The sequence below is a fragment of the Cyclopterus lumpus genome, chromosome 24 (genome assembly GCF_009769545.1).
Source record: "Cyclopterus lumpus isolate fCycLum1 chromosome 24, fCycLum1.pri, whole genome shotgun sequence".
In the NCBI taxonomy this organism is placed as follows: Eukaryota; Metazoa; Chordata; class Actinopteri; order Perciformes; family Cyclopteridae; genus Cyclopterus; species Cyclopterus lumpus.
Genome location: NC_046989.1, coordinates 5844560 through 5916648, shown reverse-complemented (window position 1 = coordinate 5916648; position 72089 = coordinate 5844560). Strand labels below are relative to the sequence as shown.

The 72089-nt window shown below is 42.0% G+C and overlaps 2 protein-coding genes across 8 annotated transcripts; both read left to right on the top strand.

The window, feature by feature from the left end:
• Positions 1-18608: 18608 nt before the first annotated feature.
• On the top strand, positions 18609-27371 carry LOC117727410. 5 transcript variants are annotated; one of them, XM_034527694.1, is made up of 11 exons: positions 18610-18821; positions 18921-18989; positions 19649-19770; positions 19871-19931; positions 21158-21333; positions 22094-22183; positions 23473-23562; positions 24851-24934; positions 25703-25744; positions 26079-26276; positions 26483-27371. In XM_034527694.1, the coding sequence occupies exons 5-11, from the start codon at positions 21249-21251 to the stop codon at positions 26794-26796; spliced, it is 903 nt and encodes a 300-aa protein (XP_034383585.1). In that variant the 5' UTR covers positions 18610-18821; positions 18921-18989; positions 19649-19770; positions 19871-19931; positions 21158-21248; the 3' UTR covers positions 26797-27371. The 5 variants fall into 5 exon arrangements, with proteins under 5 accessions (XP_034383589.1, XP_034383590.1, XP_034383585.1 ...); XM_034527698.1 differs by lacking the exon at positions 23473-23562 and having other exon boundaries at positions 18609-18821; XM_034527695.1 differs by lacking the exon at positions 25703-25744.
• A 473-nt stretch (positions 27372-27844) lies between these two features.
• Positions 27845-63511, top strand: LOC117727610 (A-kinase anchor protein 7-like). Of its 3 annotated transcripts, XM_034527999.1 has the most exons (11): positions 27876-28291; positions 28419-28662; positions 29172-29321; positions 29409-29563; positions 29975-30111; positions 31894-32054; positions 34090-34202; positions 34876-34922; positions 35255-35355; positions 54519-54548; positions 60591-63505. In XM_034527999.1, exons 2-11 carry the CDS (start codon positions 28452-28454, stop codon positions 60809-60811), a joined length of 1326 nt encoding a protein of 441 aa, XP_034383890.1. In that variant the 5' UTR covers positions 27876-28291; positions 28419-28451; the 3' UTR covers positions 60812-63505. The 3 variants fall into 3 exon arrangements, with proteins under 3 accessions (XP_034383891.1, XP_034383890.1, XP_034383892.1); XM_034528000.1 differs by lacking the exon at positions 54519-54548 and having other exon boundaries at positions 27845-28291; positions 60591-63511; XM_034528001.1 differs by lacking the exon at positions 29172-29321.
• The last annotated feature ends 8578 nt before the right edge of the window (positions 63512-72089 follow it).

Here is a 72089-nt window from a genome sequence, read left to right as displayed (position 1 = left end):
TTTACACATTCACATCTCATCGGCATTTTCTTTTTTTTTTTTTCAACAAACCCTTTCAGGCATTTTTGAAGCAGACTTCAAAAGTGGACGCGCTCTCAAGAAGGTCACCATTTCCAACGGCCATGCGTTGAGTCAGAGGACGCTGCACTTCTGTGCTGCTTTAACGCCGTTTAAAGCAACACGTGGTGTTGAGTGGTTTCCTTCCCTCGGCACATGTTTTTGAAAATGTGCGTGATCTTTCGAGGAGTGCGTTTTCTCACACTCACACATGAGACCCTAACATCAATTCGCCCACCCGCGGACTGTTTATGTACCAGTGTAGTAATACAGCTGTGTACATACGGAGGTCCATCCACTCCCTTCTCATTTTCACTTAAACGTCATGTATAATGGATTGAAAGGGTAACTTCCTGTTGCTCCCATACGTTGCAGCATTGCAGCGTTCTTTCCTCAAATATTTCTAATATTCCTATTATCTCCAGCTTCGAGCGATCAAATTTCATTTTATTTACTTCATTGTCATGAGAGAAAATTAATTTCCCTTATGGATCCACACGAGTGCAGCAGTCAAGACCTCCTTCAAACATGTTCAGTTCTGCCGAAGACCGCCTATTCGCTGGCACCCTTGATCGGGTTGACAAGGCTCCGCACACCCATTAATTTACATCTTGAGATAATGAGAAATGTCTGATTGTAGCACAACAGGAGAAATCAACAGAGAACGACACGCCGCACTCTTCAGCGCATTATTTTGTTTCTGTAAACGGCGAATCTGTCGTTAACGACCATAAACATTAAAAAAATGTCACGTTAAAGTGATTATACTCTATATATTATATAAGTTATTATTTACTTCACAGGTAAAGCAAACATTTGGCATTTTAGGTAAAACTACACACTGATAATCTGTCAGCTAAACACAAAGGTACAGTAAACCAGCAGTCTGTTAGCTTAGCTTAGCATGAAGACTGGAAACAGGGGGAACATGTAGCCTGAAGCACTTTAAATTACATGTTATATGTCATTGTTCAATTTGGTCTACAAGAAAGCATTTGACAATGTATGGAGTTATTTATTTTGGTTTAAAAGTACCAAAAGTATCAGAAGACCGTTGGTACTTTTAAACCAATTATTCATAACTTGTAAAGTAAAGGATTACCTTCGTCAAAAATGCATAATGATAAACATTAGCATGCACTGTGGCGATCTAAATAGACCTAACCCACAAAAGGTCAGAATGCCGGCGATCTTACAACCGCACAACAGGAAATTGATCCCTTTAATTTTGGTCAAAGGCGTTTAAATGTACTGTGATAATGACCTTTCTATCAATCCTACTCACTGCTGCTCCTTATCACTCCCGCCACTACCACACATCACCATGTTTTTGGACTATCCAGCGTGAGGATAGCCCTCATCCAGCACGCTCATCTTTAACTCCTCTCCTCACTCTCCTCCCCCCACACCCACCTCTTCACCTCTTCTCCATCCCCATGCTGTCAATCACCTGCCATCCCATCCAAAGAGTACACATCATACTGTGACGACCCGGTGTGTTTATCTTCTGGTAAAAACAACAACAACAACAAAACCACTAAGAGTTTGACTGCACCTGCTTGCTTGTACTAGAGTGTTGTGAGACTATCAACATATACATGATTCTATTTCAAATGTCTCTATTGGTTTTAAAGTTAGTGTTTTCCACCAGCTGTCAACTTGCTGACTGGCCCTTTAGTAATCACTAAATGCTAAATAACCAGAATTGTTAGCTCAGTTGCTAACGAGACAATAAGTCTAAATGCTAAATAACGAGTTTGTTAGCTCTGTTGCTAACGAGAAAATACGTCAAAATGCTAAATAACAAGCTTGTTAGCTCTATTGCTAACGAGAAAATACCTTTAAATGCTAAATAACAAGCTTATTAGCTCAGTTGCTAATGAGACAATAAGTCTAAATGCTAAATAACGAGTTTGTTAGCTCTGTTGGTAACGAGACAATACGTCTAAATGCTAAATAACAAGCTTGTTAGCTCAGTTGTAGATGTATTTTGTATCTTTAATGCTCATAGACGCCAGTGGTGCAAATTCACAGGTCAAACATGTGCCGTCACTTAGATGGACACAAAATAATTCAAATTAAAAAAGTTTCTGAAAAATTCTGGGAAATTGAGTCTTTAAGTAATTCACTGTTTTGAACATGGAAGATAGTTCTTGACATTGGCAGTATGACTGTTAGCTCAAGTGTTCAGGGTTGTTTTTACCCCGTTTGTGCACTTCTGGGTAAATTGACATCTGCGTGGAAGCGTCTGCATGTGTGATTTTTTAACTCATCTAATTAATGTTGTCATGAATTTGTCGCCAGCGCAGTCTGACGGCAGTTCGTGTCATTTTTAATTAAGCATGTGTGGCCATGGACATCCTTTTTTATTTTAATTGTGTCGCTCAGCCCAGTTTTAAAACAAATTAATTTCAGTTGGAATATTTTGTTCCTGCACCACGTTTTTTTCCAGTCCAGTTGGGACGACATTACACAATAAAACCACGTATTTAGGTTTAAGGGAAAAACCTAATTATCAAAATAACTATACGTCCACTAAGGTTAAGGGAACAAATAAACCGTCACTAACGCTTCACTTCACAGCAACACCTTTTGGGGCTCTTGGTCTCGAACACAGTTCTCGTGGTTGAATGACCCGCCCACCATAAGTCATCTTTCTCACTATTCAATACTACGTCACCAGCTGGGACCGTTGCAATTGGCATTGTTTTCGTGCTTAGCGACACACAAAAAAAAAGGGAAAGTTTGTGTATTTCTAGATTTCAATTTTCCCGAATATTCCACAAACCGCCGTGAGACGGTTACTCTTCTCATTCCCTGCACTTTAGGTGCATGGCAATTCAAATGGTGTGCCTGTGTGACTTGTGTGGAATTGCATGTAGCCAATATCTGTGTTTCCTCTGGACCTGCCAACAGTCAACAATGACTAAGGAGCCGCGTGATGCACAGGCTTAAAATAGACATCTAGGTGTTGGGTTACGACTATTGTGTTCGATGATGACATTAAATCTGTCGGCCTGTTGGGATTTTAAATTGAATGATTTGTGCAATTTTGCGGGTTGAATTTCTTGGGACAGCTGACATTGAAAAAAATGATGTTCGACTTCATGTGGTTACCATGAAACTCCAAGAAAACCTAAACAGAGAATGAGATGTCATATATTTCATTCTCTCTGAATGATAAACCGTACGTAGAAGTCAACTTCCGTTTTTTTTAAGAGGTAAATATTAGCGAGTTGACAGTGACAAAATGCTTGGGCTGCATTTTTAATCACAAAAGCTTTTCTGCCATCGTGACATTTCAATAAAGGCCAGCGTGTGTAAATGAAACGGCAAGGAGACATTCTCGGACAATAAAGAAGAAATGCAATCCTCCCTGTCGCGAAAGAGCAGAGATAGAGTTGTGTGTGTGTGTGTGTGTGTGTAGAAAATTGAGAAATTGGGAGAGAGGAGCACACACTTAGATATATTATATAGAAAACTACAGTACAGCAGATCAGAAATCGCTGATGAGGGTGTTACACTGCAAAACCTTATTGCTCTCCCATGTCAGTGTGACACCGAAAGAAAGAAAGAAAGAAATGAAGGAAGAAAGAAAGGAGGATGCAATGAAGTATAAAACAAACAAACAGAGCTCCAAATCCTTTTTGCTTTTGTAATCCAGCTCGGATGCATCTCTTACAGCTACTCTAGTCTCTTCTCCTTCCGAGAGGTCCTCTTGGTTTCTTTTATTTATTTATTTATTTTTGAAATCTTTGCGGTCACAATTTGTATTTCTAATCTCTTTATCGCTTTATTATTTTTTGATGCGGTGGCTAAACTACACAAAAACTAAAAGGTAGAGAGAGAAGCAGGCATGAAGACAAGAGTCACATGATGAGAACATGAAAGAAAAGACTGAAGACAGAAAATAGAATAATAGAAAGAAGAGAGAATAACATGGACATGGAGTGAGTTAGAGAGAGAAACAAGCAAAGAGGAACGGTGTGAATAAGGAGAGAGACCGAATGAATAAGTAAAGGCAATAAAAGGACAGGAGAGTTAGCGGCGGGGGGGATTAGCGTTCTATTCCTGGTGTCTCGGTCTGCGGTGCCAATCAAAGAAATGTCAGTGCATTAATCAGCTGTTTATGAGGAGGCATTATACGACTCCTCCACACTTGACAACAAACCTCCTCCACCTGGGAGAGGGAATATTAAAAAGATCAATAATGAGAGCGGCTGCTGGGAATAAAGTCTCCAGCTAAACGACGTTCCGATGCAACCAAAATGCGAAGGAAACGCATTTTTATCACATCTGTTGTTAACGTTGTATATTGAAACAAAACAAAACACAAATCAAAAAAACTGCTTCTGTAGGTCTTTGCAAAAAAACTACATACTTTAACATCCCCTCCGAATTTAAGGAATAGAATAAAGTGTCATTAGTCGCGTTTCCATTCATCCGAATGGAAACAGCAACATCCAAATACAATTGTGTTGTTTTTGTTGGAGAAGAGTTGACGCGCTAATTGGATTAGAGACTCATTTGGAAAATAAGTTCTGACCTAGCGAAAGTCGAACTCACATGGCCGAGCAGTCATTATCCATAAATAGGAACAACTTTTGGGTTCGCTAAAGAATCTCCACACCTGGTGAGACATTGATTATCAAGTCATTAATAAAATCATTTATAATGGTGTTGAGCATTTCTTTCTGGGAGGCCATCAACTCTCCATGATGTTAATGGTGTTAATAAGCACTGCAGTATTCTCACTGTCTTAATAAGCCAACAACAGTTAGTCAGTCATTAGTAATGTTTATGCCTTAATATTTTTATGATTACATATCAAGTCTTCACTTTTTGAATTGTTAATAAATGGATTTTCTGCAGCTGTTTCCCAGAAGAGCTAGAAGTCAAGCTTGATGTAATAAAGAGCTAAACACAAACTCAGCATCATTACTGATCGATAACGCATTATTAAAGGATCTATTAACCATAAATAAGGGTATTCATTACAAAGTTTCCCTTGTTAGGGATTTGTTTTGTTGCAATGACACTAACACGTTATCGTAGTGTACTTGCTATATTTGGGTCAACAGTGGGAATACTGATCAAAGCGTCTTGGGAATGTTGAAATGCTGCTTTAAAAACTTGGTTGAGTTGTTGCCGTTTCTTGCTGTGTTCTCAGCCAGCATGCGTGTGATGTTTTTATTTATTTTCATTTGTGCCTTTAAAGCAGCAAAACAATATTTCTATAGAGCTGAATGTGGCTGTGAGTGACGGCTGTTGGATTTGATGGATTCTCTCATTTCTTATGTCTTTGCCCCCTCTCTGCTTCTCTTTTCTTTCCCCTCTTCTCATTCTGTGCCTCCTCGTTTCCTCCGTCCTTCAACACTTTGACGCCGGAAATCGATCTCTTAAAAGACGTCCAAGTTACTCGAAATGCATCGAAGAGGAGAGAGGAAGCTTGTGACGTCTAAAAAGAGGCCTCGCACACATCGGGAATATATACAAACATTGTAAATTGAATACAAGATCAATACGCATGTTGTCGTTAACACTATTATGCTCATCTGACAGAGATCGTGACATACAGCTGTAACCCATAGCAACACAATGGACAGAAGACGCTCCATGTGCAACACGTCGTAATCGACGTCGCTTTAACATGCGCGGTCGTCCCATTTTGTTAACGCCTCGACTTCTCTCTCTCCATGTGTGTCTTCCTTGCCTCCTCCGATCGCATCTCAGGAGGGAGGGACCGCGACGCGAGGATAGGAGGTGAGGAAAGGAATCGAGGATGCACAAACTGAGAAATGAGAAGAGCCATTGCTCTCATGCTCAACTTCTACTCTCCCCACCACGCCGCCTCTGTTAACGCTGTGTCTGTCCCCCTCAGGTCTCCCTCCCCCCTCTGCCATCGCTAAGAGAGCTTTGAGGGCAAGAGGCAAGCAGGAAGCCGTCGTACTTCACACTCACTCCTTGGCACTCACGTTAAATATATAATATCAATCTATATTTCTCTCACGGCGACCTGCTGTGACCAAACTTACAGACTTTCAGTTTCCATATTGTGAACTATAGTGTATAGACACCTACACAGGCATTTTATATAGTATACATGCTGTTAAATACTGTATCAAGTTAATTATTTCTGCTAAATTGTGTTGCGTGTGAATATATATACTGTATATATAGACTTGTTTACTACTGTACTCTGATTTTTTTTTTTATCGTATTCTCTTTATTCTATTTAGCTGGTTTTCGTCCAATGAAATCGACCCCCGCTGATGTCACGTCTCAGGAGAGCACTGATTGGTTGGAGATGATATGGACTATGGCAGCCAGCTTGGTGGCTCCTGATGAGGAGGAGGAGGAAGGTATTCACCAGCTAACTGAACCCCTCACATGTAAGAAAACACCCCCTCATGCTGAATAACCATTTACTGACAAAGATGACTAATAGCATGACTCATGAACGACACGTTTTAATATTCTGTATATAGAAGGACTATTAATCAGCATGGACACGCGATGAAAAGCAAACTATATGCTCAGTGTCATAATCCATGCCGTGCAGATAATAGCAATGGTGGAGCTGTCAGAACGTAATCACTCACTTACTAATAACAGAGTCATAATGAATATGACGCCCTCTTAACCCGCTAAATCGTGGAAATAAATCAGGCATAAAATAAACTTCCCATCGTGTTCTTTATTCAATTATCAGAAGCAACAGCCCATTTAAAATACTGCTAATTAATTGCAGTGAAAACTTGATCTAGAGCGCTTCATATTTACCAATACTTTGTGTCCCAGTTGGAGTGCGATACTGCATCATCTGGTTTCCATTTGATAGCAAGTAATACAGGGCCAGAATCATCCATATCAATACCAATACTTTTTTTACAATTATAAGCGGTTTAGGCTTGTATGTACTTCCATATCGCTTCCCATTGTTAATTGCTTAATCGCATGCTTATTAAAACACAGTGAACTTATTTATTTTATGATTGTAAATCGAATGAATTATTCTTGAGGAACCAGAAATGAGAAGAGAAGAGAGACTGTGGGACAACTTAAATTACACTTGAAGATGCTCTCGTTCAAAAATGAGGAGCAGAAATACATTTTAGTCCGAGTTATTGTATGATGATCAAGAGAAGCAGTTCATTTTCAAAGGAAGAGGTTCAAGACCAAAACAGCAGCAGGATAACAGATGAAAAGAAATAAGGATGTTATGCAGGTAATAATCATTTGAATGGCAATATCAGCCAAGAAACTGCAGTTTGGGGTTTAATATTCATACCTGCAATAACTGGGATTGATGAAGTTACTGGGACCGATGAACACCTCGTTTTCTCCTCTGGCCTTCAGCTTTCCACTCTGAGGAGCTCTGAAGAGGAGGAGCGAGGAGAGAGGAGGACACGAATGTATGAAGAACCGGAGAGAGGAAGAGGAGGTCTGACTGAATGGGGAGGAGAGGAAACAGAGGGAGGAGGAGGAGGAGGATGTACAGTGTATTGTTTCTTTCTGTTTGTCTCTTGTTAACTGGAATTTGATGATTAAAAACGTTTTATTAAATTATGAAACCATGAAGTAGTGTAATAAAAACGCCATTATGGTCTTAACCATATCTGTATTCTGCACATTCATTTCTCTGAGTTCTGCATAACTCTTTAAAAGCTGCATCTTGTAAAAATGTTGCAATTAATAAATAAAAGCTGTTTTTAGACAATCGTGATAATAAAAAAGATCATCTGACTTATTTCCGTCTTCTCTATATTTTTTTAAGGGGATCGTTTTATGTTTTACAATACTTTGCACGTTTTATTCTATATCCATTTCTCCCATGCGCCATTTTACATTGTCCTGACCTCATTTCCATTTTCCTTATGGAAAAAATTAGTTTAAAGTAGCAAAACATATTTGTGTTCAGTAAAACGTAACCTTTCACTACATTTAGTTAGTTCCGAGGCTCCATAAACGGCATTAAACTTTGAATTTAACAGTAATATTCGGACTAGTGTGTTTTTCTCAGCTATACATTTACAGAAAACATTTCCATAAACTGTAAACCATGAAAAAAGAAAAAAAGAAATACGCATGCAACTTGTTTTTTTTAACTTTAGAAGTACTTTGCATTGACTTCCATTCATCCCCTGGAGACTTAACTCCTTCTGCATATATGAAGCACTAATGATTTGACCTTTTTGTGTGTGAAAGAAATACAGCACACACACACACACACACCGTGAAACAATGTGGCGGCCCTTCCCTTCACGTCCTCCCTCTCCAGTCTATATATACGTCTGCGTAGGAGGTAGTCTCCTTGGAGATGACCAATGTCTAACATTCCCCCAGGTCCACGCCAGGTGAGTGATGAGGTACCGTGAGACCAAGACGAGCGGAGATGAGGATCAACTGGCCTGCAGTGGCTTCGGACCGGTGACCTCCACACCGAGCTTGACCATTAGAAGCGACATGGTGGGCGAACAAGAGAGAAAAAACACACAACGGCAAATTCATCATTCTTCTTGAAATAAAGAGGGCAGCGTGACCCGCAGTTAAGAGAAAACAGGTCTGAATAAAGGAGGTGAGAACATAAGAACAACGGTCCGTAAGCCTGAGCATGACATCACCGAGATATGTGGATACCTCATGTGCCGTAAGCTCATTTAATCTACGATGAAATACTATGAAAACTTAAAATAATGAGAGTGGGGAAGAACTGCATTACGAGAAAACGACTCGGTAAAAGCACAGCTGTGCAGTTGTATTATAACAACCTGCTAGGAGTAGCAAAAGTGACAACATGTGCTACACAATGTAATATATCATTGGATCATTATTGACCCATTAACATAAAAGCGGCAGCGTTCAATTTTACTGCCTCGAGTAGTTTGCGTCATATTTTATCGACTGTTCATACGTTTAAATCAATTAAATGTAAATAGGAACGCATTCACGATCAGGTAAAAATATAATGAAATTAAATCATGATGAAATCATAACTTGATTACAACATAAAAGGCTCGCTGAAAAAAAAAAAACCTCTGTGAATGTCATTACGTTATACATCATCATGTGTTCAGACCCCGCTCAGGGTAATGGTGTGTTTCGGGGGCTGAGCAGCTTCCAGACCATGATTTAGCACATTATAGGTAAAATGATTTCCTATTTTCACTTGAACTGTGTATTTAGACTGTACAAACTAAATAAAACAACGTGGCATCGGGACGCCAATGTCGATATGCTAACAAAGCCACCGTTAGCTAGTGACTGTTAGCTAGTAACTTCCTGGAGTGTTGTATTTAATTCAGTTTTATTCATCCGTTATCTCAGGTCAGTTTTCACACAGACTCTTTATAATATTTACAGAGAGCCAAGAATTGCCAGCATGGGAAAAGCACTTTGGCAACCGTCTCAAAAAAATAACCTCCTTTTGGATTCTTTTGACATGGAAACGGCTGCTGCAGCTCTTCTCTGCAGAGCGTTTCCTACGGTTACTCATCTCAAGTAAGTTTAAAAAAAAGAAGGAGAAAAAAAGGATCAAAATTATATTTGCAAGGAATTATTGCTCACGATGCGTCTCTCGTGTGTCATGGTTTTCCCCAGAGCGTCTGCTCGTGATACTTCTACATCTTTACCGTTGTGTCTTCCTCTGTTTACTGACAATGGTGATTTGCTGATGGAAATGAAAACCGCCGGGGTCAGCTTTTAATGTTGCTCGCGCTAGACTCTCTTTTCTTTCTGATTACGGAGAGCATGGGGGTGGGTGGGGGGGGGGGGGGGGGGGGGGGGGGGGGGGGGGGGGGGGGGGGGGGGGGGGGGGGGGGGCAGGAGGGGGGGGGGGGGGGGGGGGGGGCATCCATCGTTGTGGTTCCATTACCGGTATCAAAAAGTAAATGGTATTCAATTTCATCAACGAGATAATGCAATGGGATAAAGGCGGTTAATCTTTGAATAATTGACAACAAAATACTGACACACACACACAAACACACACACACACACACCTGCCTTTAGATTCCCGGCAGTAGACGCAATGAATAATGGATCTTAGCTTTTTCTTGGCCCGAGGGAGAAGCTTTTAAACATAATTTGTTTGCTTTAATTTATTTACACAACCTGGCAACCCTGGCCCCCAGGCTACAGTAGAGTAGCATTACACAGCACTGAACCACCCAGGGAGTGGTATGGCTCACATGTTTACACACACACACACACACACACAATATCATCACCAGGTATGACACAGAATTCTGTCCGTCTTTTATGCAAATACAATCTCAGCGACAATCTGTCGGTTTCACACATTCACAAAGAAAACATGTTAGCGCTCAACATTTTATGCAGCGGTAACAGATCACGTCCTTTTTCCCAATATTCATTCGACAGATAGTTGAGTATTGGGTCGTTCCTTTTCGAGTCAAGTGAAGGAGCTACACGTGTCGCTGAGCATCAAGAGTTATTCACACACTGGAGGAACACTAGAAAGCATCCTGGAGACGTTACAAGTGGCCAGAACATCGTGGCTGTTACCCGTCGACTGAGCGCCAGTGATATCAGTGAGGTGAGGTTCCTGCGCAGAGCCCAGAGGATACTAAAAGACAAGCACCACCCCAACGACAGCCTGTTCGCGGTGCTGCTGCCTGGCGAGCCATTCAGAAGTGTCTGTTGTCGTACCATCAGAATACAGAGCAGCTTCTTTTCCTCCGGCTTTATGATGCACTCATCCTCCGTACTCCACCATAAAAAAAGATGATTAGGTTTTTAGCTATTTTTCTCGTGTAGCGTTAAAGGAACTTGCTGTAGAATGACAATATTTCAATAGTTGATCCGCGCTATATATAAAAAAAATAAAACCAGCAAATTTCCAATTACAAGATCAGACAGGCTAATTAAACAGCCACTGAAAGCCATTTTAGCTATGCATGTAGCATGCAAGCTGTCACCTAAAAAGATTGTATCTGTAACGGCAGGTGCCTCTTGTGTTTTCTTTTTCTTTTTTTACTGCAAGTGTCAGTTTTGATTATATGTAGTTTGACAAAAACCTAAAAAAAAAGTGTTTTATATTAACTGTACAAAAATGGCATTTGTTAATACCTGCTATAAAATGCCGTCAGGGAAAGTAATGTATGACAGGATTATACTTGACAGGTGAAGAACAAGTTACAATAACTCTGAAGGAAGCTGTACTAATGATCCAGCATCCTTCCTCCCCTTCTTCTTCTTCTTCTTCTTCTTCTGGGTTGCCAGATTTAGTTCTTAACCCGTCGCCCGTGCTGACAAGATTAGACAGCAGCAGCTGTGGAGGGCTGGTTGGGATGCCAGGTCCAAACTGTCACTACAGCAGTGTAACATATGTTCAGTTTCTGTTTTATGTATAGGGAAAAGTGTGTGTGTGTGTGTGTGTGTGTGTGCCTGGCAGAGTCATCAACAGACGCCGACAACACATCTATCAAGATTCACGATTTTTCATCATTGCATGTGCGGAAAATAACAATTTAACATCTAGCGCATACATCATTAAAACCCCCACGTTTCTAGCTATGTTTTGATTTCAGACAGCCGCTTTTTTAATATCTGCCGTCCGGAAATCCCAAACAGATTTTAGGATCAGCGGTGCCACCAACCTTTGATTACACTCACCCCATGATGAGGTTCCTGTTGCCAAAAAGTCCAGAGTGTGTTTACAGCACCCGCATATGATCCCGCTGAGTAATGATCATAATCACAATAAGCTGTTTACTGTACATGCCTCATCAGATCCCCAACATTAATAATTCTTGAAACCGTAATAGGAATAAAACACTGAGCACAAACGCCAACATTTGGTTGGATAATGAGTTTTGCAGGAGCCTTCTGGCCGGGGTTGCAGTAGCAGCAGTGTGCTTCTGTAATTACTGTCCCAGTAGGAATTCAGGAGATTTTTAAAAGACGGGAGTGCCTTGCTCAAGGGAACCACGGCAGTTTAACATATTGGGAAACGTGTTTATTTGCTTTACTGCAGAGCGTTAGATGAGAAAACCGATACCACCCTCACGTCTGTATGCTTAATCTAGAAGATGAGCTAACAGGTGGTTAGCTTAGCTGGCCTGCCTTGTGTCCCAAGGTAACACAATTCACCTGCCAGCTCCCTGATAAACATATTGTACATGGCTTTTCTTTAATCCGTGTACACTTGACACTTTGTGGCTTTATGGGAGTTGCTGCTGGACTCTACTTTTTGGCTGAAGTTCCTGCGCCAGGCCGAGAAATAGTCCGTCACTCGGCTCCTCGTAAAATGTGTCATTTTGACACTCAAACACAAGATATTAAATACTGAGGCGCTAGTAGGTGGACATTTTGCGACCTTTGGACAGAGCCAGGCTAGCTGCATCCAGTGTGTACGCTAAGCTAACTAGCTGCTTAATAAAATGAGCTCAACAGAATATTACTCAATACGTCAATCTATCAAAGCACAGGCGAGCAGAACCGATCCTGTGCTGCACGTGCGTGACGAGAAACGAATCATTTTCACACAAAAAAAGGCCAACAATTCTTGTGCTATAATCCACAGTTTGGGGATTGATTTTAAATTTCCCCTCGCTGAATTCAATGTCATGGTTCAATCTTTTTAAAAAGCGCAACATGCAGCGCGGCACGGTATTCTCTACTCCCCCTGAAAATGGAATAACAAGACATATATCGTCAAACTATTTAGCATTATACTCACAAAGAAATTCAATTCAGCTCCCCATAAAACTCTGTGTAACCCAGTGTTTGTCGGTGAAATGGGGGATATTAAATTTCCTCGTGGGGTTTGTCAACTTGAGAGCGCTCTTTCTGTCACCGCGGCTGCGAAAGGTAATCTGTTTCTCCATGCTGCTGTCGTGATCAAAGGGATCACACTCCCATGACTATCGCACACACAGCAACCCACACAGACACATGGATGCACGTGTGTGTGTGTGTGTGTGTGTGTGTGCACGCGCCGACATGCACACCTAGAGGCGTACGCGCTCCGATCACACGTGGACTTTGAACACAAACGCCGCGCGCTTACATTCACACACACAAAGCAAACCTCTACTGCCGCGTGATGTTGTGTGTTTTCTTTAAGGAGCTTGGCTCACGCTGGGAAAATGGACACACGCACACACACACACCAGTCAAGAACACACATTTGAGCACACGCTCACGCACCAATACTCAGGGAAGCTGCACAGCAGATTCCAACAAGAGAGTGAATGATTAGTCGAAGCTCCCACGCCATTTGGAAACGGCGTTGAGAGAGAAATTGTTTCATTTTCTGACATGTTTTTTTCGCAGCCATCCCACATCTGATACAGTACGAATAGACATGTGGAGGCAGCCACATGGAGACGGGTACCTCTGATGCTGCTTTTAATTTTCCTTCACTAAATGAACACGCCGCTCCAATATGTCTTCAAAATGGGCGAGGTTGACAGCCTGAAATATTCAGCATTTCAATGATCTGATGTCGGCAACTGAGCCGCAGAAAATATGAGACGAATACAGATGGCGGTTGTATGTCGGCGCTGGTTTCGTGGATGTTCTCTACCGGCTACCAGGCCGATTTTTTGTTCCAAAGATGTAACGCGGTCAATCGTAGATGTGCTGCTGCAGGTTTGCAGTCGACACCATCCGATCAGATCAGATCCCCCCCCCCCCCTCCCCCACCCCCACCCCCACCCACACCACCTTCCTTCTCCTCACAAGGGACTCTACCCAACCCTCCTTTCATGCTTTAGTCATCCCGCCTAGGCTGCTGCAACATCCCTCCTGGCTCGACTCCCAAAGCACTCTTTAGCCCTTACATCCAGAATTCTCCCTCCCTCACACACACACACATACACACACACACACACACACACACACGTCCCTGCACTGGGCTGTTTGTATCGAATACCAAACTCTTCTGCTCAAACCTCCAGGCCGCAGTCTAGTCGTGCACGTCGGCCTGTGATCTGCATTCTGTCGTTAGCTGCCACTTAGCTTCACTCTCCCTGCGGCAGGCTGGTTATCGCTCACCCTCCACTGCCCCCCTCTTCCTCCTCCTCCTCCTCCTCCTCCGCTTCTCCGAGAGGTGGAATAACTTTACGACAGTCAGATCAGCAGCGACACTCCCTTTCCATCATAACTTCAAAACCTCTCTCTTCAATACATATATCACATCACCTCTGACCTACATTATATATGTAGTATGTATATATATATATATATATATATATATATATATATATATATATATATATAAGTCATTTAACTCTTCCTCTTCCTCTTCCTCTCCTGGTGACCTCAATCAAGAGGTAAAAAGAGAGAAGCAGGTGAGCGCATGCTGCAAGATGAGCGAGCATCAGTGGGAATGAGGCAGATTGAGACAGAAGAGATAATAAGTATGATTAATACTGCAGGCAGAGCTACAATTTGATGCAGTTTATATAGAATAAAATACATTTTAAAATTCACAAAGCGGGCTTTAATTGTGAAATTTCAACACCTTGAATTTCTTTTAAGTTTCAGTAATTTATGTTGCAAATCTTTTATCTTCTGAGAACTCAAGTCAGGAATCTTTTTAGTGACCTTCTGATTGGTGATGTTGGCATTTAACTCAAAGCACTCTCGACCAATGTCTCTGTTTCATTGGATCAGAGACTGAATGAATAATTGAACATAATTAAAAAGCATTACTGCGTTGTGTATCGGCATGTGAACCGACGACAGCAGGAAAATAAAACAGAGTACCAACGAGCCACCAGTGTTTCTCGGCTGTTGCCTATAATCCACCTCCCTGTTCAGCCTCCACTCAGTAAAAGGAGGGGGCGGGGCTTGCTATTTAATCAAAAAAAGTGTCACATTAATTCAGACAAATTCGAGCAATCTAGTTTTCTAATAAAGCTGTCATATTTGCATCCGGTGACTTACACTCACCATCGTTTTAGATTAATTCCCGTCACAACCTTTTGATTTATGAATGCATAATAACTGAGGGCAATGTCTGTGACTGTGAGCAAGAGAGAGAGAGTGAGTGTGTGTGTGTGTGAGAGTTTGAGTCTACAAAGCCCTGACTTTTAATCTAACATGTTGCCTTTGCCTCGATGAGAGAAAAATCACATTTTGCAATAATTGAGCGTGTTAAGAGGGAAAGATGAGACTCCTGGTGTGAAGGAGCGCGAGTTGCATCATTGCTTCCCTGTTTTACAGCGGCCTCTCATCTTTCCTTATCTCACTGCGGCTCGTATCAAAGGATCCCAGACGCATGAGAATGTCTTCTTCTTCTTCTTCTTCTTCTTCTTCTTCACTTGACTGTAGCGTTCTATTCCTTGAGTAAAACATCCAAAGGTCAACATCGGCTCTTATTGTTATGCACACACAGCGAGGCGCATAGTTTTCTGTCATTGTTGCTCGGTAGCATTTTTGTCTTCTTTTTGCCAGCTGTGGGGTGAAATTGCAAAGTAATACCCAATTTGCATAACTGTAGAGAATGGAAAAGTTATTCATCAGACACTTTTTTTTTTAAATGTTCTTTTGGATTTCATTTGCTGTTTTTTAACCAAATTATCTGGATTTTTTTGCAATAAATTAGCTGATTTTTTATCTCCCTTTAGTGCCTGTTGTTTTGCTTTCCTGCCACTCGATTCCACCTCCCTGAAGGATTATTATCAGATAAACATTTGTCTCCTCCACTTTGTCATCTCAGGTGCTGTTTCCAGACGACCACTCACACCTGTTGCTATTTGATATGATGTTAACTGGACAAATAAGAGGACCCACAAGAGACAATGTTACTCAGGAACTCAACGGTGACTAATTGTTCTTTTTGCAGGTTTTTATAATTCACTTTGAAGGCAGGATGGGTAATACTCTTCAATGGCTTTATATATATATATATATATATATATATATATATATATGTTGAAATTCTCATTACATCTTGACAGCAGTCAATGAATCATATGCTCTGACAAAAAAAAGAGAGAAAAATCTGGTATCTGTTTCATTATTTGTTGAATGCAATCTGTTGCCTCGTGTGAAGCAAATTTGTAACTGGTTTGCAGAAGTGTAATATTATCATGAATGTTTTCCTCTCACGATTACATCATCTTACTCAAATTAATTTAATAAAAAAAATAAATAGATGTCAAGATTCAATCTTTGCTATATTTAGTCTGATGCAATATCTCTTTTGTTAAACTGTATTAATCGCATGAACGAACCAGATATTATATTGTGGATGCTTTTATTGTGAAGGACATTTGTTTAAAAAAATAATAAATGCACCATAAAATAATCCTTAGCCTCTTACTCAGAATGAAACATGTTTGATGTAATCTTGATAGTGGTAAATGAGATCAGAAAGTAGGACCGAGACATCTGTTTGTGGTAACCGTTGGCTCCGTCCTTAAAAATCTGCCGATGCACTGCAGAGCTGGCTTGATCTAAAAATCAGTCCGGAGGCCAAATCGTGGCCCGGAAACTTCTCTTATTAAGATTTCTCAATTTTCTGAATAACACAGATGGACCTCTGATTTCCAAGTTACCATCTTCTAGCACACTGCTTGTGAACATGAACGCCACTGAACCAACAGTTGGTTCATGAACTTTTGATTTATTCATTTAATTAAAGCCAAAAAATAGTGAATAATGTCACAACACTTTGGCTGTAATGTCATACAGGAAGGAGACGAAGCAGAGCCCTGTAGAAAGGCACACAATTCACCTACTGCCAGTGTCTGCCAACAGCGTGAGACTGCAGCTTCCGACAAACTGGTGAAAGACATTGGACACAACCGACAAACACACACCGGCTTTTGTGTCTTTGCTTTCTGTTATCTTTCATCTTTCTACACTATGGGTGACGGAAAGAAGAGAGCTTGTCTGAGGCCACAACACTGAACTGCCATGTTGTTAGTGTTGCTCCCTCTGAGACGCCCAAGGCTGGTGGGAACGGAGCTGTCCAAACCTGCAGACAAGCAACAGCAGATTAGATTTTTTTATTCATTTCACTTTTATTTTTCCAAGAGGTAGATAGATGGATAGATGGATGGATGGATGGATGGATAGGTAGATAGGTAGATGGATAGAAGATAGATAGATAGATAGATAGATAGATAGATAAATAAATAGATAGATAGATAGATAGGTTGATAGATAGATAGATAGATACAGTATATAGATATATAAGTTGATACATAGATATACTGTATATATAGATAGATAGGTTGATAGATAGATAGATAGATAGATATATAGGTTGATACATAGATATACTGTATATATATAGATAGATAGATAGATAGATAGATAGGTTGATGAATATATAGATACTGTATATAGATATATAGGTTGATAGATAGATATATAGGTTGATAAATAGGTAGGTAGATAGATAACTAGGTAGGTAGGTAGATAGAAAGATAGATAGATAGATAGATAGGCAGGTAGGTAGATAGATATATAGGTTGATAAATAGATAGGTAGATAGATATATAGGTAGGTAGGTAGGTAGGTAGGTAGGTAGGTAGGTAGGTAGGTAGATAGATAGATAGATAGATAGGTATATATATAGATAGATAGATAAATAGATAGGTAGATAGATAGATAGATAGATAGATAGATAGATAGATAGATAGATAGATAGATAGATAGATAGATAGATAGATAGATAGATAGATAGATAGGTATATATATAGATAGATAGATAAATAGATAGGTAGGTAGATAGATAGATAGATAGATAGATAGATAGATAGATAGATAGATAGATAGATAGATAGATAGATAGATAGATAGATAGATAGGTAGGTAGATAGATAGATAGATAGATAGATAGATAGATAGATAGATAGATAGATAGATAGATAGATAGATAGATAGATAGATAGATAGATAGATAGATAGATAGATAGGTAGGTAGGTAGGTAGGTAGGTAAATAGATAGATAGTTAGATAGATAGATAGTTAGATAGATAGATAGATAGATAGATAGATAGATAGATAGATAGATAGATAGATAGATAGATAGATAGATAGATAGATAGATAGATAGATAGATAGATAGATAGATGAATAGGTAGGTAGATAGATGGACACTAACATGTTAACATATTTACAAATATAATGCAATGTCAATTTATTCTGTGCTGACTTTAGATGTTTTAGATATATATCACACCTATATCACATCCTCTCATCCTCTTCAACCCTTTAAAAGCAGCAGAAAGGTTAATGAGCCAAGATGTGAAAATGACCCCAGAATATTCATAACCAATAGCCTTTTCTTTTCTTTTTTACTGAGAATTGTTGATGTGCCATGTCATCCACAATTATTGATCCACTCACACAGAACATTGAGGATCAGTTTACACAAAATGAAACTAAATGGAGCTGAATTACCTGAGCAGGTTCAGACAAAAGCGGCAGAGTGCTGCCCCCTGCTGGCTTGGCTGTACACATGACCATGTTTGGAAGTTGTGTCACTGAGTGAGTGGAGAGTTCACTTTAAGTCCAGTAGACGGCGGTAATGCAACATTTCCAAAGAAGAGGAATCCCTCCCTTTCTGAAAGTTTCACTTTCATTTCACTGTGAACGGGGATTCTTACGAGCGCGACGTCGGAGAGGAAACACTCCATAGACTTTTGTTTTTCATTTGGTTAAATAACAGCTAACACAGAATGGTGGATACTAATTAACTAAATTATCACAAGTCAGTCATCTGTGATCCGATCAGTCCAAAGGTCTCTTTCGCTTTCGGTTTAATTCGTCTACCGGAGGTTTGTGTCCCGAGCTTTCACAAAGCCAGAAGAGACGTATAGAAAGTATAATACTATAATAATCCATGCTATAAATGTGACTTTTTTTTCTTCTTTCAGGTGAAATCATGCCGTTTCTACTGAAAGAAATAAAGCACTTCGACAAACACGCAGCTAGTGTGTTGGAAGGTAAGTGGCATTATTTATTTACTTTCTTTTGTTATCGAGGCTAATTAGATCAAATAAAAACCATAAACTAGTTACAGATTGTGGCTCCACTTCTATAAACACAGCTGACTGTTGAGTGGTCACATAGGCCCTCTATTAACAGCAGCCATGTTGCCTCGTCAAAACGAGTGTAATATTGATCAAATTACATATGGTCCCATTCTGTTGAGCGCGTGACAGTCGTAACAGTGAGCCAGCACGCGCATTACCAGGGCCCTGGCCCCCACCTAAATGGAACAGGACCATAACGCGTTTTAGTATCTTGACTACTTCCTGTTCAGGTGACAGTATTAAGATAAGCTGGTAAAATAAGCTGGTATTAAGGGTTTTATTTCGACAATTCACTGTCAGTATACATACATGGTGTCAGAAGTGGGCTGTAGTATCGTGACTACTTCCTGTTTAGGTAACTGTAGTGTTGTGATGACGCCACCAAGGTGCGCAAATTAAAAACAATAATACTGTGACCTGAACAGGAAGTAGTCAAGATACTACAGCACCTTTGTGTTATTTGGACATTCAACACCTTCATGTTAGTGCTGTTTCTTCAGCCCTGAAAGTGTCCTGTGAAATGCATAATGCTGCCAGCACTCACCCAACTCCTCACCTTGATGTCGCAGATGCAGAGTTACGCACCGACTCCGACATCCTGGCGCTGACTCGAGAAGATCTGCGTGATCTGTTCCCCGGACCTCTGAAGTTCAAGCTGAGGAAGACCCTGTTTGACATGATCCACAAACAGGTGAGCCAACAAGTGTGATTTATAAAAGGGATATAAATGTAGAAACTGGTCTCCATTTGCAAAAAGATTGAGTCTAATATAATGTTTTTTTTTGTTTTAGCCGAATGCTGTACAGATCCTGAAAAAACTGGTGGGGTTTCTCCCACGTGACTCTTTAAGGGGTGTGTATGGTTACTTTCACATTCACATTTGACAACTTATTTTTGTTTGTTTGGAAAGTGATAGTGGAGGCAGTATTATGTAACCGTGTTAATATCGCACAGGGACCAAACGTCCCCCATTTGTGCCGGAGAGTTGGACCAAATTGTCCCGGTTTTCACCACAATTACATTTAATAGTAATAATGTTCTACTTGTTTTCAGCGCTTAGGTTTATTATTACCCAACCCGAATATGAAACATAAACAGTGAACCACGCGTCTGAATTCAACACTGATTTGTCTGTATTGTTGAGTTGTAGTGGATTTTATATATACTTGCACATGTAAATAAGAGATGTTTATGTTTTAAATTAATACATAAAGAAAGTTATGATAATTCATTTGGGATATTATGAGGAATATTCTGGAGGAATGTATTGTGAAACATAAGAGGATCACTGTTTTATTATTCTGTTTGTTAAAGACAAATGTAATGATTAACTTTATGATGCATGAGAATGAATGTTTTATTGTTTAGACAATACTTAAAATGGATGCCGATTGAAACCTGATATGTTTCTTTCATTCTGAAGGCAGGATAATAGGTTTTATTCTGACGGGGAACTTCCGGTCCCTGACCGGATGTGTGCACTTTGACCCCGCCTGGTTACTAATTAGCTTAGCGAACAGAACGGCGGCATCCTTTGAACTGACCAATGGAACTAGGTGTGAATTCATTTGCATGACCATACTAACAACCGAGCGTTTGTTCTGGGGAGACATGGTTCTACTGGTCTGGAGACTCGAGACAGCCCCGGTCTGTTGCTCCTTGGGAGCTGCAGTCCGTCTGTGGAGAGATCCTCCTTTCTGGCCCCACGATCGTGAACGCTACATGAGTATTATCTTTGCCATTAAATATTGTTAAACTTTAACTCATTGAATCCTGAATTTCCTGCGGCCACGGGACCCGGAGCTTTGAACAAATCTTACAGTATGTAGGTCAAATCAATCGTTGTGTTCTTTCTGACAGAACCTGCCAGTGTGCTAACGGTGAATCTATACTTACCGCTTCCTTCGTAAGGTACCTACAGTATGTTTTGTTGGCAATTCTAAAACTGAACGTAACCTCCGTCTGCGGTCCGTGGCGTTGAATGGCCGCTCTCGATGGGTGACCTAAGCGCTGAAATAAGTGTCCCCCCTCCAGATGCAAACGGTCATCCAGATTCTAACCGGATTCTCTCTCTCCAGCTGCTCTAACTGACAACGGCGTCCTGGTTGATTACTGCCAATACCTGAAGGACATGAAGACCCACATGAATCACGTCCAGAGTTTTCCTCGATGCTCACATCGACCCTTCTGGAAGAATTGAGCACAGATCAGCCGTACAGTGGCCGAACCGACGGCTGTTCACAAGAAGCAGGAGGTGAATCTCCCCTCTCTCCCACGTCACACATGTTTAAGCATTAGTATTTGAGATTCCAATCTCCAAGTTGATTTTTTAAATGCATATACTAAAAGAGTTGGAGTCATTAAGTAATGATGCCATTTTATGTGACTGACCCTTTGCCAGGTTTAGGAACCTCAGATGCCATTGGTCAAAACTTTAAACAAATTGGCCCCACTGGTGACCATCCACAGGAGCAACACTTTCTTCCTCTTCATATTTTCATGTTATGTAAATGTTATGTAAACGGAGTCCGCCATGTTGCACCGCCATGCTTCTATATTAACCCAGAGCCGACAAACCAAACACTGGCTCTCGGGAAAACCTGTTTGCATTTGTACCTGACCTGAAGGCCACCGTAGTTCCCCGACATGCTTGGAAAGAGAGGAGTGAGCGGAGGGGTATTTAGTCGGTTGCAATTCGCAACCTCACCACAAGATGCCACTAAATCCTACACAACTGCGTGAACATCTGGCCACCGAGCACTTGCCACAAGCCACTAACAACCACCTGTTGCCACCTGTCACCCAGGTCCCGCACTTTGCTGGAGAAGGCTGTTGGATACGGTCAAAAGCCCTGGAAAAGCTAGTCAGTGAACCTTGAGTTGAGAATATGTCGACATGTGGCCTTATGGTTGCAGGGTAAACATCTGTCCACCCTGCTACATATAGGTGGGAAGGTAGTATGGTTCATTTACATTTTTGGAGTCGGTAATCGCATTATGCCGTTTCCCTAACAGAGCATCGGTCCGGTCCAAGTGCTTCAGCACCGGTGATCCCAGTTGAGCTCCACGATGACCAAAGAGATGTCTTTCCACGAGGAGCAAGAGGTGAATCTCCCTCTCTTCCACGTCACACGTTTAATCATTAGTATTTGAGATTCCAATGTAGACGAAAAATGCCATTTTATGTGACTGACTCTTTGCCAGGTTTAGGTACCTCAGATGCCATTGGTCAAAAACTTTAAACATATTGGCCCCAGTGGTGTCCATCCACAGGAACCACAAAGTAAATCTCACTTTCACTTTCTTCCTCTTCATATTTTCATGTCATGTAAGATTTTTCTCAATATGCAAAGTTTACTATCTGGCTTTCAAACATACATGCCTTGATCAGTGTACAGCGGCGAGGTAGACATCCTGAGGCAGGTTTGCCACCATTGCTTAAAGTTACATCAAGGAACTTTTCATTTCGTGTTGATTTTTGGCGCTCCCTGTGGACAAACGGGGCAACGGTGTTTGACAGTCTGCCTCGCTCGGCCCTGGTTCTGGTTCTCCCCTGCCTCTCTTCCAATACGGCCCCGGTCCCCAGCAGCGTGGGTGGTTTCTGCCGGAGGCCTCGCTGCAACCTGCACGATTTCATCTTGTTTTGTGCGGAATCAGACCCGGCGGTACAGATGACGAGCATTGAGAATAACTACGTAGAAAAAGACAATCTTCTCTCGCATTGTCTTGTTTACTTATCTAGGTCATATTGAGGCATCAGTAATAAACGGTAGAATTTTTCATAACCAGTTAAAGGCTCCTCAGAGTAATTTTAAAGGAACAGTATGTAGTATCTAGGATTTAGGAAATGTAATGTGTTAATAACTATGTTTTCGTGAGCGTAGAATGAGCTCCTCTTCACGGAGTCCGCCATGTTGCACCGCCATGCTTCTATATTAACCCAGAGCCGACAAACCAAACACTGGCTCTCGGGAAAACCTGTTTGCATTTGTACCTGACCTGAAGGCCACCGTAGTTCCCCGAACATGCTTGGAAAGAGAGGAGTGAGCGGAGGGGTATTTAGTCGGTTGCAATTCGCAACCTCACCACAAGATGCCACTAAATCCTACACAACTGCGTGAACATCTGGCCACCGAGCACTTGCCACAAGCCACTAACAACCACCTGTTGCCACCTGTCACCCAGGTCCCGCACTTTGCTGGAGAAGGCTGTTGGATACGGTCAAAAGCCCTGGAAAAAGCTAGTCAGTGAACCTTGAGTTGAGAATATGTCGACATGTGGCCTTATGGTTGCAGGGTAAACATCTGTCCACCCTGCTACATATAGGTGGGAAGGTAGTATGGTTCATTTACATTTTTGGAGTCGGTAATCGCATTATGCCGTTTCCCTAACAGAGCATCGGTCCGGTCCAAGTGCTTCAGCCACCGGTGATCCAGTTGAGCTCCACGATGACCAAAGAGATGTCTTTCCACGAGGAGCAAGAGGTGAATCTCCCTCTCTTCCACGTCACACGTTTAATCATTAGTATTTGAGATTCCAATGTAGACGAAAAATGCCATTTTATGTGACTGACTCTTTGCCAGGTTTAGGTACCTCAGATGCCATTGGTCAAAAACTTTAAACATATTGGCCCCAGTGGTGTCCATCCACAGGAACCACAAAGTAAATCTCACTTTCACTTTCTTCCTCTTCATATTTTCATGTCATGTAAGATTTTCTCAATATGCAAAGTTTACTATCTGGCTTTCAAACATACATGCCTTGATCAGTGTACAGCGGCGAGGTAGACATCCTGAGGCAGGTTTGCCACCATTGCTTAAAGTTACATCAAGGAACTTTCATTTCGGGTTGATTTTGGCGCTCCCTGTGGACAAACGGGGCAACCGGTGTTTGACAGTCTGCCTCGCTCGGCCCTGGTTCTGGTTCTCCCCTGCCTCTCTTCCAATACGGCCCCGGTCCCCAGCAGCGTGGGGTGGTTTCTGCCCGGAGGCCTCGCTGAACCTGCACGATTTCATCTTGTTTTGTGCGGAATCAGACCCGGCGGTACAGATGACGAGCATTGAGAATAACTACGTAGAAAAAGACAATCTTCTCTCGCATTGTCTTGTTTACTTATCTAGGTCATATTGAGGCATCAGTAATAAACGGTAGAATTTTTCATAACCAGTTAAAGGCTCCTCAGAGTAATTTTAAAGGAACAGTATGTAGGTATCTAGGATTTAGGAAATGTAATGTGTTAATAACTATGTTTTCGTGAGCGTAGAATGAGCTCCTCTTCACGGAGTCCGCCATGTTGCACCGCCATGCTTCTATATTAACCCAGAGCCGACAAACCAAACACTGGCTCTCGGGAAAACCTGTTTGCATTTGTACCTGACCTGAAGGCCACCGTAGTTCCCCGACATGCTTGGAAAGAGAGGAGTGAGCGGAGGGGTATTTAGTCGGTTGCAATTCGCAACCTCACCACAAGATGCCACTAAATCCTACACAACTGCGTGAACATCTGGCCACCGAGCACTTGCCACAAGCCACTAACAACCACCCGTTGCCACCTGTCACCCAGGTCCCGCACTTTGCTGGAGAAGGCTGTTGGATACGGTCAAAAGCCCTGGAAAAAGCTAGTCAGTGAACCTTGAGTTGAGAATATGTCGACATGTGGCCTTCTGGTTGCAGGGTAAACATCTGTCCACCCTGCTACATATAGGTGGGAAGGTAGTATGGTTCATTTACATTTTTGGAGTCGGTAATCGCATTATGCCGTTTCCCTAACAGAGCATCGGTCCGGTCCAAGTGCTTCAGCCACCGGTGATCCAGTTGAGCTACTCCAAAGAGATGTCTTACCACAAGATGCAGGAGGTGAATATCTCTCTCTCTCTCTCTCTCTCTCTCCCTCCAGTTTGAGGTTACACGAGGTAACTCTTTCTTCCTCTTCCCACTTTCATGGCATATAAGGTTTTCTTGTGAATCTCTTTCTCATGTTTGTTCATTGTCTACAAAATGTTTTTAAATGCATTATTAGCCTTATGATACGGAAATAGCTTTTTAATCCAGTGACTTGAATCATACACACAGCCCACAGTGGGGTACAATTGTCTGTTGGGGAGAATAATATCTGACTTGGCTTAAAATCTAATTTCAAGTCTTTTTGGACTTTTGATAAACGTACGCTGCCGTTCATAAGTTTGTTATACTCGTTGTTTTTCATCTTTCCTTCAACAACGTTTGAAAAAATAATAATTTAACTTCGAAAAAAAGTTGGAGAAAACTATTGGAACCATGTTTTCCCTGATAATTACCCTTGGTCTACTCAGTGGTTAGATTAAATGGATCTAAACTGGGCAGTCCATCGTATGTTCAGCTAATATTTCCGGATCCTACTCCAGTAGTGCTAACCCTAGACTAACCTCCACTTTATGTTTTGATGAAGTTTTAATACTGGCGTTTTGTTGCAAACCTTTCACTCACCATAACATCTGTTAACAAATGTTCTCTCTCACCTTCAAAATGAATGAAAGACCATTGAAAAATATAGAGCAGTCCTCTCTTTTGTGGCAGGAGATTTAACACTTTTGACTGGTTGTGTAAATACATCTGACTGATTGATAATGCTGTGTTTCAAATTAGGAGAGCCCTTCGTCATTTTGTCTACACAGGACGATGTGGAACGTAAGTCAAGTGTATGATAATTAGACACAGTTCAAATTTAGGTTGTTGTCCCTCCTGAAGCCTTTTGAATGTGTTAGCTCTCCAGTACACGTTCCTAAAGAGAAGGGTTAACTAATAACCTTCCTTAAAAAGCAAAACTGTACTTTGTCTATTATCAACGTCAAGGGTTCTTATGACACTTTGTCACATTTTTGATTCAAGGGTGTTTTCTTTTCGTTTTTTGCCGTGATTCTTCCGAGCTATCCATCCAAAATTTTTTAAGAATAATTCTACCCTGCTGTTCTTGTAGATGTATAAATCTGTGTCACATGCACAACTATTTTTCTTTCTGTAGCCCCATTGTTGTACAAGATGGTTGTCGGCGGTAGAACCTTTGACACCCACCTGAAGCTGATGCAGGAGGTGGAGAAACCATTTCAGAACCGACTCCGGGTTTGTGGCGCCCTGCATGACAACAAGATCACTTTTGTCTTCTGTCCGATCAGTTCACGCATCGGGGCAGATGTTGATGCAGCCATGGTTGATATTAAAGGTAAGCACGTTCATATTGAAATAAAAAATTGCATATAATTTGTTTACAATTTGGCTTTTTTTAAACTTTTGATTTAATTTTGAATTGGAAAGTTTATTTCTGACTTAAATGATCCGATTTTAGTTATCAACATATCGATGTGTCGGTGGTCAAAGAGAATATTTTGGTAACCCTAAATTCTCCCTTCTCTCTTTTGGTGTCCTCAGATGATAAACCAATCATTCTGGTGTTGATGCACCACACACACGAGGTCAGGCCTGTGACATCTACGAAAATACGGCCCGAAGACGACAAAGTTGTGTTGCGTGTCAACGTTTTCTACCATGAGACATGCGGGTTACTGAAGTGTAAAGAAAATGATGCTGCTGTCACTGAGATAAAAAACAAATTATGGATGAACTTCGTCCCGAGGAGTAACGATCGCGGTGGAAATTCCCAGGGTAGGGGTGCTGACCGCAAGGGTGCTGACCGCAAGGGTGCTGACAGTAACATTAATAAATGGAACCCCAAGAATTGGTAAACATGTTTGGGGATGGTATTCAGTCAGTTCATGTAATGGATTGCACCAACAGCAAAAAATAAAACACATTGCAGAAAACATTATTATATCCTCTTTGGTAAAGTAATCGCGGGTGAATATAGTCTAATGATAATTGTTTTCTCACAGGTTTAAATAGCTAAACAAAAAGTTTTCTGCACATTTTCTGCTGTTTTAAAAATCCGAAAAGCTTCAGTGCTCAGTTATCAGCCGGATTGTATAGATTGAAGGACAAATGTTGAATCAAGTATTTGAGCTGCTAGTATTTGATCATCAGACTTATAGTTATAATGACATTAATTTCCTTTAATCAAATGTCAAAGAATCAGTTCTCCAGTTGCTACTGTTTCGGTATATATTAGGACTTAATTTAAGGGATTAGAGTGTTACAAAGCTCAGTAAATGTGTCTATTTGTCTCAACACCATACTCAACAATTAATGCTTCATGTGTGCAATGTTGCTGTCCCTTACTATATAATTGTGTTGTAGAACGTGTATGTAAGGTGGCATGATTACTATTCCTTATACTCTCAAATAAATGCAATTAAGTGTGTAATCATATAGTCTGGGGTCCTTTTTTTAATGGTATTGTAATTATGATTAAAAACCATGAACTTGGCTCATCTTTTGGATGTACATAGTGTAACAATAGCCTTGACATATGATTTTATAGTAAATCACTTATAGTAAATGTTGCACATTTAACCTCACCACTGGTGTATTTTCTGTCAAAATATTTGTGTTCAGTCGCATTCAGATCGATTGATGTCAAATTAGAAAAACAACACCGTTTTTATGAATAACTAAAACTGCACAAGGGTGTTTCTTTACTAAAATACAGATGTAATGTTTTGACGGACACTATTGCATATGCAGTAGTAATTAGAGATGAATGTTTTGTGCTGAAACCAAATGTTTTACATTTTTCAAACCTAATAATAGTAAAACAAAAAGAAGTTCACTCGGGTCAAGAACCCGATGCTTTTATTTTGAAAAAAAAAAGAAAACGCTATTTTGCTCTGAAAAACCAGACAGGAAGTTGGACATTGTTTACAATCTGCTTCCAATCGGCTTTCCAAGTTAGCGCGTGCGGTGGAGTTCAACGTTATTTCCCGTTATTTGTTTGCTTTATTTCCGCCGGTGTCACCGACAGGGACGCAGAGGAAGTGCGTCTCTCTCGGTTTCTCGTCGGTAACGACCCCGAAGAGAGTTTGAGGCGACTACCGTCAGTTTAGCGCGGCCATGTTAGCTGGAGTTAAGTTAGCCGTTACGTCTGTTCACGTCAGATGAACGTGAGCTAAAGTTGGCCACGCCCCTCGCGGTGTGTCACGCGCCTCGCTCGCGTCCCGCGGAGACCGACCCGAACCACGCGGCTTTGCAGTCAATGAGCTCGTCACCGCCTCGGGAGGCTGCGTCCCATTTCTACCCGTCACTGTTTTTGACTGAAGCTGTCTGCACACTCGGCTCCGACTGAAGGTAATTAGTTACATGAAAGAAAAGAAACTCGTGCTGCTCGGTTTAACAAAAAAAAGTGCAATATTATTATGATGATGACGATGGTGGTTTCCTAGGTTACACTCTTCCTCTCTGTTTTCATGCTCAGTCCTGCCTGCAGCAGCAGCAGAACGTGTGTGATATGCAGCCGGCCAGTGTCTCCTTTGGCAAAGAGAGGACACTTGTTTTAGATGATGAGGAAGAGGAGGAGAAGAACAGTGGTCGTGAAGGTGTGACCCAAAAAAAGGAGAGTGGGATAAAAAAAGATAAAGAGGGGAAGAAGACGAGTCCAGGTCAGGTGGATGCAGCCGCCGTGGAGGTCCAACAAGCCCCCGGAGCCTCCACAGTGCCAGGTGAGGACATAAAATATGTTAATGTTAATGCCCAGTTTCCTCAATGCACATTTCATATGCGTTGCAATGTGATGGAGAATAAATACTTTAATACCTGGCGTCATGTGGAAATGTCACATACTTCCATATATATAGTTCTTATTGATTCTCTCTCTTTTTAATCCCCATTAATGTGCCCGACACATAGTTCACCTGCAAAACTTTCATAACTCCATGAACCGATAAAGCTCCGGTGACGCTTTGGATGTCATCCGCATGCGTATTATCTTTGCATGTATCTTCAGTTTAACAAGTTTATTATGTTGCTCCACCCAAATATGTGTCCTCATCTCTTTTTAAGTGTCTTTTTCTAATGAATAAAGTTAATAGCATGAACTTAAGGCTTACCTCAACTGTTAAATGTTGAAAAAAACATTTTATATCATTAGCTACATGCGACAAGTCTGTTTTTACAGTGTTCATGAAACAATGCCCACGTGTACGAGTATTGTAATGCGTCTCTCGAGTAGGATCAAGCGAGAGGAAGACGAGGACGAAGATGTGGAGGGCGAAGAAGAAACTGACGAAGAAACAGCTCAAGGCGGCTGACACTTTGGATACTTTAATGTCGGAGCTTCCGTTTTCTCTGACCAGCCCCACGACATGGAAAGAGCTCGGATGTATGGATATTCTTAACATTATGTTTTGATGAAGTTTAGAATTCATAAAAAAAATGAATGTAAAGTTTGCTCTCTCCTTTTCTGTAGTCTCCAGCTCAAAGTCAACCCAGAAGGAGAGGAAGAGGAAGAGGGGAGACAATGGAGGGCGAGTGGACAGTGAAGAGGACGCTGAGATGAAGAAAAAAAAGAAAGAGAGCCAACGACCCAACTACTTTGTCTCCATCCCCATCACCAACACACAGGTGACCTTTAAGGAGCGATCAAGTGTGTGCACGTTGTGTCCCGTCTATTACATAAATGCAGATACTTCTCTATATCAGAGCTCTGCCAGTTATTTTTCAATGAGTTGTATATTACGTAAAAAATGTGCGCTTCTATGAACGCAGAATAATTCAAAATAAATCAATAAATCAAGCTAACAACATGGTAATGGATAGAGAAGACTTTGATCTCAGTGTAGCAGTGTAGTGTATAATGGGGGAAACGTTAAAATGACGGACGGCTGATGACACTGAAATCTTGATGCTTACTGACTCAAACGCTCGACGGTCATAATTTATTAACGCCTCATCTGTGATGTTGAACTGCAGAAGTCGCCCCAGTTTCTCCTCCGTTCAGTCTGCCGGCTGCTAATTGAGTGTATTTAATGACAGATCAGCGCCGCTGTGCTCGAGGTCCAAGAGGCGGTGCTTCAGCGGGAGCCCCGATTGGCCAGAGCCATGATCCCGGTCCCAACGCTCCACATCACGCTGTTGGTCACTCATCTCGCCAGTCAGGAGCAAGTGGACCTGTGAGTGGAGGCACACAAACACACGAAGAAACAAACAAACCCAGCACACGCACAGCGTATTACACCGACTGTCTGAAGAGGCAAATGCAGCCTGTAATTTGCAGACATTCTGCGTTATGACGAGTTTTCAGTTTGACAGATTTTTATTTTCAGGTCAGCTGAGCTGAAACGGCGTCTTCATTCATCATTTTATTTTTTTATATATATATTACAAATATTCAAACAAAAAATGTATTCCGATACTGGTGCTAGTGTATCAATAAATGTGATTGCAGACAACCATATTTATTGCATTATTGATTTGTCCCCCTTATGTACACACACTGATAAGCTTTTTGACCGACATATATATATATATATATATATATATATATATATATATATATATATATACACACACACACACACACACACACACACACACACACACACACACACAAACAAAGACCTCATGACAGAAAATCCCTCAGTCTGAAATCCTATCTTATCCCAGTTCATGAGGACATTTAGGATTTTCGGTATTACAGAAACATTTTTTCATAATTGCATCTAGGAAAAAAAAAAATCCTCTTATTTTAGGACATGAATTTTTGCTTTTACAGAACCGCCCTAATTAAGGGAATGCCAAATTAGGAATGCTAAATTAAGATGACACAGAGCCTGTCATAAAATAACACTGAAAATATATATTAAATGGAAAAAGTTTTCCTCCGTCGATATTATTAGTTCCTCCGACTGCTCAGTAAAGAGTGAGAGCCGTTGATTTTATGATTAGATTCAGACCGATTGAAGAATAAAATGTACACTCATAGTTAGGATTTTAACTTAAGGAAAGATAAGACGTCTGAGTTTTATTTCAAGTGGCATGAAAGCCTTAAACTGTAGGAACGAACGCTGGAGAGGAACCATCATGAGTTTAGGAATTACTGAGTTGAAGAAGATTAGTTTTTTTTCTTCTTCTCCCTTTTAAAACTTAAGTAAGATAAGACAATCAGTTCAAGATATCTTTCTCCGCTGCACATTCAATTTCTTTAGTGACTCATCGTTCCGTCTATTCCCCGATGTCGGATAGAGTAAAATAAATGATCTTTTTTTTTTTTGTCCTAGTCTCTGCGTTCTACAGGGTTCTGCAGTGACTAATTACCAGCATGTCCTTTCTTTCTTATCCCTTCCTCTCAGTACTTTCAGGAAAACCTGGTTATATGCCTGGAAATGTTTTCGGTTTGGGTTCCTAGAATGAAACGCTGCTGAATGAGGACAGTGTCTGAGGATAGCATGCAGTCCATAATGTAATCCGAGGCTTTTATTCCAATTGATAATCGCAATCATCTCATTGCTTGTATTTGTAATGATATAATCGACCATACAAGTACAGAAATCACAAACCAAAGTAGAGTCACCGATGAGGAGAAACCCGACCAATTTCTAGTATTTTCTGTAAACTTAAAAAAGAACTGTGTAATACTCATTCCCACGTTGAATATGTGGTTTGGAAGAAAAATAAGAAGTATATTTCATATTCTGAAGTTCTCGTCCTAACATTTCCATGAACAGAGTTTATTGACTCAATGTAGCTCTGGGACTTGTCAGCCATGTTGTGTGGCGATACTGATGCTCCGTGCAGAATATTGTGTCATTAATAATCACTAGATTCACCCGTTATGTAATATGAGAGGGAGCGAGAGAGAGGATTAAGTTGTGATTTGGTGAGTGTGTGTGTGAGGAGGGGTGGGGGGGTGAGTGTTGTTGTGTGTGTTGATGCGTGTGTTTATTTCCTTATAGGGCGGCAACCGTGCTGGCTCAGTTCGAGCCGTCATTGGCTGAGCTCCTGGGTGGGCGGGACCTGGTGCTGCCCTTCTCGAAGATCGGCCACTTCAGGAAGGAGGTGGTGTTTGTTGGACTGGCCGCCGGACAACACAGACACACACTGGACAGTGTGGCAGGTCGGTCTTAAACTTATCACTCTCTTTGGCATTTTAGTGCTGCTCGTGCTGTATTTTTACTCGGGGGGTGGGGGGGAAGGAAGCCTTTTACCAGAGGGTGTTAATGTGATACAGTACTTTCTCTCTTGTGTCCCTGTGGAGGGACGTCTGAACTCGGGGGCAAGCGAGGAGGATTTGTAGTCTTTGTTATAGACACTTTTTAATGGGGTGGGTGCTCGCTGTCGTGGGGGGGATTTTCTATGGGAGGTCACAGATTAGACTGCTTTAGGAGAGCGGAGGGTATACTCTGGGCCTTCGCTTGTGTCCTGCACTATAATACAACGCAGTAAGAACATAATGGATGTCGATGGATGTGAGCTCTCGTTGTTGAATAGTCAACCACTTGCACTCCATTTGATATCGAGTGTGACGACATCCTCTTTCTTCAAGTTGTGCAAGTGGATCTGGTCAAATGATATGGTACTTGTGGGATTTTCTATACGTGTGTGTGTGTATACCTGCATACTCTATTCACACACACACACACACACACACACACACATCTGTGCTTGTGCATGTGACAAGTGTGGGATGCGTATGCAGAAGCATCTATGTGGGTTTCTGTGTTGTACCTTTGGCAAAAACACTAATCTAACATTTCTAAGAGGATTCTCTGCTCTTTCAACACCCCCCCCCCACACACACACACACACACACACACACACACACACACACACACACACACACACACACACACACTCACTCCTAATTGCTTAATAAGAAATATGCAGCCAGGGATTTGTAAAAGTAGACAACGTAGATTTCTGTGCACAGGCTCAACAGCCGCTCAACCCGTGTATTAACTGCTCAGAGCAGAAAATACTACATTTGGCATTTTATCCAAAAGACATTTAATCTCGGGGCTTGATATAAATAGGAAATGCACTAAATTAATATTTTTAAAGAAAGAGCGAGAGAGAGAGTGCTACATGGTCCAAGGTTGTTCATTACCAAAAGCTATCAAGTTTTATTTAATCTTAAAACTTTCTTAGTCAGTCATTAGAGGCAGAAGTGATGAGCTTTTCATACCAAAGGACCAGAGAAAGGTGCGGTGGGGATGGAGGGCGAGTGTCTTCTTGCTCAGACATAAAACATGCGGCATTAAAAAGTGTTAAAATCTGGATCCATCCCATCAAACGTCTTAGCTGACGTAAACACAGGCAGACCCTCCATCATTGACCCAGTCAAACACAATCAACCTCCGACCCTCGAGCGATTGAGTGCGAGCTGCAACGGACGTGAAGTGCGTTGAGCAACTATTAATAGGAACAGTTTAGCTGATTTCCTCTTGGCGTTTTTTGGGCGGGGACTTTTTGCCTTCGTTGCCCCCGGTTACGGCTTTAAAAAAACGGCACCAAAAAAAACACAGCAAAACGCCTCCGTACCGTCTCCTTCTTGAACACCTGCACGACCTGTTAAAACGCTCGTCTGACAACAAAAAAAAGAGCGTTGCCAAGTTTCATTAATATTCCCGACCATGAAAAATGAAAACGTCAACAACAGAAGATGAAAGTCCACATTGCTACCCTTGGAAAAGCAATGTGAGGATACAGCATGCAATCCGCCTCTCCCCCCACCACTCTTATTGATTATACACTAACCTTTCTCTCCCTGAAGAGCTCCTCGACTAAAAATACCTCTACGGTTTCCCCTAAACCTCATCAGTTGGTGTGTGCGTCTTTGTTTGTGTGCGTTTGTCCTTGCAGGTTGTTTTCATGCCCTTGTTTATGGGATATGTTCAAATGATATGCAAGTCTTTTTTTTTTTCTCCATCTTCTGACACACATTCTCTGCGACAAAAGACCAGGACCAGAGTTTTGGGAGGAAGTAGAAGGCGGATGCTCATGACGTTGTGGACTTCAGTCCGTCTTCATGACCTCTGTCACACGTCTCTTGTCTGTTTAATGTTTATTCCTCTTTGGCCTCATCAATTAAAAAAATTAAAAAATATATGGTTCCTCTCATAACTTTTGGTTGTCGTGCTTGTGCGTTGCAGAGTTGTTGCGCGGCCATTTTGAAGAGCGGGGTCTTCTGCAAGAAGGCAATCGTGGGTTTGAACCCCACCTCACCATCATGAAGCTGTCCAGAGCATCAAAACTACGATCACAGGTATTGAGGCGCTCCGTATATATTAGCATATATTATATTTGTGAGCCAATATCAAACGTGCTTATCAGTCAAACATGCATTAGGCTGGTTGTCATGGCGTATCTACTTCAAGTTTGCCAACGTGGCAGCTTAGTTATAGTATCAAGCTATTGATGTCAGAAGCATTACTACGCTAATTTCTTGCAGTGTGCACACTTGAAAACAGTTAATTGATGATACTATAAACTTGAATTATAAGTGGTTGTTTTAGTGGTTTTAAATGGATAACGATTTGTCTTGTATGACTCACTCCAATTAGGCGTTCGCATGCAGTCACAGTGTATGTGGCAAGTATTGTCCAGGCCAAATCTGTTATTACTATTATATATTATATTGGGATGGATTAGGGTGAGAAGTACAGAAAAACGGTATTTGAATAAGGGAAATGGAAAATGGTGGAGGGATTGAGAGAATGGGTTTAGAGGGTGAGGGGGAAGAGACAGAGGAAGGAGAGCATCCATCTCTTCTTTTTTTCCTTTTGACACCTGATGACTGATTTTATCCTGTGTGTGTGTGTGTGTGTGTGTGTGTGTGTGTGTGTGTGTGTGTGTGTGTGTGTCAAGACTGAATACACATGTCCTTAAAAGGTGTGATAAACATGACCTGAGCAGTCTTTCCTCTTGGTGTCTCTCAGGGTATCAAGCGTGTGGACCCAGCCCTCTACTCCAACTACACTAACAAGTAGGTGCTGGTTCTGTACACTGGCCGGTTTCAGCGGGGCATTGTTGGCCCATTCTGCATGCTTGCAACAGGAGAGACCCACTGCACTGTTTGCACAAATAAAAATCAATTTTGCTAATGTTTTGTTGTGTTTAGGATGAAACCTAGTTTATTGAGCTATGGAGCTTATTGTCGGTTGGCTTTTAGTTTGATTGATCGCGGTGACATCAGCCTCCAATATCGGCTCTCTGTCTCAACACTCTCCTCTCCCTCTCTCTCTCTATCTCTCTCTCTCTCTCTCTCTCTCTCTCTCTCTCTCTCTCTCTCTCTCTCTCTCTCTCTGACACACTCAGGTGTTTTGGAGACCAGACAGTTGAGCGGGTGGATCTTTGTTCCATGTTGAAAAAGAAGCAACAAGATGGATATTACCACACTGAGACGTCACTACAACTTGGTTAGTGTGCACATATACACACTCACACCCACACACACACACACACACACACACACAGACACAGAGCCTTGCTTTGTTTGTGTGTGCGCGCTGTTTTTGCACGCAGGTGCACTGTTGAGCCACCAGAGGGAGCTCTCTGCTCACATAAATAACAAAGAGTCTTTCTTGTTTTCTGTTGCAGTGGGACACAATTAGCATATTTCGGGGTCATATGTTGCTGTAATTGTTGTGTATGTGTGTGTGTGTGTGTGTGTGTGGTATTTTCTGCTAATGATGTTGGGTGATAGATAAGATGCCTAGAAGCTGTGTACATTTGCTAATAACTTAGGAGAGGTTGCTCACTGTTTGTGGTGTGACCGGGAGGTCAGTTTTAAAATATGTATGTAACACAACACCACAATACTTAATGTGCTTATCAGAAGCTAAAAGAGAAGCAAACTGGCCTGATCAAACACCACGGGGATACTCAAGGGCTCATTTCCATAAAATCCTGGCTGCCCGGTTCAGTCGACAGTTGGCAGCGTTGCTGAATGGCAGCTCTCTGACGGCCGCTGCATGGACGTGATGCTAATGAGCCTGAAGCGGTTAATTGGTTAAAATCACTTTTTGTTACAATTTGATGTCGAGCCGGTAGATATTGTTACCGTGCCGCACCCACATCAACTCCAGGTGGCGCTGTTGACCACTGTCGGACCTGGGTTGAAGCCAGACAGGCAATGTCACAGTGCTCCTGCTCATGTCTATCAAATGCAGGAGGCTTGTGACTGCATGCTGTTGCTAAGAGAGCTTTTTTTTCACTGTTTGCAAATAACATTTTAAACCGCTTTATGATTCAAATAGATGGGAGAGTTGAGGAGGATGCTTTGTCGCTTCTCTGAGGCTGCACAGTTACGTAATATATTGTTAAATGGGGTGTTACTGCTGAAATAGCTGACATGTAGTGTAACATGGTGCACATGTTACACTAATTTCGCGTATTCTTGCCCTGCTGTTATTAAATAGTTGGCTTCACTTTTTTGTTTTTACAACCGGTGACTGTAGATTTAGATCACATGTTGCCACTATAGAGGTTTAAGCAGCGGTGTCAAATGAAACATTTAAAAAAAATAATCATGCTGAACGTGACATTTTTAATCTTGTTGAGGGGAAGAAAAAAAAAAACGGGGTTCATGTGCATTTTGTGTCTCGGCATCACCGCCAATACCCACAAACGCATGAGCGCATCATCACACCGTGACCATGGGTTACCATGGAGTTAGAAGGATCAGCGTACACCTCCGAGCACACGTAAGCCACTTGACAGGGAACCCTAAAATCCCACCGGGAAGCATCAGCTCCTCTGATTTGCGGTGCGAGTGTTAGAGATCGTACAGAGGCGGTCGGCACGGGTTTTGTGGATCACTGGGCGCTCTGTGGGAGACAAAGAGCGACAGTGTGTGTGTGTGTGTGTGTGTGTGTGGGAGTGAGGATGTTTACTGTGCACTTCTTTAAGCTCGTGTTGTCGTCGAGTGTCTTTCACAGCGATATAGAAATGTGTTTTTTAAAAGCACGAAAAGGTCAATCTGAGCACCGCATCCGGCTCTCTGGATCGTGGTTCCAGAGAACATTTGGTTTTGTTCTCGCTGTTCTCCGTCAAGTTTGCTGGAGTTTGATGTGATGTCGCACATTTGTTTTGAAAAAGTTTTCTAAACGCTTCATTGTTCCTCTGCAACCGGCCGTATACGGTAACCTAGGAGACAATGTGGCCTTGTGTGCGCCGATTTTAATTTTGGCGTTTAATCCCGGTGTTCTTCGTACATATTTGGACAAGAAGTAGCCGATGAATATTGAAAGGCCCTTTTTTAAACAACCTTCAAAGTGTTACATTTGAGAATGTTATGTGGAGTTACATTGTAGGGCTCTTTTTTTAATTTAATTTTTAAATAAGGAAATGCGTTTAGTTTCACTGTTCTGTAACTTTGTACATTTTAGAAGAGGACATAACACAATTATCCTGCAAGAAGAACGTCAACCGATTTTGTTTTGGTACTATTTGGTACTACTTGTTGATAATTGCTAATATTTGCAACCTTAGATAGGTATTGTTGTGTTTCACGGTCAGTTTGAGAGCTTTGTAGACCCCGATGCAGCTGCAGATCTTCAGGACACAAACACTACCGCTTTTGTCCACAGGGGCCGCCAAAGTCGACACAAAGTGAATGTTTCAAAATTCAACACCCTTATTATTGGAAAAAAAAGTGTATTTTGAATTAAATTCTTCATTAAGATTGGTCAGTCATCCAGTGACCATCAAAGGAACTGCAGATTTTAGGCACAGTGACCGCAGAGAAGCTAGGAAAACCCAAATCGATCATAAAATCTATGTTTGAAGAACGATAGAGCTATAAATGTATATAGAATAAAGCCATGATGAGCAGTCCTTTGGCTTCACTGCCAATAGACTTCTTGTTAAATGTAGACGTTGATGCGGTGGGTAATAAATATTGATCAAACCGTGTAAAGAAGATCATATCTCTTGGCGGGTTTATTCTTCTCTACGTTCATGTTCCTCACAATCAGGTTAAGAGGGCTTTTTCTGGTGGTGCACACTAGTCAGTGTCTGATTATGTGTGTGTGTGTGTGTGTGTGTGTGTGTGTGTGTGTGTGTGTGTGTGTGTGTGTGTGTGTGTGTGTGTGTGTGTGTGTGTGTGTGTGTGTGTGTGTGTGTGTGTGTGTGTGTGTGTGTGTGTTAATCCTAATCCTATAATCCACTGGACAACATAATCCACAACAGAGCCCGTGATACACAATCTATGGTGTCACTGTGTGTGGGAGTGGGGGGGAGGTGCCAGAATACATGTGGATGGTGAGAGAAGACAAGGGTGGGGGGGAAAAACAAGACTGGAGTTTTCGGTGTGTGTGTGTGTGTGTGTGTGTGTGTGTGTGTGTGTGTGTGTGTGTGTGTGTGTGTGTGTGTGTGTGTGTGTGTGTGTGTGTGTGTGTGTGTGTGTGTGTGTGTGTGTGTGTGTGTGTGTGTGTGTGTGTGTGTGTGTGTGTGTGTGTGTGTGTGTTGGATTTTCTCATCAAAGTTCTAATCTTTAAAATGTTTGAGTGGATTTGGCGACACCTGTGGCCAATCGTGGTAACAGCAAGTGCGGTTCAACGCTAAAGGTCCGAAAGTTCTGGGGACAATCTGCTTTACAGCTCAGCTAAAGACAAAAGAAACTCATGTTTGAACACAAACAGCAAAGTAGTTGTTAGTATATAAGTAAGATGGAAATTATAGCGTCCTGATGCGTCTGAAATCGATGCCGGTGAACCAAGACGTTATTCACATATTCAACGTTGAATATGTAAAGCCACAATGCGGTCGTGAAATAGGATCACGACTGTCGTCGCATCCTTCGTGCTCTGGCGTCTCCGCTGCTCCGAGTGCTTAAGAAAGAAAGAAATGGAGTGAAATATGGCGGTGCCACTTGTGTTTAGACAGGCGGATGAAAGTTTATCTCTCGGAAACAAAAACACACTCCGCGGTCTCGTCTCGTTCTGGTGCCACACGCCGGCTCTGTTGGCCGTGAGCAAGAAAGAATGGAGGTAATTAAAGTGCGTGTTTACGAGATAGATAATGTGTTCTGCTCTGTGGTGACAAGTCCTCCTCGCTCGTCATGTCACTTCAAAAGGACTTCTGGGTAATGTTTGAACTCCATTCAGTTAGCGGAAAAACGTTTTCTCTGAGAAAAAAAAAAAAAGGAATTCCAAAATGCTGTAACTCATCCTTACTTAGGTTGTGTTATGACACACAGACTTACACACACACACACACACACACACACACACACACACACACACACGCATACGCACATGGTCAGTGTGACATTTCCAGCTGATCTGCAAAGTGGAGATAATTATTTTTAGGGAGAGATCGGTAGGTGCGGCTCCTGTCGTGGCCTTTTTTTTTTTTTTTTTTTTGTTGCTATTTTAAAAACAATAATGCATCCATGAATATATTCACACGGACGCGCAAGCACTACAAACAACGAGCGCTCCAAACGGCATCGTGCCCAGATGAAGGTGTTTTTTGGTTGCTCTGTGTATTTCATTGAGATAAGGTCACTCACTTCCGCGCAGGCCGCGCCACTCGGCTGCTTCCTTACACGACGAGTCTTTTGGCTCGTTTCCCCGGTCGCCTGCCAAATGACGCAATTTGCTAATTTGCATTTAAGTGGGCTAATTTATTTCTGGAGAAATAAGGAGAAACTGCAGCATTTGCAACACCCATTATTGGAGTTAATGTCTTTGAGGATTTATTGAGGTCTTAGTTGTAAAATGTGATGTGAAAAGTCTTTAATGGTTGGAGTTCACAAACATGAGGCTGTAAATGGACTTAAAGTGTGTTAAATATACATTTGATATAAAAAATGATGATGCTCTCAATGTTCAAAGAAACATGGCTGAGGGGATTTGGAATAATTTGATTTAATTAAAAAATCTGCGTGGAAAAATGGATTTTAAAATGTGATTTCTAGTGCAAGCGAGCAACTTATTTATTGGGTCTCTGCAGCTCATTTTCTTCATTCCCCTTTTTTCTTTATATTAGGACCTCTTTTCATCGTAAAACAGCAGCGATCTGTTCAAACACGCTGGAGCTCGACGTCATTTCACGGCTTCAAACAAGGAAAGCGTTCCACGCCGGGAAGAAGTATTAATTTAACAATTTAACGAGCCACTCTTAAATGAACATTTAAAGAGGCTTGATTTTAAATTGAGAAGTCTCACCTGTGTCATCGGTTTGTGCAAATCATTTAGAGTCGGACATGTTTCCCACAACCTAAATGTCAACAAACCGTCTGCAAAGCCTCCATCCCACTAATGCAATTAATTCAGCTAATTAAAAAAAAAAAATAAATCTAAAATCTAAATACACAGCTGCCAAAGTTATTAAGTGACAATGGGGCTATTCATCCAACAATCCCAAATCGGGGGGAAAAAAACAAACAAAAAAACCTTTTCCTGTCTCTCCCATCCTGACGACGTTGAGTGAATGTGGCGTTAGAGTTTAAACACCCCGCGACCTTGGCGTCATCGGGCCGGCTGCGTCACACGTCAGCCCGATATTCACAGGTGTGACATTTGCTTGTTTTTTTTTGTCTTCGTGTCGCAGTGGAAGAAGACGTGATTCCGTCATTTGCGCATGATTACGTCTTCAGAGTCGTTACGGACGCCGTTATGTCACGCTGCGGCGTGTGTGTCTACGTCTGCATTCAGCGCAGCAAACAATAAGCGCCTGACAACGATAAGTATAGCTGAGCGGAAGGAAAGGACCAAAAGAGGAGAAGAAAGGACGCCGTTAAGCAGCTGTGACTTCGCAGATGGGAGGAAAAGTGAGAGAGATCGAAGTGGATAGATTGCGAAATATAAGTGAGGTTGAACGCAAGTGATGAATGAGTACGGAGGGGTGGGGGGGGGTGAGAGAGGAGAGGAGAATGGAAGCAGTAGAATTAAACTGATCGAGGGGATGAGACGGCGAGAGAACACAGAGAGGCTGAGTGGAGGTGACAGTAAGCAGACGAGTGGCTCGAGGTCTGGTATTAAAGGGAGGGCCGAGAAGGCCGACGGAGGACGACGGGGTAAAGGTTTGGAACGGTCCCTCGGCTCAGATGTGATGAGGATAAACCCAACACAATATTTTCGGGCTAAACATTTTTATTCCAGTGTTGATCATTTGGTACATTTAATTTAAATAAAAAAGAAAATTTGATGTAGAAACTTTTTTTCAGATCTGCATCTTCTAATGTGTGAAAACTAGAAGTACAAAAACTATTTAAAAAAAAAACGAACCCCCTAAATGATCACCGTTTTTACGGTTCTCTGTTTCTGATCCAATTGGAGATTGTGTAAATATTGCAAACAACCTGGAGATGTGGTAGCGATACAAACCCACAGCGCGTGAACGACTTGATTTGATTCGGAGACGCTTTAACGACCTGAACAGCCGGGATGAGGGAATATGAAAACCACAGACCCCACACCGACGACTGAATGGATGGTTTGTTCACCGGAGTGTGAGAGAGGGAACGAATCCATGTTCACCAAATCGATTCAATGCAAACCGGCAAACCAAAGCCGTGTGTGTGTGTGTGTGTGTGTGTGTGTGTGTGGCGTGTTAATTTAAGCAAACAGGCTTTTAGATGATAAAGAAAGCTAAAATAAAACCATTGTCCGGGCACTTTAATGGTAAACATTAAAACCAATTCAAGATTCATTTGGAAACTCTCACCTGTTTTGCTGAGCTCCTTTTTAAAATGTCAATAATGGAACCACAACATTGTGTAATACGATGTTTTTTGTTTTTTTTGTGTTAATCCTGGGAGAATTGAGTGATGCTCATAAATAATCATCTTCTATAATTTGTGCGCTTATGAAATGGGCCTTCTGAATAACCGTTTTAAACAAAATGGAAGATTTGCACCTCTCGTGACGAATGATTGTCGCTCCAAAAAAGCTGAACGTTTGAACCCAGGAAGCGAAGGCGGAGCAAAGCAACCGCATTGGGAGATGTGTGGCTTTAAGGCGACTGTGGTCCACCACATGTTCCCAGCAACCAGAATGACTCTCAGTGTGTGTGACACGTTTGGATTTGTGGACATTTGGAATACGTGACCAGGTCTCGATACCGCCACTAAATAAATATTTAATGTCGTTTTTTTAAAAAGTATAGTGTAAAAAGTGTGATCGTTGTTTCCGGTGCATCCCTTGCTTTTTTTTTTTTTACATGTGCATGTTAAGCGCTACAATAAACAGGGAATCACCAGAGCAGACCGAAGGCCCCGTTATCTGCTACATACAGTCGGCTGTCTTGTTCTCGTCGTGTACACAACCTTGTGACTAAGTACTGAGGCACTATGAGTTGACCTTCAAGCCATACAAAGTCAACACTGTTGCAGTCTCTCTCTCTCTCTCTCTCTCTCTCTCTCTCTCTCTCACTCTCTCTCACGTTGTTTATGGAAGCGCTACCTAGTTCTGATTCAATGAGCTTGAATATTAAATCTTAACCTGATTCGTACCTGCCCTGCGTAACAAAAATCAATCGGACTATGTCTGTGTTCGTGCAGCGGGGGGCGGGGGGCGATGTGTTCACGTGCACATGTGGGAACAGTATAATTGACGCTCGATAGCCGAGGCGGCGGCGTCATCGGTGACGCCGCTCATACGCCCGCTCGGCGCATTGTGTGGTGTTTGTTTGCGTTGACGTCTCCCCTCGCTCTTCACACTGGCACCTCCTCCTCCTCCTCATCCTCATCCTCCCTTTGTTATCCCTCATTAGCCCTGGAGGGTGTGAGACGTGTTTTTTTTTTTTTTTTTAATTTGAAGGAGGCCTCTTGTCGAGGGCCCGTGGACACACAGCTCCAGAGGAGCCTCCCTGAAGTTGGTGCTGATTCGTTCGAGGACTCTTCAGCAGAGCCGAAGCGAAGGTCGAGGTCGAGAGGGTCGTGAACCGAGAAACTCGCGCCGCTCGTCGCCGTTTCTACCCTGCGTCCTCGTCGTTGCGCTACACTTTGAAACGAATGGTTTTTAAATGCGTACGTCGAGTTGAAGTTGGTTTTCTTCATATTGATTTTAGTCGTTCCAGCATTTACTCACATTGGGATTATTGCCGTGCTTGAGGCCAAATATCGATCTTCCTTGACGGATTTGAGAGTTTAAAGTAATATGATGATGATGCATTTTGTTGTTATGCGATACTCGAACCACAACGTACTTTTTTTTTTCTTTTTTTTTAAAAGAAGGTTCCCGTGAATTATTGCAACCAATAAATAAAAATACAGTTTAGGGCATTTTATAAGATAGAAACAGAATAGTGAATGGTTGTTTCGAAACACACCTGTGGGGCATTTCTGTACTACATTTATCAGCTGATGGCGATTTATAAATATATCTGCAATGAGCTTATAGAGGAATGCATTGTTCTCTTATGAATTATATCATTGTAAAACAGAAAATTGGACACGTTGAGGGAGGGAAGCTGAGTTGTAACAAGCTTCTTTTTCGCGTCATCAAAACCGGTCCTGCCGCTTTCCTCTCTTACGCAATCCACCGAGCGACGAAGCCTCGGTCGACGTGCGGCGATGAGGATGAGAGGAAAGCTGCTTGCTGTTTTTTTTTTGTAGCGTATGGCTGCGCCAAAACACTGAATTATTCACTGTTTACTCTGAACACTTTGCTGCTGCTGTGCTTTTACCAAAGTGTGACACGATTAGACCAAACAAGGATTCATGAATGAATGGTGTCGGCCGTGCTCTGATCCAGGAGGCTTGGGAATCCCTTATTTTAGTACTAGAAAGGCAAGACTAGATTTAGCTAACCAGCTAACTAGACGGGCTATCGACCGATAATAATAGAAACTATCAAGTTATAATAGTCGAGGCTCATTCAAGGCCGGCGCCGGCTCAGTGAGGTTCAGGATGTGAATACCACACTGGAGTATCGATCATTCATTACATTTGCAGCATTTTTGGTTTTTGAATGACATGCAACGCACAAGATAACCAAATAAAACATGACAGTGTGTCTTTCTTCACCCCTGACCTTCCGTCATCTTAACCATTCTCGAGCTTGAAATTGACCTTTTTTTTTTTCTTCTTTTTAAAAAAAAATCTTAACCTAATTTATTTTCCTATTCTTTGGGAATATTTGTTACGCCACAAAAGAACATCTCGGGACTCATAAATAGATGAGTCGCATGCAGCACACACACACACACACACACACACACACACACACACACACACACACACGGTTGTGTCTTTTCATACTGCTCCCTTTTCCTCTTCCACACACACTTGCCACACTGGTAAGCATGCTCACCCGGTCTTGATTGTACATTTACAGAAGCTTGCTCGCACAACACGCCCCTCCTCCTCCCCTTTCAGCCACACACAGACACACACACACACATTTTCTATTTTATACATACCCCTCCTCCGCTTACCCTACTTCACACACACTCTTTTTGTCTTCTACACACACACACACACACAAGCTCTCGCTCTCCCCCTCCTTATCTCTCTCTCTTTCTCTCTCTCTCTCTCTCTCTCTCTCTCTCTCTCTCTCTGAGACACACACACACACACACACACACACACCCCTCCTCCTCCCCGTGCCAGTGCAAAGTAGAGCGAGAGCAAGGAGCCACTCGTTTCATTTTTTCCTCGTCGGCTGACTTGCTCGGTCTTCTTTGGGCTGCACGGAAGGAAAGGGAGGTTTTTTTTAGGGCTTTTTTTTTTTTTTTTTTTTTTTGCCTCCATCCTCACCGGGTCCGTTTTGCTCCTTCGAGGGTGGGGGGGGCCGGGGGGGGGAAGAGAGAAAGGGGAGTCGGGGAGATAGAGAGTGTCTGTGAGAGACAGAGGGAGGAAGCAGGACCCTCGCTCCATCAACCTCTCTAAGGGGAAAAGGAAAGGAAAGGAAAGGAAAGGAAGCAGAGGGGAAACAGAGGGGGGAAAGAGAGGAGGTGAGGGAAGGAGGCGCCATGGGTCAACTGTGCTGCTTCCCGTTCTCCCAAGCGGAGGAGAAAATCAGTAAGTGTCTCCTTCCCCTGTCACCATGCGTGGGTGTGCATTGTTGGAGAAACCAATTGGATTGATGTACTCCGCGGTGCCGTCTGTGGAGAGGGACTGCATGCATGTAGCGTGGGAATACACCGTGTGTGTCGCTTTGTGTCAGCTGTGTGTGTGTGTGTGTGTGTGTGTGTGTGTGTGTGTGTGTGTGTGTGTGCGCGCGCGCTCGCATCCATGATCGTCCGTGACCTACAGACGCACAAGGAGTGTTCATGTGAGAGGGGTGACCACGCAGTTCCCTTTGTGTGCGGCGTGGTATCCGTGTGTGTCTGTGAAGTGACGGTCATAGGTCAGCTGTCTAGTTCACCTCTCATCTCTTGAGTTGCTCCGTCCGGCTCGTGAATCAGGAGCTTCTGCAACCAGGTGGATCAGTTGCCTTGTCAACTTTGTCATTTTGTCACGGAGAAATGTCAGCTGTCAGCGCTAAACTTTAAAGTATGTTCTTTAACCTCTTAAAGGTGCTCTTTGGAGTTTTCTTTAAAACAAACGTTATTTATTATTTCTCACCAAAGTCTGTCTCTCCTCGAGGTCCAACAGACCCTGTTGAATACGTTTAACGAAAACCGCCTGTAAAGCCAATTTTCTAGATATTTCCAACCACGTTTGCTAGCTTTTCTTCTGTGCTGCCTTTTTTTTGTTGTTGTTAATGTGTTCCTTCGCGTCTTCGCGTGTCCACGCCGCCGATCGGCAGAGCGGCGTGAGAACCGCTGACGGGTCGTGAACTCCTACGTGTGCACGAGATGCAGACATGACACGGCAGTGCCACTAGTGGTAAAGACCTTCACAGAGGAACTTTAAACCATCGGTGGCTTTTTAATGGTGCTACGTTCTAAATTCGGAGCATATCCGTCGCGTCCGCATGGCTCTCAACATGGCGGTGGCCGAGCAGGCGGCTTGGGGCTTTAATTGCTAACAGCGCAAACATCGGCAACAGCGCGGCCTGAACTAACAGTGATAACGCGAGGGTACGCACTGCGCTTCATGGGGACCGTGCAAAGCTCTGAGTTCTTTGCTTGTTGATACATTTGTGGTGTCCTTTGCGCGGTAAAGGCAGGGTTTTGTTTAAATTGTGAGTGTTTGGAAAACGTCGTAGGCAAATAATCAGCTTCCAATAATAAGCCTGTGTTCGGTCGATTGTTTTGTTAAACATTTTAAGACACGACATCCGAAATCTAAAATCTGTGAATTGGCTAATTATCTTTTCTTTTCAAAAGGTGTCTCCTACTTTTTTTTTGCTTTTTTCTTTATTGGCCCACGATTAACTTCCAAGCTACTCGCACAGTGTCACAACATCCCGCTCACGTTCTCAAACTCTCGCTTTCCCCCTTCAGCAGATGACTGTGAAGAAGCCTTCTAGTGTCAAACACCAGGAAGCTCCAAGCGAAGCACATATTTGAGTGTGGGGGGGGGGGGAGAGTTCAGGGGTTGTCTCACCACTCTGCTTTGGTACATGACCATGTGGCACAGATATTACCACATCTCTGCAATGAGTGTTGTCTGAGCCCTGATGCTATCTGACACTTGTCCCACTAATGAACTAATAACTCAAATTAAAATGGCTAAATAGAAGATCAAAGTAAGGGTTGAAGTGCTGTAAATCTCCCACAAGATGACTTGCCGCTCTGCTTCAGCTCACACGAGATGAAATGAGCTCGAGAGGATAATTACCGACGCAGCTCGGGGTTTAGAAACGGCTTTTAGAAGCCGTTTTCTCTCTCATTGTTCAAGTCTGGATTGATTTTGTTGAATGAATGATTATACAATACTGTGGGAGTCGAACGAGTCTCACGCTTGTTATCACTTACTTTACTGCGTTTGATATTTCGTGAAGGAAATATCGAAAGATGTGCAATCTCTTATATAGATGCAGAGTCTTTCTCTTTGCATCCGTGCACGTAACATTTCAATAATGATCATTACTGGCACAACTGTATCCTGTTATTACAGTATCAGGCGGACATGTTGACTGTGTGGAATAGATTATCTTTGGTGAAAGGGAAGGCTTCGGTTGATTGGGTTAGAATTCAGTCTCCCTTGTTATGTCTGGGCGAGTAAATTGGATTAGTTGTGTGTCCCAGTTTTCATTCTAGTGCAAGAAATTAGATAATTAAAGATACTTAAACCCCGTCCAAAAAAAGAACTGTGCACCCCGATGCAACTGCCAGGACGCTGTTTTTGTATTAATCAAACAAACTAAATGCACTTTTATTCGTTGTTTCTGTTAATTAAAAGTGTAGAAAACGACAGTTTCTTTATATTAGCACTGCCGCTAAGCTGTTGGTTGGATTAATGATTAAACAGTGAGACAAAGTACTGTGCGTGCGTGCGTGCGTGCGTGCGTGCGTGCGTGCGTGCGTGCGTGCGTGCGTGCGTGCGTGCGTGCGTGCGTGCGTGCGTGCGTGCGTGCGTGCGTGCATGTGTGTGTGTGTTGACGTGCTGTCAATACGATCATAAACGCAGACTTTGACACTGGCTGTCATTGCGATTTTGAGAATAGGTGGTGAGGACAGAAAAGAGACATTGCTGTGTGCACTCTCTTCCTGCTTCTCTTCCTCCCTCGTGTTTCCCCCCATGTGTCTCTCTCTTTCCTCTTCTCTCTCTCTCTCTCTCTCTCTCTTTTTCTCATCTCTCTCTCTCGCCGCTTGCAGCTGCATTGCTATAAACAGTCAAGCCACTGTGCCCTACTTCTAAGCGGAGGGAGAAGGGGGGAGGGGGGGGGGGAAGAGTGATTCAGGCCATGAAGACTAATGAGGGGAAAAGAAGGGAATGAACTTTAAGGGAAATGCTGATAATGAGTCAAAGACAGAGGAAACTGAGGTGAACAAAGTGTGTGTGTGTGTGTGTCAGCTGCTACCTCTTCATGTGGTGGCAGGCTCCCTCGTGAGCACAACAAGACCTGTGTGTGTGTGTGTCTGTGTGTTTGTGTGTGTGTGCGCGTGTGTGTGTGTATTCAACCATGACCAATACGCCACGGTGTCACACAGTGGTGTTTTCAGTCACTGCGGAGAAACACACGACCTGTCACCGCCGAGCACTTGACGCGCACGCACACATTTTGTGTTCACGTGTCGTTTTTGATCTGGTTTCGACCAATTTCATTTACAATTAATAAAAGATGTCAAATAACTTTGTGGACAGTTGTCGGAAAACAGAAGAAAGGCGTTTGCTAGAAATCCAAAGGGGGAGTGTGTAAAATATTATGCCTCTCGTGCAGGGCTGCAGCTAACATTATCTATATATTATCTATCAATCTGTTTATTTTATTTATGTATTTATTGTCTAAGTCTATAAAATGTCAAAAAAAATTTGCAACAAATCTTCAACGGCAAACATTAAAAGCAACATATCTTCCCCATCATAGGAGCTGAGACCAGAGGATATTTGCTTTATTAAACAATTTGAATGATTCCTCTGTTTAAAAGTAAATGGCTGCTGACCCATTGCTTCACTAACTGATTGAGAGAAGAATCTAGCTCTTTTTTTTTTCTCTCTCTCTCTTGACAGTTGAGATATTCAGAAAAACGCGTCTTACGTGACCACACGGGGGCTGAAATCTGCATCGAAATCTAATCGGTTTGCAATTTAATTGAAATGCGTTTACTGCCTCGTATCAGAGGAATAAAGTTGCAGACGGGATTTAATCCGGTATGATTACTCCGTTCCATCATGAAGCTGCGTAAAACAATCCAGTAACCAATTGCGCTGATGTCTTTTCACTCTCCCTCGCTGGAGCTCCTTTTCAGAGATTTTATATTTTTAATGCCACTTTTTTTTTCTTCCGGTGAAGCACTCATCTTCCCTCAGTCGGTGGGTTCAGATTGTTCACATGTTGCTTTCAAGTAGTATTTCCTATTACTTTGTGCTAATGCACGTGGATGGTTTGCCCTTTGGGATCTGTTTTAAACAAATGTACACGGCTCCTTTCACAGCGTTGGTTCGTAACCTCTCATCATCGTGTATTTTGCCCTTCTTATAACAAGTCAGATAAAGGCAGCTTTACCCCACAACACACACACAGCTCGCAATAAGCCAATGAAGGAAGGGGGGGGGGGGCTCCGCCTCTGGTTGGCCACGACGTGAGCGACTCACCTGCACTCATAGTATGCAGCAACAGGACATGTTGCTGCATACCTTGACCAGACGGCAGCTGTCGAGGTTTGTGGAAGAAAAAAAAAAATAGAAACTGTAAAGAATTTGGATTAATTCAGAGAGAGAGAGAGCGATGCACAAAGAAAGGCCACATGTGAGGAAGAGGGGGATGAAGATGAGAACAGAACAAGGAGGAGGAGGGTGAGGGGAAGAGATGCATGCAGCAAGGCTTAATCCATCCTTTTTTCCTCTCCCGTACAGTCCTGACTGTTTTCATTCCGGTGCCTCGCCGTGTTGATTTAACTTCACCACGCTCTCCTTTTTCTTTTTTCTTCTTCTTCTAAGAAATGTAAATAAAAAAAGACACAGAAATATTCACATTCTTTGCCTGTATAAGCGTGAGCGGGACGGAGCGCCGAGCAGAAAAGAAAAAGGCCAAAGCTTGCCTGCCTGTCAGGCCCTGGCTCCTGGAGGAGGGGAGCCACCGCTGGGTTTAAATTACGGCACTTGAAGCTTGTTCAGGGGGAATTATCGACCACAGTCGTGCTAAGACGACTAGAAACAGCTCTGTGTGTCTGCTTTTTTTTTTTTTTTAAAGGTCCAATCGATAAGCGACTTCTTCAATGCTGTTTGATCTGACTCGCCCACAGCCGGCGTCTCCGTCTGACTGGCCGCTGGGCAAGCGATACGTGATTCAGAACGAGGCCGGACGCAGCCAGCGCTCTTAATGAAGATATCCAGCACATGATTAGGCTGCAGGGCTAATAAGCCAGTTATGGTGTCTGAGACGAGGCGTGGACGCGGGAGGGAGAGGCTTGTGATTCCATGTGTTTCTTTATTTTCTGAAACAATTAAGAGAGGTGAACCCCCTCCGACAGAAACCCCACTATGGCATCACGTCACAGTGGGGCTGTGCGGCGCTGACGGAGCCGAGTCATGCCTAGTTCTGCCCCCCTGCGTTAGCTAACAGGCTAGGTTGTGATGGTTGTTTGATCCGCGGGTCAAGCTGCGTTCACTGGCCACACGCTGCACAGCTTTAATGGTCTTATTGAAGAGGCCAGTTAGTAGCTATATATATATATATATATATATATATATATATATATATATATATATATATATATATATATATTCACATTTAGTATGTTGATGTGTCTTTTTGGTGGGTTTCCATGCGTGTCATGTTCAGAAAATAATTTTTCATTATTGCCAAATCCATTCACTCAATTCTGTGTCGAGGCGCACTATCAGGTGGCTCATCACCGTCTTCAGCCTTCAAAGTCATTGGATGGGGATGATGAAGATGTGACGAAAGGCTTTATCTGAAATATCCTGAGGGAGAGAACGGGGCTGTGATTGTCTTCGTCTCGATTGAGGAATATATCGGCCGTGAAATTGTCGGATCAGAGTGCTGGTAAAGAGGAACCGACTCGCACACTTCTGGGCACCAACCAATGCCATTGTTCTGGCACAAAGAAGAGATTGTCGGAAATGTAATTATTTTAGCCCGTTGTAATTAAAAGAAAATGTCGACTCATTAGTCCAAAGGTTTAGGGAATATTGGAGAAAAATAAGTCCATTACAGAGCTGCAGAATGAGCCCACTCGCCAGTCAAAGGAATCCGCTCGGGGTTTATTGATCCGACTTCCGCCCTCTAGCCAAATGTTTAATTAATTGGATTAATCTCCATTAAGGTTACTTCTTAGCATAATGTTGTTTGGCATTCAGGCGCATTTGTGTTTTGCTTTTAAAGGGCACATATTTCTCTGATGAACCCCAAGTAGTCTCCCTGGCATTCAGTGATGTGCACATCTGTTTTCCTGATGAGGTTGATTTCTTCAGTAATAATTCATAGAGAGCTCTCCCTTAGTCACCCTGTTACCTGAATATGAGCTACCTAAATATATACAGTGTGAATATCAATGGGTTGAGCTGGGCTGCAGTATGTAGCTCGTGACTGAGAGAGTCTCTGGTATTTCCTCAGGAAACCACTTCACCATCAGTACATCCCCCTCTCCTACACACCCCACTGTCCTTTTCTTTGACTCCTTTTCCCAGGCCTGTTCTTTCCCGTTCCTCCTCCTCATCAGCCCTCCTCCCTCTCTGTCCTCAAAAACCCTGTCTCCCTTATTTTTTTTTAATTTTCCATCTCATTTTTCTGCATCCAGCCTCCGTAAAGGAGATCTCCATGTTGTGCACATACGCCTTCCTCTTCCTCACATCACATACTCTACTGTAGTAAATCTCCTCCTCCTTTTTTTTCCCTCCGGATTCTTCCCCTCCTCTTCATCTGCCCATGCTCCTCTCTTACGTTCTATCCCCGTCCTCTTACCAGATATGCTGCATTAATTATCCGCTCCACACCGCTGCTGTAGAGTTTTAAGGAAATGTGTTCATTTCAGAGGGAATGAGTCATAGCGGCAGATTATTAGGATGGATGTAAACGTAATCAGTTGGTTCAAGTCTTTAATGGGATTATTATGAGTCCTTTTTTGATACTCCAATGTCGACGTGAAGTGCTTGTGTAGCATCACCGAACATTATAAAGAGCTCCCTCCATCACGGTGCGAGTACAAAGTATTGAAAGCGACAGGCTAAAAAAAATGTTGGCAGAATGTCGCCTCTGCTCCAACCAGGAAGTGGACTCTATTAGTTATCGGGAGAGGGAAAGAGAAAAATAAGCGCGTAAGGGAGTTTGAAGTAATGATGTTAAAAGGTTCTTGCATAGCAGAACATAAATCACAGCAGAGCGCCGACGCTGCGAATGACATTAAAACAAAGCAGACGCTAAGTAGTTGTCACTTAACATTGCACAGTCCCGCTGCTCGCTGACAGAACAATCATATTCCCATATACAGCGATGGCACACCGCGGCCGTTGCAACCTGTTTTGGCCGTCCGAGCGAAATGAGACGGAGGAAGCAAGGGTGTGAGAAGAGGAACCAAGTGGAGGGAGGAGATGAGTTCACAGCCATGCTAGCAACTCTGGTGGAAGAGCTAAATGCTAATATCAGCAACATGTTCCGTTACCTGTGCGGTAAAAGGGGTTTTCATTCGATACATTATAATGATATAGAATTATTAATTGATAGATGAACTTTCACGTAGTTTCGCTACTATTTAAAATATAAACATGGCTGAGAGTCCACAGCCCTGCTAGCATCTCGAGCCAAGCGCTAACGTCAGCATGCTAACATGGTGACTTAAAGCAGGTATAACATTTACCGTGTTTACATTTGGAGTTTAGCATGCTAACATTTGTTAATTAGCACTGAACATAAAGTACAGCTGAGACGACATTAGGTTTGCAGCATTTATTTATACATTTTTTTAAATGTTTTTAAGCTGACTTTTAATTCTCAACCGCTAAGTTCTTGCTGCTTTTCTGTCTTAGTTGGACAAAACAAGACTTTTATGGCGTTTTAGAGACCAAACAGCTAATTGATACTTCAAAGAAATAATCACAATACACAATAACACAATAAAGACGATTATCAATAGTTGCAGCCCTAGTTGAGACATTTACGTCAATCGACAGACTCGGAGCCAAGCTAAGACCAATGGAAACACAATCTGGCTAATTGCTGTTGGACAGAAGACCGCATATCCTGGACTAATCTCATTTCCAATATAGGCTTAACCAGATTCTACTAAGTGGCTTGGCTTGCACCACATGGGCTATGTATGAATGAACACCAGCGTGGAAGAGAGAGAGACCGATTCCAAGGAGTAAATATTACGATTCTGCACCTTTTTGACATTAAGTAAAATCTCAAACTTAGGGATTGGTAATATATTGATATTGTGCCATGAGACTAGATACCGTCGGAGATGTTTAATATTAAAATAAGGTGCAAGTTTAAGGCTAATTTTCTAGTCATATTATTCATGATTATGTGTGAAAAATCTCATTGTGAAATTTTTTTTGTAAATGCACCAATGGTCAATTGAGGTATTTTGTCAGAAACACAGTAATGTTTTAATTCTCTCCATATTTCCCAGGCCCTTCTCGAGCTGCTTATAACCATGAATGCTTTACGGTTTTCAGCTTTCACACATTTGTTCCACAATTGTTTTCTTTTTCTTTTATCATGTCAAATGCAAAAATCAAAAGCGGTATTTGAAAACAGATCTTGAGACACACCAGTCAATAAATGTGGTAATGATGAGCCTGAGAGAAAGAGAGGCAGCAGGGCGAACAAGAAAGAAAGAAAGAAAGAAAGAAAGTCAAAGCCGATGTGAAAGAAGAGCACACATGAACACAAGAGACAGGGAAACCTGCCCTGAAAAAATGGATGTTAGGCAGTACAACCTCCTGTGTTGTTAAAAGTTGAAGTGCCTGTGTGGTTCTTCTCCCGTCACCATGACAACACTGCCAGTATTAAAAAAAAAAAGTAGAGAGTGTGGTTGGGAAAAGTAGAGGCAGTCGTACAAATGGAGGGAGTATGAAAGATGAAGATACAGAAAAAGAGTGCGAGAGAGCAAAGATAGAAGCTCTGAGATTGTGTGTCTGAGATCCTGTTGGACAAGTGTATTTGTGTGTGAGGCAGATATCGATGTCCCTGTCAGCCGCGTCGACGTGGAATCAGTCTATTCACAGTGAGAAAGGCTTATCTGTGTGTGTGTGTGTGTGTGTGTGTGTGTGTGTGTGTGTGTGTGTGTGTGTGTGTGTGTGGGTGTAACCGGTACAGAGGGCAGCTTTACTGCCATCATAAAGGCTTTTAATTTGCCAGGCAGATAGATGAAACTCATTCTCACAAACGCACGCACACACACACACACACACACACACACACACACACACACACAAACAGACCTTTGAGTCATGCAGACGTCTGTTGATATCGGGTCAAAATGACGTGATAATATTGTATTTTATCTGGAGATGAAAGTAGGGCTGCACTCCTCATGCGTCTTTAATCTTTCCATCTTTTAAAATCAGCCAGCAGTTCATTTTCTAAAGCGTTACCTCATCTGAAACATATTCAGACGTTTGTTCAACGTGTGCATTCCTTCCACCTTTTTTTTTTTTTTTAGAAGAAAAGAAAAAAGGTTCTAGCAAAAGACAAAGAGTTTTGTTTTTGTTTTTTTTCACTGTATTGAGTAATGCAACAAAAATGCAGACTTGTGTAATACGTTATGCTCTCGTATCTACCGTGTTTCTCGCGTTCGGCCCCAAAAAAGTGAACACCTGCACTCTATTTATACACTGCAGAGCCGTTCAGCTGTTGGCAGGATGACAGCCGGTGGACTTGGATAACAACATTCCTTGAGAATGTTTGTGCGTCCATTTTAATCCTTGTGTAACCGAGGGGTCCAATCCTAATCACTGCTATCTAGCGCTAAGAAGTGCCTCCCTTGTGTGAACAGACAAAGAGACTTTCAGAGCTTTGCTGAGTGTATGAAATCCACGAGACTGCGAAATATCTTCTTTCTTTTTTTTATGCGTGTCTTTATCTAATATTTGTTGTTTGTGTTGCAGATTTGACCCCTCTCCACACCAATCGGTTAAGTATGTGTCCTTCCTCCAGGTCCAATTAAAACCTGATCTAAATCTAATCGTAGACTCAAATTGCATAATTTCTTTAAATCGCTCAGCTCATCAAAGAATGAAATTCCAGATGCTCGATGATGTGATTACTTTCAGCGACATCTGAATTACAGTGATTTTTATATTGATCATAACGTAATCACGGGACTATTTCCCCGGAAAATTATGATGAAGTTTCTAATTATATCGTGGAAGTCGTTTCACATCTGATGTGTTGCTCAACAGTATTTTATAAAGTACACTTTGGAAAAAAACAAAAAAAACAACTCTCATCAGTTTAAATTCAGTTAACCTAAATGATCCAAGCGGTCTTGAGGAAGCAGGACAGGAAGCGATAGAGGAGACTCCATTATGGCCTTGTGTTAGCAAGCGGCCCCACCCCCACCCCACCTCCTGTCGCTTCCTTCAACCAGGAAGACTCTCGGGGGACAATACGAGGATCTTCTTTCGGAGATCAATACAGTATCACATTATTTCTCCGTCAGTATGAAATTGCATCCATAAGCTTGTGTCTACCGCCTGAAACATTTTGAATGCAACAGCATTACTTGCTGATATTTGCCTTTCACGTATTCAAGTATTTGCGTACAAAGAACGCCGCCGCCCCCCTTACGCTTTAATAACTTCCTCCACCGCACGATGAGTTATGTGTAAATAATGTACAAATCACGCAAACGGGGTTGCTCCATTTACCAATCACTCAGAGTTCAGTACGGGCAAATCCTGCTGTGCTCTCATCTTTATGGGAGTTCCCATCGTCTTTTGTTTTGCATGGCAATATGAAACCGTATTACCAGATACCGTGTGTATATTCTTTGGCTCCGTTTCATTATTAAACCCCGGGTTCAGCACAGCGTCTCCACGGCGTTCACAGAGATGGAACAAGGAGACCACAGTTCACCCGGCAAACCTCTCCACGTATGTTGTTCACATTGCTGATAGTGGACCTTCACACCCCCCCCCCCCCCCCGCCGCCGCTCGAAAGCAGATGAAGCAACAACAAAAATCAGCTTCTCTAGATGAAAGAAAATAAAAAAACAAGGAGCCAATCATAAATGATGATTGCAAGTAGCTCGTGCCGGGTCTGTACCTCTTGCCGGTGTTTGTGGCTGTGCGTGCAACACCAGGAAGTCCGCTTTCAAAAGCCCTACAGGGCCCCTAAATATGTTCGCCGTCACATATACTCCATTTACGCCTGTCCTTACACATGCAATCTGTATCTAGATGCCCTATCTTGACCAGGAGAAACACTTGTTAATGCATTGTGATCGGTTCTCAGCCGGGTGGAGATCCAATCTGCACAGATTCACCACGCACAAATAGTCCAGCCTTTGAAAGGTCACCTGACTCCGCCTCTTCCTGCGAATTACAGGCGTCGGCAAAAGCCACAAGTAGTAGCCGTAGATAGAAAACCTTCCGTTGCAAAAAGTTAATGCATTTTATTGCTTCCCTGGAGCACAAATCCACAACACCCAGGTGTATATCATTTAAATGTCTCTGAAACGGTCCGACAGTGCCTGAAGCACCAGTTTTTAGTTAACTCGTATTAATTGGAAATAGTCAACATCTAAGGATTTCCACATAAGAAAGCCAGATTTAGAATAAAGTCCTGAGGGCAAAACTAGCTCTTCAGACAGTGGTCAGAGGCGTGATTCACTCAAACTGACGGGCATTCCCGCAGGCGATGTATAAAAGCATCTCAGTGCAACAGCAGCAGCGCTTCTCAGAAAAGCATAACTCAATAATCCATAAATTAGATGTACTTTTACTACAACAGAACACCACGTTGGGTTCAAACCAATTCAGCGAGTGAAGCCGATGGGAGCCCACGTGGGTCCATGCTCGGATGAGTAAAGAGTGTTCGTATGCTGGCTGCTGTGACGAATCCTGCTTTCTGTTTTACACGCTGTACGCAGGCGGGATATTTGTCCTGAATAACACAAATCCACGGATACATAACGCATGTGTCAATAGTACAAGCTGGTAGTGACGGTGAAATTCTGCGGTGACAGTGACTAGAATACGAGTCAGATACGAGTGATGAATAAAATATCCACAGCCTGAATGTGCCCACAATGGACTGAGGTCTCTGCAGAGCATGTGCACACCTTATACAATTAATTCTGGTTAGATGTGTCATGTATACTAGCTGGCAGGTGTGCTTCACCCACCACTACTACATAAACGGAGAATACAGCAAAGCTGAGCTGCACCATGTCACATTTAATGACGACGGGTACGCCGATTTAACAGTCCATTTGGCAACATTTTTAATTTGTTCATGTTAATTTGTGTCTAAAGGCCAAACACGTGGACCCTTCAACCAAAGCTCTTTTTTTTTCCCCTGCAGCATCAGTGCCTGTTTAGAGGGAAAGGAATAAAAAGCGCACGCTCTCTGCAGGACGGTGCGTTCACTCAGCCAAAGATGGTTTATGACGCGAGACGAGCTTCACTCTGTAACACCACCGTTGTACATTCAGAGAGGGTTTTTTTGTAGTCCCAAGAACTCCCAACAGAAGTACTCATCTTCCAACTAGCGGATCGTGTGACGATAAACTAAAAAGGGTTCACTGTAAAATACAGAAATGTTACCTAAATGGTGAGCTTCTCCTTCTGGAAAAATACTGCTGGTACTGGTACTGCGCTACTAGAGGTACCTTTTTTAAGGATGGAGGATAACGTGCCAATAATAACTGATTTTAAAAAGGTAATGTAGTAACACGAGATTGGTAGTACACTTTATGGATATAATTCTGACCTCCTTTGCTGTCTCCCTGTTTTTACCGCCTCCTTCTTTAATAAAGACTGGAGCAACAAACTGCTTTTCAATTGGAAACGAGCCTGTGGGCCCAGTGAGATTTTTCATTTTGGGGATTTTATCTGCATGGTTGAGTTATTCTTTATTACTCTCTTTCTGAATAGCTTTCTTTCTACATGAATCATTGACGTTCTGGCTGTCCAAACAGGCTTCATGTTTGTCTCTTTCTCACTGTGTTAATTTGGTCTGTGTTAAAGAGTTTCACTCCAGGCGGTTGATTAAGCCCAAAAAAGCTGAGCGATGTTATTATTAACTCTACTTGTCACTGTTGTTGCCGGGTTCAGTCTGTGATGAGTGAGTGACTTGTTTATTACTGTCAGATTAATAGTACACTGGAATAAGAATAAAAATCATCCCACCACGGGATGCTTACTGTTACAATTATTCATACGGGGGAGTTCATGGCTTTAAATGTCACTTATAATTTATATATGACATATAGTAGATCCTCAGTTGGTGGCATAAACAAGGCGGGAAATCCAGACGCACACTCAAATATAAATATCTACTGATTTGGAATTTAAAATCTGTCTGCCGGTGAACACTGAATAACCACAAAGATTCATAGTTTCAGAAACTTCAGTTTAATATGCTTAAAACATATCAGACTTCTACCAAATAAATCAAGTTACTCGGAATGAAAATTTATTATGAAGCTTCACTAATACATGTTTATATATTATATATTAAAATATAATATATATAATATATATTATATTTTATATGGTAAATTGAGTAGTATGAAAGATGTTGCTGTGGATTAATCCACAAAGAACTCAACATGTTAGTGTCTTTGTTCAATGTTTTGGTTTTGTGGCCTTTAACTCATCAGCTGTGTTTTGTGGAGAAAAGTTCAGATAAACCAACTGTACGCAACCCGCCCAGCACCAAACAGACAGATAAAGTCAGCCACTGGCTTGTGAACTTATGGAACATTTAGCAGGTAAATAGTGGAACGTTTAGCAGTTAAATAGTGGAACGTTTAGCAGTTAAATAGTGGAACGTTTAGCTAGGTAAATAGTGGAATGTTTAGCAGGTAAATAGTGGAACGTTTAGGAGGTAAATAGTGGAACGTTTAGCAGGTAAATAGTGGAATGTTTAGCAGGTAAATAGTGGAACGTTTAGCAGGTAAATAGCGGAACGTTTAGCTGTTAAATAGCGGAACGTTTAGCAGGTAAATAGTGGAATGTTTAGCTGTTAAATAGCGGAACGTTTAGCAGGTAAATAGCGGAACGTTTAGCAGGTAAATAGTGGAACATTTATCAGTTACATAGTGGAACATTTAGCAGGTAAATAGTGGAACGTTTAGCAGGTAAATAGTGGAACGTTTAGCAGGTAAATAGTGGAACGTTTAGCTGTTAAATAGTGGAACGTTTAGCAGGTAAATAGTGGAACGTTTAGCTGTTAAATAGTGGAACGTTTAGCAGGTAAATAGTGGAACGTTTAGCAGGTAAATAGTGGAACGTTTAGCTGTTAAATAGTGGAACATTTATCAGTTACATAGTGGAACATTTAGCAGGTAAATAGTGGAACGTTTAGCAGGTAAATAGTGGAACGTTTAGCAGGTAAATAGTGGAACGTTTAGCAGGTAAATAGTGGAACGTTTAGCAGTTAAATAGTGGAACATTTATCAGTTACATAGTGGAACATTTAGCAGTTAAATAGTGGAACGTTTAGCAGGTAAATAGTGGAACGTTTAGCAGTTAAATAGTGGAACGTTTAGCAGGTAAATAGTGGAACGTTTAGCAGTTAAATAGTGGAACGTTTAGCAGGTAAATAGTGGAACGTTTAGCAGTTAAATAGTGGAACATTTATCAGTTACATAGTGGAACATTTAGCAGTTAAATAGTGGAACGTTTAGCAGGTAAATAGTGGAACGTTTAGCTGTTAAATAGTGGAACGTTTAGCAGGTAAATAGTGGAACGTTTAGCTGTTAAATAGTGGAACATTTAGCAGTTAAATAGTGGAACGTTTAGCAGGTAAATAGTGGAACGTTTAGCAGGTAAATAGTGGAACGTTTAGCAGGTAAATAGTGGAACGTTTAGCAGGTAAATAGTGGAACGTTTAGCAGGTAAATAGTGGAACGTTTAGCAGTTAAATAGTGGAACATTTAGCAGGTAAATAGTGGAACGTTTAGCAGTTAAATAGTGGAACATTTATCAGTTACATAGTGGAACATTTAGCAGTTAAATAGTGGAACGTTTAGCAGGTAAATAGTGGAACGTTTAGCTGTTAAATAGTGGAACGTTTAGCAGGTAAATAGTGGAACGTTTAGCTGTTAAATAGTGGAACGTTTAGCAGGTAAATAGTGGAACGTTTAGCAGGTAAATAGTGGAACGTTTAGCTGTTAAATAGTGGAACATTTATCAGTTACATAGTGGAACATTTAGCAGGTAAATAGTGGAACGTTTAGCAGGTAAATAGTGGAACGTTTAGCAGGTAAATAGTGGAACGTTTAGCAGTTAAATAGTGGAACATTTATCAGTTACATAGTGGAACATTTAGCAGTTAAATAGTGGAACGTTTAGCAGGTAAATAGTGGAACGTTTAGCAGGTAAATAGTGGAACGTTTAGCAGTTAAATAGTGGAACGTTTACCAGTTAAATAGTGGAACGTTTAGCAGGTAAATAGTGGAACGTTTAGCAGGTAAATAGTGGAACGTTTAGCAGGTAAATAGTGGAACGTTTAGCTGTTAAATAGTGGAACGTTTAGCAGGTAAATAGTGGAACATTTATCAGTTACATAGTGGAACATTTAGCAGTTAAATAGTGGAACGTTTAGCAGGTAAATAGTGGAACGTTTAGCAGGTAAATAGTGGAACGTTTAGCAGGTAAATAGTGGAACGTTTAGCAGTTAAATAGTGGAACGTTTAGCAGTTAAATAGTGGAACGTTTAGCAGGTAAATAGTGGAACGTTTAGCAGTTAAATAGTGGAACGTTTAGCAGGTAAATAGTGGAACGTTTAGCAGTTAAATAGTGGAACGTTTAGCAGGTAAATAGTGGAACGTTTAGCTATTAAATAGTGGAAAGTTTAGCAGGTAAATAGTGGAACGTTTAGCAGGTAAATAGTGGAACGTTTAGCAGGTAAATAGTGGAACGTTTAGCTGTTAAATAGTGGAACGTTTAGCAGGTAAATAGTGGAACATTTAGCAGGTAATCTCGTTCTATTGTGCTTGTTCAACCCAGGTGGGCGTCGCCGGTCTGAGCCCAACGAGGCGGAGCTCCTGAAGGTGAGCAGGCGATTGGTCGAGGATGCCATCAACCGCGCCTTGCAACAGTACAAACAGGAAACTCTTCAAAATGGGGGTGGGCCTAACGCCACGGCACTGCAGCCCCAAGGAAACACAGAGGATGCTGCAACAAAGACGGACACTACCGCTTACGCCGCCACAGACAACAGGAAGTGACATCATCGGACTGAGGTACAGAGACTGACCAACCAGCCGCCCAGAAAAACATCAGCCAGGGCGAACAAGGAGATGGGTCCGTAGTCCCTGGGCACAAAGCCTGAACCAGCAAACCAGTCGGCCCAGTTTGCTGACTAGCTAACACGGCTAGCCAGTCATGCTAGCTACCTGCCCAACTGACCTAGCTTGACACAATGCTATTTAAATAAATACTGTAGCTTGAGTTCAGGTGAACGTCCCAACAGGCCGGCTAGCCAAGACTTGTTGGTTAACTCACTACATCCTCCAGCGAGGACATCCTCACTCAGCTGTCGGTCTGCGTTTGCACATCAGACGCAGAAAACTGAAAAATGTGGAGCGCTCGTCCAGAGACGCACATGCGGGGCTCACTTTGACCTGCCACTCACAAACTGCCCCTTTTTTTTAAAATTAAGATGAATCATTTGTTGTCGATTGTTCGGTTTTATCATCACCTGCACTTAAAATGGGACCTGATCATCTTTAAAAAAAAAAATTTAAAAAAAACTTTTCCTTAACTTTTATTGTATAAGGGTAAGAAAATATTTTACTTTTTCTTCAGCGTCGGTTTCTCTTGAAATGTCCGCCGCTGTCTTGATTGACAAAATGTTCTGCTCATCTTTGTGGGGGGTTGATGAAGAGAGCTGGTGTGACTGTGGTGACCGGATTCTTCAAACTTCAGGACGAGATGTTGACAGCTTTTTGTCGTATTTTGCGGCTGATCTGGGTTCCAAAGCCCTTTTGAGTTCAGTTCCAGGAACCTTTAAACTTCCAGCATTTAATTTCACTTTTCTCATAAGGCTGCATACCACGCTGCATCTTTGTCTTTCTTTTCTAGAAAGTGATCTGGCCTCAGCTGCGCTTTAAATATTCTACATTGTTGTTTAATTAACCTAAACGTGTGTCCTGCCGATGCAGCACTGAGACAATTGTCAACTCACATGTTTTCAAACAGAAACTCACCTTTTTTTTTTGTTTTTTTTGTTTTTGAAGCCCGATCGGGACTCTGTTGGTCCGCCAACTGCTATCCCTCTGTCACTTTAACTGATCTCCACTAATAGCGCTAACTTTACAAAGAATGACTTGGAGATGCTTCATTGCTGACGCTAAAGAATAAAATAACACTCCAACAACACACTACAACTTGCCACGTAAGCATTTTCACTCCATTAATGCCAAAACTTCCATTAATGCCCTGCGTGCTCGTCTCAATGAAAACTATCTATTATTACTACTACCGCACACAGGCATTAATTACATAATTCCTGCTTCCTGCCTGATCATTTATAAATGAATTAGATTTTTTGTTTACATGCTATATTTTCAGGAAATTGATTTGAGGCAGCAGCAACGTGCACAGATGGCAGACTTTGCTCGGTGGTCACTGGGAGTACTCGCGCTGATCTAAAGGCGCTTTTATTTTGTAGTACTGTACACGTCAGAGCATTTACAGCCGAGCGAGTTCTTCAGATGGCGGCGCTGATGTCGGGGAGGTCAACTCGCTGCTGTCAGCCGAAAGCCCTCCGGCTACGGATTTCAGTGTCTTCCATCCGTTTATTTTTGTTCAAATGCCTTTGAACCCACAGCTCATGAAATCCATTCAGAAACACACAGGCGTACAGTGTGGAATTAGGGGGGATTGTTTGAATTGTTTTAAGGTTTTCAACAAGAGGAGGAGGATGAAAAGTGCTTGATTTACTCTCTGATATTCAATGTTATTTTATCCTTTCTAACTATTATTTATGTCGCTTTGCTGTCCCTCCTTAAAGAAATTAATTTCATGTGAAAAGATAATTTTATTGTGAGAAAAAAGGCGCTTTGTTTTGCATTCAAAGGTGGCAAAAGCACAATTTTTTTTTAATTGTCTTTGCTTTCACTTTTTAAAGAGTAGGTAAATCAAATCACCTCTGTTCAAAGTGGCCTTAAGTCACGAAAAACAAATAGATGTATCTGTAAGTGCTGACGATGCAGAACTTACTAGCACAACATGGCTATTTGTTAAGCCAATGGAGGGTGTTTTGGGGGATGATGGCTTGTTTTGCTGTGAGATTCAGACTCTAAATGTAAACCTGGAGTTGGATTCTTGAGTTAAATGTTAAAGATCGTCCACCATGAAACACAAATCATGTAAGCGTTGTCATGAGATAAATCCCCCGAGAACCAGAGAGTCGGTTTACCGGCTCAGATCTCCAGCCCTGTGAGGTTTATTTCCTTCTAGTGCGAACAGGAGGGAGCTGGAAAATGTGCCCCGGCGGTCTCTAGTTAAATCCACTTAAGTCCCGTCGCTGTGGACTCATTGAAACGTCCATAACAGGTGATTTCTGTCTCACGGTGGACTTTGATCGTTTCTGTTTTTGATCTTTTATTGTCACCGGATCCTTAATCTCCTTAAAATCTCCTTTAATACACAAATTGTCCTGTTGGCCTGTATGTTAGTCTGTCTCTGAGAGAGAGAGAGAGAGAGAGAGTGTGTGTGACGGTAGGATGTTTGATCAGTGGTTCTCCAGAGAAATGATTGTCTCTATCAATCATGAAAACTCCAGTGTGTGTGTGTGTGTGTTTTCTGTTTGTCTTTCCATTCGTCCGCGTGTGCGTCTGACCGCGTGGGTGTGATGTTGTACCGTGTTGTATATCTTGTTCTGCCATATTTGAACAATAAAACAGGATATGAGATTCAAAACCAATATCCCTCTGGTCGTCTCCTGATTTCAGTGTGTGAACATGTAGGTCCACGAGGTTCACACACACAGTGTGTGTGTGTGTGTGTGTGTGTGTGTGTGTGTGTGTGTGTGTGTGTGTGTGTGGAGCACCTACCGCGTGCTTGCCTCCATCGAGACAGAGCTCATTTTGTCTTCTAACGTTGTGTCATAAGGCTTCGTAAGAACTGTTATTGAAGATCCAGAATGTCTGTAAATTCACCAAAATGTGCTGTTTTATGAGCAAATGCATAAAGGTGGATTCCTAACTCTGACTCAGTGTGTAGCTGTTTAATTTTAAACCAATGTTAACCCTTACAGACGTAAGGGTCTCCATCCCCTCTGTAAACCCATTAGACATTAAGACCACACGCATGTGCTGCAGACCACCTCTCCTATTAATATAATATAAATGCTCAAATATTATGTATCGCGATGGAAGAGAGGCCCCGCCTTTTTACAGGCTTATTATATTAGTCTTTTATTTCTAACGCAAGCACAGCACTTCCTCCGTGTCTTTTATTTTTTTATGTGAAAAATAAGCAGGAAGTCAATTAGTTTAACTGATAATAGGACTCCACTGTATTTTTCCCTCTGCGGGTAATTGGTTTTCCAGTGTCGAGTCTTCAGTTGCTGGGAAGAGGTGAGTGACTGATCCGGGGTCAGAAGGTCAGTGGGTCATCTTCAGCTAATGGCATGACCCCCCTTGCGGCCATCTGGAGGCAGATAGGTGAGTTGAGTTTTTGTATTTATTCTTTTTATCCATGCAGCCGTTATCTGTCTTAAAAAAAAAAAGAGTAACCGATATGACGGACGAGTTGACAGACTTGATGGCATAATGACAAACGATGAAGGACCTTTCTCGTCCCTCTGCTGACATTCGGCAGCTCTGAGGCGGCCTCACTCGTGCCTGTTGACATTTGGGGGTGAGTAAACATGCATTGAAGAGAAGGCCACGCCGCTGCTGCATCTTTCTTACCAGCTTTCTTTCCCCATATCAGGATAACCTTTTTAAATGAATGCTGAAGAAGTCTGCGTGAAACGGGGTCACCGGGGGGGGGGGGGGGTCACCGGGGTGTTACGAACGTGAAAACCTCCGCCAGCTGTTTTTATTTCACAGCTTCCCTCACAATGTGAGAATCTGTTGACTCGCACGCCGTAATGCCGGAGATGTAGCCATCGGCTGACCCGTATTTGATACAGTGCCACGACGGGTGAGACTTCGGCGTGAGAGGTGGTTGGGATGTAATCTGGGGGGTGGGGTCGGACGGAGGACATATTTGTAGTCAACCTGTCCGACATAAATAAAATGACCTGCGTCGGCTTGACGCGCGCCCTCCTGGAATTTGTCCTCCTGAGTCGCATCTCAAGGTTAACGCGGACGCTTGTTCTGCTGAGTCGGCAGGTATAACATTTCACCCGTAAAGATGATGTCGGATTTGTGTAACACCCCCCCACCTCCCCTCTTGGCATTCACAATTACTGAAGATGGATCTGCTGCATTTGAGCAAAAAAAAATCACTTTTATTTTTCTTTCATCGGTTTGGTTTCATCGGTTTGTCTTTTCAAGCAACCTAAAAATACTTAAAAAAAAAAAAAAAAACTTTTAGAGGTTTCATTTTCACCAGAACATTGATTTAATCTCAGCAATTGGAGTCTAAAGGAGATTAGAGACATTATCTAATCTCTAGTAGTATCTTTTGAGATGCATACAGATTAATTTATGTGTTACAATCACAGTCCGTGTTGTCAGTTTTATGGTCGACGCTGCCGGTTGCCCTTCACACCTGCTGGCTCATCATAAATGGAAATCCTTAAAGTTTGTGCTGACTATTCATAAAGCCCATGACAGGACTGCTGCATATTTCAGCCTCAAACTTAAAAAAAATTATTGTGTAAAAAAAAAACTTAAAAAAAATTATTGTGTCAAAATCAACGCAAAAATTAGGAAGTCAGAATGCAATTAAAGTGGCGCTCCACAGATGTTTAGACATTAAAGTCAAATTATTACTATTCATTCCGGGAAACCGTGTAATCCATCATCTGGAGTCTCTGCGTCATGAAATTGCAAACCATGCACGACATCCTCAATACATTTACTACCGTTCAACATACTTTTGTGTGAATAAACAGTAGTATGTAGTATAAACACACCGACCTGTAATTTCTACGTCACTTCCTGAGAGTGGTTTGAGACGTGTAACCACGGTAACCCCTACAACCTCAAAAGATGATTTGTGAGCTGAACTAATACAAAAATAAAAGAGATTAAGCCTCGTAAAAGTGGAATCTTATACTATTGACGTTACAGAGCTGTCCGCCATTGTCTGTTATGAACATTGTTGTCACTACCCCAGTGCATTGTGGATTCTCACACACTGCTTAAGATGACCTTATAGCATGTTGCTATGGAATTTCGGGACGCAACCTGCGGTAATAACCTTTTAGAATGTCATAAGTGGTTATCTAAATTTACCGAGCAGGAAGACACTGTTGAGTTGCATTGTGGGAAGTGTAGGCTACAGCGGTTTGGTGGTGGGAACCAAACTAGGAAGAACTTATTTATATTTTAAAGCTAACTCAAGCAACCTTTTTATATTTTTTTTTTGAGGGGTATTTTTTAGAATAATTCAATGGGAAAAATAAATAAAATACAAGACGGTAACAAGCGTCCGCACACAACCGCGTGCCTCTGGTGTGTTTGGGTGTGTGTGTGTGTGTGTGTGTGTGTGTGTGTGTTTGTGTTTGTGTGTGCGCTCTGAAGCCCATAGGGTTGTTCTCTGCTTTTTCTCTGAAATTATTTCCTCTTTACCCTCTTTTCTATTTTAGTCTGCGGTCCATCCGGCACCATCTGCCGTGTGTGTGTGTGTGTGTGTGTGTGTGTGTGTTTTTATAAAAAAGAAAAAGGGAGGCTTTATATTCTGCATGCGTGTGTCTGGTCAGCGTACATATCACCTCGTAGATTGTTGTTTTCAAATCTTGTACTGTACACCCACATACAGATACAGTCTCCAGTAGGAAGAATCATGCTCCCTGTCTGTCATTCCCAAAGGAACGTACAAATTACAGCTCTCTCTTTCAACACCAGCAGGAACTCTCATCATATTCAACGGAAGAAATGTGTGTTTATCTCCTCGACTGACACAATGATACAATAATTAGGAACTCAATGATGCTGGAATTGTTACTTAAAAGCATAGCGGGAGGGGGCTTTTTGAGCAGAAATGGAATATAATATTCATAACTACAGTTTTCATCCGTCTAGTCTCGCTCACTCGCTCTCATTGTGATCCGATGGGCCAGACCACATGCCGAGGTGGACTGGCTCGCATTGAGATCCGCCCTCAATGGTCATATGTATCTGACTAATAATGCGATGTGGTTCTCATTTGTGGAATGTTTAATTTAACGCTGGAAAAGTGAGTCATATTTTGTGTTTTATGTGTGTTTTCCCCGTCTGATACCCTTGGATGTACAGTAACCACTACGTAACATTGTTATGTGTTACTGGACAATTTCTTTTGATTTGATGCTCGTTTATACTTCAAGTTTTCTACATTTTAGAGGTAAATATTCTACATTTTTACAACATTACTATTACATTTATGTATAGCTACATCTCTATTTAATAGTTTGTTATTGTAGCCTAAAGCATCATCACCATCCAGCTGCTGCCTCTAGCTTTAAGGAGGCTCCCTTCTGCTGACGCCATAATAAATCTGTACTTTTTGTATTCAACATTTTTAAATTCAGGACATTTACTTATAATGGATTTTTTTTTTTTTCTCTATCTGACAACAGATAAGGTGTTGGAACAATTGGCCTCCCAGCATGCAGCTGTGAAACACAACTCTGTCACGTCGCACACTGCACAGCTTTGGAAAGCACCGTGTTTGACAAACCGTAATAACACTTTCTAAATTAACTGGGAAAAGCCATTTTTCTGCAAATGTGCTGTGATAAACACCTGCTGTCTGAAACACACGCACTGATTCATGGTTTGCATAATGTATCTGGGTAGTTAACATGAGTAGAGCTGCAGCGGTCGGCCCATCTGGTCCCTGCTGCTGCGTGATGGCCTCTTTCTGCTTTTCTTGACCCAGCAGACGTTGTGTTGTTCATCAGACTTTGTACTGTATATGTTTTTAAAACCCAGGAAAAGGTTTTAGTGATGCTGGTGCAGGATTTTACTTTCTTTTTCTCTCCATGTGCCTTTTTAAAAAAATATAATTGGCTCGTTTTCAGGAGACCAACACTCTCATTATACACATCAGCGGGTCAAAGTGCATAAATGTAAATGTATAAAAGCAGCGCTCGTTTTTTTTATTAATTCAAGCAGTTCATCCGGCAGTTGGAAAATGCTGTTTTATAAAGCAGCTTGTGAAAGTAGAGAGTGCGGGGGTCAGTGGGCTCACGAGTTTGATTATATCATTATTTTTTTCTTTAACGTTATTAAAATAAATAGCGTTTTTTTTTTCGACAGATTACAATAACTACATAACTTACTCCTTCTCGAAACATTTTGCAATGATTGTTTCCTACAGTAGTTTATTCAGTCGTGTTCCTTGTTATGTTAAATGTGTTGGGATGATATATGAGGGTTAACGCACTTCTGTGTTAGATCCCATAATAAATTAACTAGTGAGGTAAAAACCGACTCCCTTCAGGTTTGTTATTGAGCCACATGAACAGATGAAAGGACCCTAATGAAGACTGTGTCTAAGCCCATTAACGACAGATGGATTATACTTTTAATATCACTCTATTGATTTTCTACCTTCGGGGTTGGGTTCAGTTCACGGCAGAACAGCATTAAGATCAACTTGTTGATATAATCCATCAAAGTGAACACTTAGCTGCCTTTTTAAAATGTTTTATTAAGGCAACTAATTAACGTCATTTTCAATAGTATTTTCACTGTGCTGCCTGGAAAGTGGAGTCCAATCAGAAACCTGCTCTAAGCTTCTGGAGATGGTTGGTCGTCATGTAAAAGGATTTAAAATACATTAAAGAAACTGTATGTTCTGAGCCTGAGATAAGCCGTGTGTGTTGCACTTTGATCTGTGTGTGTGTGTGTGTGTGTGTGTGTGCAGTCACTGTGGCTTTGTGTGGTGTGCACAATGATAAGAAACGGGAAGAAGGTGGCATAAAAAAAAGAAGAAGCAGAGGATTTATTCATGGCTCGCTTTCGTGTCTCGTCCTCTTTCAAAGGTTTAATATTTATATCCGACGGCTTTGAAATTGTGATTTATGTCGACTCGGTGTGAATAACCGCTGCGATGTACAATGTCACCAGCAAAAGACTCTGTGGGAATATATCCTGTGTGTCGTGTCGCTGAACAGGCGTGTCTGTTAGTGACTGGATGTGTACAAGTACATGTGTTAACGAGCAGCACATTATTTATTTTATCCTGTTGGGAGCTCAAAATCTGATGTTTTTGTGTAAATGAGCCCTTTCAAAGCAGTTGGAAAAAAACCGACTCCCTTCAGGTTTGTTATTGAGCCACATGAACAGATGAAAGGACCCTAATGAAGACTGTGTCCAAGCCCATTAACGACAGACGGATTAAACTTTTAATATCACTCTATTGATTTTCTACCTTCGGGGTTGGGTTCAGTTCACGGCAGAACAGCATTAAGATCAACTTGCTGATATAATCCATCAAAGTGAACACTTGGCTTCCTTTTTCTTATTTATTTTTATTAAGGCAACTAATTAACACTGGAAAGTGTTTAGAAAACACTCCTTTGTTGGCGTGTCCGGGGGTTATTTCTGTTTAGAAATGATCCCTCTAGCCACGCCAATAAAACATGATAATGTAACGTGGGTGATTTCCACTGCGCTGCCTGGAAGGTAGAATCCAATGAGAAAACCTGGTTAGCGATGGTTGGTCATCATATAAAAGGATTTAAAATACATTATCCAAGAAACTGCTTGTTTGTCAGAGCCTGAGATGAGGTGTGTGTGTGTGTGTGTGTGTAGTCACGTGGCGTTGTGTGGTGTGCACATTGATTAGAAACAGGAAGATGGTGGGGCATTAAAAGGAATCTGAGGATTTATTGATGGCTCTCTTTCGTGTCTCGTCCTCTTTCAAAGGATTATTAATTGTACCCGACGGCTTCAAATTGTAATTTATGTTGACTCGGTGGGAATAAGCGCTCTTTCTTTTGTTTTGTTTTTATGTAAATGAAGCACTCTGCTTTCCCATCAATCAGGATAAAATTCATATTCATAAAAAAAAGCTGCTCAAAGATTGAATCAATGGGAGTGAGACACACTTGCAAATGTACCCAAACATTTCCGCCCACGCGCATAAAGTATCCGCAAATATCAGCTGCTGTCTCCGCGAAGACGGCGTCAAAGAAACTTCCTTGTGGGGGCAGAGTGCACCCACAAGGAAGTGTTTACTCGAGTCCAGGAGGTCTCAGCACACGCAGACACCAGCTGCACCGAGTGTCCGACGCACTCCAACCGCTCGGCAGACAGTTTGTGGAATCTGCTCCAGCTTCGTTTTGGCCAAATCCGTTTTTTTTTATTTTTTTTGTCATTTCACACTGTACATTCTGTCTCATAATCATAATTTCTTTGTCAATATTGCTGATTTCCATTGTTCCATTCAAACCTGAAAATTCACCTAGCAACAGTAGAGGAATGAGGAGAACAATTTTGTTTTCCTCTCCCTTCGTTGTCACAGAGACACACACACACACACAGTCAGTCTTGTTTTCATAATTCTTCAGGACATTCCATTGACTTACTGTCATTTCCTGACTTACCCTAAACCTAACCAATCTAACCAACCTAACCCATACACTCATTTTAATTTAAACATAACCATACCCTAACCTGAAACCAAGTCTTCACCCTAAAGTATAATGAATTACATTATGGGTGGACTTGTTTGTCCCCAAAAGGAAAGTGAGTCCTCACAATGTGACTGTGTAATCAAATTAATGTCCCCACAAGACATGTTAAACACGTCATACACACACACATTGCTAAGCAGGTAGGACTCCTTCAAAGTGAATTGAAAATGGTTTACAGTCGCAGAAATTAGTCACAAGCACTGACCCTTACTAAGCACTGACAATAAAACACTGTGTGTGTGTGTGTGTGTGTGTGTGTGTGTGTGTGTGTGTGTGTGTGTGTGTGTGTGGGCGCGCACAGGGTGATCAACGCCCTCGTTATTGTGTCAGCCCAGAACCAGAATAAATCTTTCCTTTTTGTTCTTGAATTTCTGTTCTTCACATTCCTCATTGGCAACAACAACTTCAGCAGCGCCGACACAATGAAGCCACAAAGTTATTCTGTGTGTAAGAGGTTTAGAGTTTATGGAAAACAGCAGCTCTAATCAGCCGGAGACACACTGCCGATCTGCCGTCTCAACTGGGACACATATTGCAAAGCACATTTGCTTGGAAATGATCGATTACTGTCGCTGCACTGCTTTGAATAATTTGTGTTTGCGCTGTCAACAACACTCAAATGGAATCTGTAATAGTGCTGCTGCTTTTTTTTTGTTGCATCTAATAAAACATTAAAATGCCCTGATTGCGTTGATTTTCATAAATGCTGCTTATTTGATCATGAACAACATAATGTGTGTACAGGATTTGAAACAAAGCCTTCAGGGGTTTTTAACAAAGAAATACAAATAAAAGAAGGGTGTCATTTCTGTGATTTAAATGTATTCTCTTGTCCGTTTATTAGGTTGCGCAATTACTTTGAATATTCTTGATTGCTTGATTTATATATTTTTTTAAAGCGAGTCGGTGAACATGCGACACTCTCGGAAGAGTTACAGTTTACATGTGACCTCTTAATACAAGCGTCCACTGCTTTTATAATCTATAGCTTTTTGGTATTTGTACAGCTAGCCTGATGTAAAGCATTTATTATCCATGGATTTATTCAGATTCTTCTTTCTAAAAGAACATCTCTATATTTACGCCATTTACATACGCGGTGACATCTTAAACAACCCAACGCTGCTCTCTTCGTCTCGGTCCATCTGTCTAGTAATCCTAATTACTGTGCGGTTAATGGTAATTATGTCAGTAATCACTTCCTCTCTGGCATCATTTCTCTGTACAGCGTTCTACACACACACACACTCTCACACACACGCTGTGGAGGTGCACTCTGCTCTGATTTGAGTGCACCTCCAACATGGAGCAGGTGTGTTGTTTTTAATTGTGTGCCAGGAAGGACAACAATTGACACCCGTCACCAAGAACTACACTTTTGTGTCACTCTCCCCGTCCTTCCTCTCCCTTCACACCTGCTGTTTTCTCATCACCCTTCCATCCTCTTCCTCCGTCTGCCCGCTCCTTGAAAAATAATAATAAAAAGAATGAGGTCGTCAGATGAGATTCAGAATGATGGGGTGAGAAGATCAACAGACACACGCACACACACACACACACACACACACACAATTGAAATACTTCAAATCAGAGAGGCGCACACTCGCCTCTCCCCGGCCCCCAATGTACCTGGTTACCATGGCAACCACAGAGGAGGAAATGCGTGTGCTCCATGTCCGTTTATCGACCGCAATATT

Excerpts from the sequence above, each read along its gene's own strand:
- LOC117727410 (XM_034527694.1), top strand. The coding sequence starts at position 21,249 with ATGCTCACATCGACCCTTCTGGAAGAATTGAGCACAGATCAGCCGTAC. Across the intron at positions 21,334-22,093 it reads CTGTTCACAAGAAGCAGGAG|AGCATCGGTCCGGTCCAAGT; the intron begins GTGAATCTCCCC and ends TTTCCCTAACAG. Across the intron at positions 25,745-26,078 it reads TACACAGGACGATGTGGAAC|CCCCATTGTTGTACAAGATG; the intron begins GTAAGTCAAGTG and ends TTCTTTCTGTAG.
- LOC117727610 (XM_034527999.1), top strand. The coding sequence starts at position 28,452 with ATGCAGCCGGCCAGTGTCTCCTTTGGCAAAGAGAGGACACTTGTTTTA. Across the intron at positions 28,663-29,171 it reads CGGAGCCTCCACAGTGCCAG|GATCAAGCGAGAGGAAGACG; the intron begins GTGAGGACATAA and ends TCTCTCGAGTAG. Across the intron at positions 34,923-35,254 it reads TACTCCAACTACACTAACAA|GTGTTTTGGAGACCAGACAG; the intron begins GTAGGTGCTGGT and ends TGACACACTCAG.